We start from the raw sequence: 72,089 nt of genomic DNA, 5'->3' as shown, positions 1-72,089 counted from the left end.
CTTTGAGTTTGTTATTTACAAAGTTGTAGAAGGTAAGGTTGGATTTGGTGCACAGGAGGTTTTTCTCTTGTTTGCTGTGGTAATTGAAGCATTCCGTCTTTATTTGGTGGCATATATTTTTGTAGCGGCTTTTGAAGTTATCACATGTTTTTTGCAGAATATAGTTGTTGGCTATGAATAAATTAACTGCCTAGGCCCTGGTTGGGCCTAGAGGCAAAAAGGAGCTGTGACATTCGTTCAATATACCAGGGTGATCCGACATAAAAAACATGTGTGAAGACTGATGTAAAGTAGGGATTGAGTAGCTGTGCTTTGTCTCTGTTGTTGGTGATTTCGTTACCATCTTTGTTTTTTAGTATGGTGACTGTTTCCTTGATTTTTTTCCTGTTGTTTATGTGGTGGAAGAAGCTTTTTTTGTTGTCGTTAATTTTCATTGCAAGGTGCTGTTCGTGTTGAGCTTTTGCTGTTCTTACGTTTTGCTTGCAGGTTCTAGCTGTTTGCTGATATTTCAACTTGGTTATAAGTCCTTCTTTTCATTTGTTGTATTTGGCTTTTTTTTCTTTTACGTTGTCTGCGAGGTCCTTGTTTAGCCATGCTGGTTTCATTTTAGTTTTTCTCCTTTCTTTTCTTGAACATTTTGCTTAGTAGAGGGAGTTGATGAAATAAATTAGGTGACTTAACATCAGTGACCTAGAACAAGAGCAAAGTTGACATACATAGGAACTAATAGAATAAAACATCCTTGGTTATTTGTTAATTTAAGGATGGTATGAAGAGCTAGTTGCTCTATGAAAACTCTTCAGCCATCTCAATTTCTGAGCTGTCTTCAGGTGTTATGTGTCAGGAGAGTTGGGCTGAGAGAGAAAATAATTATTTCAGCTACTGTCCATGTGCAAATCTATTTCCTTCTCACTCTGTCTGCCTCCCTGCTAAATAATAATAAAGAAACAGCTGTGAGTTCCCAAATGAATTGTTCATGATATATTTAAAGCTATAATGTTACACTTCCGTTTTTATTGGAGTGAATCCAAGTGAAACATTCCCTTTGCCACATAAACTAGAGGTTTTAGAACAAGTTCAGATTATTTTTTCTCCACTGTGCTCCCTTGTACAGTAATATATGGCTGTGTCTTCAGCTTTCAGTCCGTTCATGTCTAGATAAACCATGTTCCTGGAACTCTCTTTGGAGATTGTGAATCGACCTTTAAAAGAGTTCGCATAATATGTGGTGCCTGTATTTATCTCTCCGATCCACTCCAGCCCTTTTCCATCTGCCTGGCGCACCCAATGCATCCAGTAGCTATCAATATTGAACCCAGAGCTTGTACACGTAAGACGAACAGTATCTCCTGGTCTTTTCACTCCTCCTCCTGATTCAGTTATTGAAATATCTGCCAGAACATCTGAAAAGAAAGACAAAAGAAGGTATCTGAAAATCTGGTGGAGAAATCTGAGTCAAAGTACAATATAATGGAACCAAAAGGCAAATACTGTACCTTTAAAAATGAGGAGGATCAAGATGATATTCATCCATATAATCATTTTTATACAATGTTTTGTAGGAGATATATATGTTAGGTGAACTGTTGATTCTCAAAAGTTCTTGTAATCTCTGGCTGTTTGGGTAAGAAGGAGAGAGGCATTTAAAGGTTGCGCTGACTTTCAATTTGCATGCCCTCCTTTGTATAAAAAGAGGTCACTGTCTACAAAGAAGTTCAAATCAAGATTGCTTAAACATCCTCAACCGAATATTTAGGCATAAAATGTAGACTGCATCTTGTGTAAAATCTAACCAAAACCTCCCCAAATTTGGATGGTGTAACTGTACATTGTGTTCCTTTTCCATTTTACTTTTTAAAAAAAATCATTATATTAATTTGCCACCCAAATTCCCTGCAAGACAGTGACATTTGTGACTCATGTGTAGATGATCACCAACCTGGGACTGGTAGGTCTCCAGTGGCCCAAGATTTTTGGTAGATGAGGAGAAGAGGTTCTGCTATGGTGTCTGCCAGTTCTTTTAGGACTCTGGGGTGGAGTCCCAGTGATTTGTACTCATTAAGCTCCCTCAAGTAGTCCCTAATGGTAGCTTTGTCTGTGTTGAGTTCAGTTCCGGGGCTGTTATTTGCAGTTAGGTTATAGGTTGGTTGGTTGGTAGTTTCTTTATGTGTGAAGACTGATGTAAAATAGGGATTCAGTAGCTGTGCTTTGTCTCCGTTGTCGGTGATTTCGTTACCATCTTTGTTTTTTAGCATGGTGACTGTTTCCTTGATTTTTTTCTTATTGTTTATGTGGTGGAAGAAGCTTTTTTTGTTGTCGTTAATTTTCATTGCAAGATGCTGTTCGTGTTGAGCTTTTGCTGCTCTTACGTTTTGCTTGCAGGTTCTGGCTGTTTGCTAATATTCCATCTTGGTTATGAGTCCTTCTTTCCATTTGTTGTATTTGGCTTTTTTTCCCTTTTACATTGTCTGTGTGGTCCTTGTTTAGCCATGCTGGTTTCATTTTAGTTTTTCTGTTTTTCTTTTTCGTGGGGATTGAATTGTTTTGGGCCTCAATGATAGTGTTTTCTAGGGCTTCCCAGGTATCCTGTGTGGATTTACTCTTTAGAAGTTCCTTCCAGGGTTTATTCTTCAGGATCACTCTGAGCTTGTTAAAGTCCACTTTTCTGAAGTCTGGGTCTGTAGTTGAGTTGGGTGTTGTAGTTAGTGATTGCACAAGGTTGAATTTTAGGATGGTATGGTCACTCTCACCTAGCGTCCCTTCTCCTTCTAGTCCCTCAATTATTTCTTCCCTGTTTGTTAAAATTAGGTCTAGTATTGCAGTCCCTCTGGTTGCTGTTTCCACTTTTTGAGTTAGAAAGTTATCGGCGAGGCTGGTGAGAAATCTGTCAGACTTTCCACTTGGTGCTGAGTTTGTTTTCCAGTTAATGTCGGGGTAGTTAAAGTCTCCCATTATTATTGTGCTGTGCTTGTTACATATTGCTGGTAGTTGGGTTGTAAAGAGGTTGTCCATTGTATCTATTTGGTTTGGGGGCCTGTAGTAAACTCCAATTGTAATGTTGTCCTTTTTTTCTTTTATGTTAACCCATATGGTTTCAAGGGGGTTAACTTCTTTGGATTGATATAGCTCAGTGGCGGTGTAGTGGTCTTTTATGTATAATGCAACTCCACCTCCTTTCTTGTTTGACCTGTTTTTCTTGAAGAGAAAAAGACCTTAACCTCTGAAACCCAATTCCCATTTGTAAAGACTAAATCTAGAATATTCTCCCCTCTAGTCGGTGTCTTAACCAGCTGTGCCAGTCAGAGCTGCTCCTGTAAAGGCCTCTACTATATTCTTACTTTTGCATTTAAGGGCACTGGGGATATTCCAGTCAACATCAGGCATGTTGAAATCACCTATAACCATAATATCTCCCTTTACTGCCATTTGGGTAATTTTATCCACCATCTTGTTGTCATATTCCTCGATTGCCCTGGAGGCCTATAGATCACCACAATTCTAATGACAGAACCTTCTTTATTTTGCATGCAAACCCAGTTTAACATGGACTTTCTTTAGGTTCAGTGATTTCTTATAGAAGTTTGCAACTCCACCTCCTCTATGGGTTTCACAATCAGATCGGTAAATTTGATAATCTCTTACTGTGGTAATGGAATCGGGGAGGGATGCGTTTAACCAAGTTTTGCATATAAATATGATCTCAAATTTGGCAGTTTTTAGTAAGAGAAAGAATTTGAGTATTTTGTTAATAATGCTTCTTGAATTTATTAGTTTGCATTTGAGGTTAGTAGTGGTTGATGTCAAGGAAGTAAGGGGTGTGCATACCTAGTCTTGGTTGATTGGGGGTTGGTTACTTAATATAACCATTATACAAAGAGCTAGCTACTTTATGAATATTTATTTCAGATAATGTTCAAATCCAGTTCCCTTTCAATATATTCATCTACTTCGTAAAAAAAGAATAAATAAGCAGCTGTGAGAGATCCCAAATGAATTGCCCATGATATATTTAAGGCCATCCTGTTGTGTTTCTGTTTTCATCAGAGTGAATCGAAATGAAACTTTTGTTTTGCCACATAAACTATAGGTTTTTATACAAGCTGAGATTAATTTTTCTCCACTGTGTTCCCTTGCACAGTAATATTTGGCTGTGTCTTCAGCTTTCCATCTGTTCATGTCTAGATAAACCAAGTTCCTGGAACTATCTTTGGAGATGGTGGATCGACCTTTAAAAGAGATGGCATAATGCGTGGAGCTTTGATGTATATTTGCAATCCACTCTAGACTTTTTCCATCTGCCCAGCGGAACCAATGCATCCAGTAGCTATCAATATTGAACCTTGAGCTTGTACACGTGAGACGAACGGAATCTCCAGGTCTTTTCACTCCTCCTCCTGATTCAGTTATTGAAATATCTGCCAGAACATCTGAAAAGAAAGACAAAAGAAGGTATCTGAAGAGTTTGTGGAAAAATCTGAGTCCAAGTAACAATATTATGGATCCCAAAGACGAATACCTTTAAAAATGGAGATGGTCAAGATGACATTCATCCATATAAACATTTTTATACAATGTTTTGTAGGAGAAATATGTGTTAGGTGAACCATTGATTCTCAAGAGTTCTGGTAATCTCTGGATGTTTGAGTAAGAAGGAGGGAGACATTTAAAGGTTGTGCTGACTTTCGATTTGCATGCCCTGCTCTGTATATAAAGAGATCACTGTCCAGAAACAACTTCAAATCAAGATTACTTAAACTTCCGCAACCAAATATTTAGTCATAAAATGTAGACTGCCTCTTTTGTAGAAACTAACCAAAACTTCCCCAAATTTGGATGGTGTAACTGTACATTGTGTTTCTTGTCTGCTTTACTTTTTTAAAAAATTCATTAAATTGGTTTGCCACCTAAATCCCTGCAAGACATTGAAATTTGTGTCCCATGTGATCAACAGGCTGGGCCTGAGGGATGGGTCAAATGCATCATAACACATAAGTACCTGCGCACTCACAATATATCTTTGTCCAGACCACCTTGAATGCCTCTAATTTTCTACTCATTTCCCCTGCTCACATTTTTAGAGAGCTTAAGCTTTGAATAAATCTTTATACTCATTTGAACTGCCTGACTCCATAGTGTCATCCCCAAACCCAACACTTTACCCTTAGATTATCCATGGTTGACCTATCCAGATTCCTAAGAGGTCAGTAAGGGGCAAGTACAAGTGCACTAGAGTGGCTTCCGTCCCCTGTCCTATTGCTCCCCTATATCTCCTATACCTTTCTTCTATTACTATATCTTTTCTTCCATTCTTTCATTGATATGTTTTATTCCTATATCTTCTCTTCTATTCTTTCTTAGATATATTTTAGTATGAGTATATCCTCTATAACCTTTGTTATGTATTTTACTATGTGTATACCCATTAAAACCCTCATTGTGTATTGGACAAAATCAATCAATCAAATCAATCAATCAATCAAATAAAATAAATAAATACTAGAGGGAGTTGATGAAATAAATTGTTTGTGACTTAAACTCAGTGACCTAGAATAAGAGCAAAGTACTATAAAATGACCTTGTCTGTTTGTTAATATAAGCATTATACAAAGAGCTAGCGGGCTTTATGAATAATTATTTCACATAGTGTTCATATGCAAATCCAGTTCCCTTTCAATATATTCATCTACTTCGTAAAATAAGAAAAAAAATAAGCAGCTGTGAGAGATCCCAAATGAATTGCTCGTGATATATTTAAAGCCATCCTGTTGTGGTTCTGTTTTCATCACTGTGAATCCAAATGAAACTTTTGTTTTGCCACATAAACTGTAGGTTTTTATACAAGCTCAGATTCAATTTTCTCCACTGTGCTCCCTTGCACAGTAATATTTGGCTGTGTCTTCAGCTTTCAGTCCATTTATGTCTAGATAAACCAAGTTTCTGGAACTATCTTTGGAGATGGTGACTCGACCTTTAAAAGAGTTGCCATAATACGTGGAGCTTTGATGTATCCTTGCAATCCACTCCAGCCCTTTTCCATCTGCCTGGCGGGTCCACTCCATCCAGTATGTATCGATATTGAACCCAGAGTTTGTGCACGTGAGACGAATAGAATCTCCAGGTCTTTTCACTCCTCCTCCTGATTCAGTTATTGAAACATCTGCCAGAACATCTGAAGAGAAAGACACAAGAAGGTACCTGAAGAGCTTGTGGAAAAATCTGAGTCCAAGTAACAATATTATGGATCCCAAAGACGAATACCTTTAAAAATGGAGATGGCCAAGATGACATTCATCCATATAATCATTTTTATACAATGTTTTGTAGGAGATATATATGTTAGGTGAACTGTTGATTCTCAAGAGTTCCGGTAATCTCTGGGTGCTTGAGTAAGAAGGAGGGAGACATTTAAAGGTTGTGCTGTCTTTCAATTTGCATGCCCTGCTCTGTATAAAAAGAGATCAGTGTCCAGAAACAACTTCAAAATCAAGATTGCTTAAACTTCCTCAACCAAACATTTAGCCATAATATGTAGACTGCATCTTATTTATAAACTAATCAAAAGCTATACAAATTTGGATGGTGTAACTGTACATTGTGTTATTCTTTTCTGTTTTACTTATTTTTTTAAAAAAATCATTAAATTAATTTGCCACCCAACTCCCTGCAAGTCACTGAAATTTTACTGCAAGACGTAGAAATGTCCTCGTGTAGGTGATCACCAGGCTGGGACTGAGGGAGGGATCAAATGCATCATAACTCATGAATACCTGGACACCCACAATACATAGAAACATAGAAACATAGAAACTTAGAAGTCTGACAGCAGAAAAAGACCTCATGGTCCATCTAGTCTGCCCTTATACTATTTTCTGTATTTTATCTTAGGATGGATATATGTTTATCCCAGGCATGTTTAAATTCAGTTACTGTGGATTTATCTACCATGTCTGCTGGAAGTTTGTTCCAAGGATCTACTACTCTTTCAGTAAAATAATATTTTCTCATGTTGCTTTTGATCTTTCCCCCAACTAACTTCAGATTGTGTCCCCTTCTCCTTGTGTTCACTTTCCTATTTAAAACACTTCCCTCCTGGACCTTATTTAACCCTTTAATATATTTAAATGTTTCGATCATGTCCCCCCTTTTCCTTCTGTCCTCCAGACTATACAGATTGAGTTCATTAAGTCTTTCCTGATACGTTTTATGCTTAATACATCTTTGTCCATCCCACCTTGAATGCCTCCAACTTTCTAATTTCCCCTGCTCAGATGATTTAGAGAGCTTAAGCTTTGAATAAATCTTTATAGATTTATTTGTACTCATTGAATCACCTGATTTTCTTGGCAGTTGATTCCTGCCCTTGTCCTGCCTGATTTCAAAAGTGACCAAAATGATGATTCATCATTTTGTTTCCTACTTATGATGAAGTCAGTCCAGACTGACTTTATGAGTCAGGCAACTCAAAAATTAATAATAATTTTTGTTGTGGTTAGCTCTGGCCCAGCTCTTGCCCCAAGGACTGTGGGTGTGGGGGAGACATCCACATGCTGCAGGCCTGTTTTGCCCCTGATGGAATCTGATGATGAAGGCTCCTCTGACCAAGAAGACATGAGTGACAGGGAGGAGGAGAGTGTGGCAGACAGCTGAGAAGGAGATCAATTATCTAGCTCCTCCTTGGATTCAGAACAAGAGTTAATGATACAGCCACGCATGTGGAGAGCGATGCATAGGCAACAACAACTGAGAGATTATTATCAAAGAAAATGAGGCCACTTGTGGTTGGGTGGGGTTGTGGTCATTAGTGAGGCTGCTATAAAGAGCAGCTTGTGGGTTTGGCCCTTGTGGAGGATTATCTGATCATTGTGTTTCGTGACTGCTTTACTGACTTTGACTTTTTGTGTGCTGATTTTTCCCTGCTTTGAAACTAAACCAGAGCAAAGTGTGTTTCACTTTGTGAAAGAAGGACTTTGAATTGCCTCACAGCTGCAAGCTAGTTATCACAGGACTGATAAGGGACTTGTATAAATTACCAGTTTGTTTGGAGACGAGTGCTCTTTGCTATACCAAAAGAGGGCTTGGTTTAAGTGAATTTTCATTATAAAGAACATTGTTTTGAATTTTCAAACGTGTGTGTGTCTGAAATTTGTACCTGTGATTTTTTGGGAGGATTCTACCAGAGAGCCCGACAGAACAAACTTTAATTTTAAAAAAGAATTAATTTAAAGACTGGTGTAATCTGCTTGTACTCTAGGAACTTTCTCTTTCTCTCTCTCTCTCTTTTTCCTAATTTCCAAGTAAGGAAAATACTGTAAATAATAACTATGTCAAAAAAAAATTATTTTCACACTGCACACTTTTCTCAGAGCAATGTAATTGCTTTCTTAAGTCTATCTGGAATCAATAGGTCTTCAAAAATTCTGGAAAGCTGTAAGAGAAATCTGCCAACCTTGTCTCTGGGCTGTGCTGTTTTAGAGGAAAAGAATCCACCATACAAAACACCCATACATCCTACTAGGTTGGACACAACATTCTCCAACCCAGTCTCCTAAGGAGGTACATCTGGTGGAACCAGAAGAAGTCTCTTCTCACTCTTTCAAAAGGCCTAGAGAACCCAGAATGGGTGGAGCCCATCAATGTCACAAATTGTATAAGGTCCCCTGCTTGAAAATCGGGTTGGACTAGAAGACCTCCAAAAACCCTCCCAACTCTTTTCTGATATATTGAACTGGCTTCTTTAACTACTTATTGCCTAGAGTCACAAAAAGTGAGTTGGCGTCCATATAAATTCTTTTTAAGACAAACTATATATATTTGATTCCCAGATTTTACCTGGAAAAAATAATTTTGAAGATAGATAGTCCTTTAGCTATCTAGAGATGATGCGTGATCAGGTTGAACTGCATTGAGGAAAAAAAATGACAAGCTGAAGCAGCGGTGCCGTCTGATGACATCAGATTTGGTCTAAACAGATAGAAGCAGAAACTTTTTTCACTACCAGTTTTCAAGGTAGAATAAATCACAGTAATAAAAAAGCATGGTGTGACAAAATGGACATCTTTAGCCTCCTTGTGTCTCATTCTAGGAATAGTTCTTCAAAACAATTTCATTCGTAGTGCTAAAATAGGTTTATTTCCTGTTTGAAACCATACACGATTCTCCTTCTGTCAATCCTGAAGCCAACCTTAGCTATGGCCATTTTCTTTTTCATAGCTTTCTTCTAAAGTTTTTTTAGTTTCTTTTGAAGGCTACTTGGATGATTATAGTTCTGTAGAAGAAATATTTCTGTGTTGTCTTACCTCCCAATGAACTTGCCAGTAGGAGAAAATATAGCTAGATAGTCATGATTCTGATGAGCTAAAAGAAAATGGTAAGAGAAAGAACAATGAGAAGGAAAAAGAAGAGGGGGAAGGAGGAGGAGGAGGAGGGGAGGAGGAGGAGGAGGAGGGGGGAGGAGGAGGAGGAGGAGGAGAAGAAGGAGGAGGAGGGGAGGAGGAGGAGAGGAGGAGGAGGAGGGGAGGAGGAGGAGGAGGGGAGGAGGAGGAGGAGGGGAGGGGAGGAGGAGGAGGGGAGGAGGAGGGGAGGAGGAGGAGGAGGAGGGGAGGAGGAGGAGGGGAGGAGGAGGAGGGGAGGAGGAGGAGGGGAGGAGGTGGAGGAGGAGGGGAGGAGGAGGGGGAGGAGGAGGGGAGGAGGGGAGGGGAGGAGGAGGAGGAGGTGGTGGTGGAGGAGGAGGTGGTGGAGGAGGAGGAGGAGGAGGGGAGGGGAGGAGGAGGAGGAGGAGGAGGTGGAGGAGGAGGAGGAGGAGGGGAGGAGGAGGAGGAGGAGGAGGGGAGGAGGAGGAGGGGAGGAGGAGGAGGGGAGGAGGTGGAGGAGGAGGGGAGGAGGAGGGGGGAGGAGGAGGGGAGGGGAGGAGGAGGAGGAGGTGGTGGAGGAGGAGGAGGGGAGGAGGGGGAGGAGGTGGAGGAGGAGGAGGTGGTGGAGGAGCAGAAGGAGGGGAGGAGGAGGAGGAGGGGAGGAGGAGGAGGAGGGGAGGAGGAGGAGGGGAGGAGGAGGGGAGGAGGAGGAGGAGGAGGGGAGGAGGAGGAGGAGGAGGGGAGGAGGAGGGGAGGAGGAGGAGGGGAGGAGGTGGAGGAGGAGGGGAGGAGGAGGGGGGAGGAGGAGGGGAGGAGGGGAGGGGAGGAGGAGGAGGAGGTGGTGGTGGAGGAGGAGGTGGTGGAGGAGGAGGAGGAGGAGGTGGAGGAGGAGGAGGAGGAGGGGAGGAGGAGGAGGAGGAGGAGGGGAGGAGGAGGAGGAGGGGAGGAGGTGGAGGAGGAGGGGAGGAGGTGGAGGAGGAGGGGAGAAGGAGGGGGGAGGAGGAGGGGAGGAGGGGAGGGGAGGAGGAGGAGGAGGTGGAGGAGGAGGAGGAGGGGAGGAGGGGGAGGAGGGGAGGAGGAGGTGGTGGTGGAGGAGCAGGAGGAGGGGAGGAGGAGGAGGGGAGGAGGAGGAGATGGCAGTGGAGGAGCAGGAGGAGGGGAGGAGGAGGAGGAGGAGGTGGAGCAGGAGGAGGAGGAGGGGAGGAGGAGGAGGAGGAGGAGGGGAGGAGGAGGAGGGGAGGAGGTGGAGGAGGAGGGGAGGAGGAGGGGGGAGGAGGAGGGGAGGAGGGGAGGGGAGGAGGAGGAGGAGGAGGAGGAGGGGAGGAGGGGGAGGAGGGGAGGAGGAGGTGGTGGTGGAGGAGCAGGAGGAGGGGAGGAGGAGGAGGGGGAGGAGGAGGAGAAGGAGGGGAGGAGGAGGAGATGGCAGTGGAGGAGCAGGAGGAGGGGAGGAGGAGGAGGAGGTGGAGGAGGAGGAGGAGGAGGGGAGGAGGAGGAGGAGATGGCAGTGGAGGAGCAGGAGGAGGGGAGGAGGAGGAGGAGGGGAGGAGGAGGTGGAGGAGGAGGAGGAGGAGGAGGAGGAGGTGGAGGAGGAGGAGGAGGAGGAGGGGAGGAGGAGGAGGAAGGGAGGAGGAGGAGGAGGAGGAGGAGATGCTGGTGGTGGTCCTATTTGGCTTTGGATCAATTGACTTATGAAGTAGCTCAGGAATGAGAAAATGTATTGTGTCCATTTCTAAAACCACCATGAGCATTCTGAGTGCAAGGAATGATAGATAGTATGAAACATAAACAAGCTCCATTAAATTTAAATAACAAGTTTAAAAACACTGTATGAATGGGTGAATAAACCAATTCTGTGATCGTGTTGTGACAACAGAAGATTCAGCCAGTCTAATCCTTGCAGAACCCTTTGATATCTCTTTGGACTTGGTGGCATCCAGCTAACATCCAGCAATATTGAGCATTTAGGCTGCCCATTTATAGTGTTTACACCCATTGCTGTTTAGAACAATTTATTCTAGTAAAACTAGAGTAGATCAGAGTGACAGACTGCCATTTGGGAGCACAACAGTTTGCGTGCTGTTCAATTTCATTGTGGGCGCTGCAGTAATAGAGACCACTGTCTTCAATTTTCAACTGCCTTATCTCTAAGGAAGCCATATCCCTGGAATTATGTCTAGAGATGGAAAATCGGTCTCTCAGAGGCTGATGAACAGTTGATGTACTGCCATCCAGGTTGCTTTCTCCTATCCATTTAATTCCTTCATCACTGATCTTGTATGTCCACTGAAACCAGTACTGAGGAAAAGGGGAAATACCTTTGCAGCTTATAGTTAAAGTGTCTCCAGGACGTTTAATTTCTGAAGTGGGCTGGGTAAGAATGTCCTGGAGCTCCACAACTGCAAATCAAGAAATGGAGACAAGTTTACAATTATTGGATTAGCATCAGTCCAAGTCCTTTAATAAAATCCCTTTTTACGGCCATTTTATTCAATTGCTCATAGTTGCTCTCATGCGTTGTAGAGCAGAACAATTTTAAAAAAATTGATTTTTTTTTTCAAATTATAATTTAATGCAAATAATAAATCTTTATTCCACATGTTTCCCCACTGTTCAAGCATTACATTATATCCAAAGTTCCTTGCCCATTGAATCATACGGTGCTTTACTTGTTCATTTTCCAGATTTAAATTCAATAACACTTTATAAACTTTAGCAATAATATGTTCATCACTACCACACATTAGAGTTTCCACTGGAAAGTATTATTTTCCTATTTTCCCTAATATTTACTTTTGTATTCTTTTTATATGTCACATTATAAATTAATGAAGTTAAATGTTCTCCTCGCATGTGTGCTAGTTGTTCCCGACTCTAGGGGGTTGTGCTCATCTCTATTTCAAAGCCAAAAAGCCAATGCTGTCTAAAGACATCTCCATGGTCATGTGGTCAGCATGATTATATATGAAGGTGCACAGAATGTTATTACTTTCCTACCTTCACCCCTATTTTTCTATTTGCATTTTTTTTGGTAAATATTTTTATTGATTTTTAACAATGTTTATATCACACAACATAAAACAGTGCATAGTGAATTGTGCCCACCACCCCGACACACACACATTCACCACCACCAAATTGGGGGTGTTTCTTGTATAGTCCACTTAACCCAAGAGCAATATATCTGTTTACATATTATAGAGTGATTCCAATTTATTTCTTGTAGCTTGGTCTCGGATTCTGCTCTTCATATATCGTCTTACCCTGTCCCACCGTCCCATCAGCTGTCCCAACTCAGTTTCATTATCCGTATTTATCCTTTTTTGCATAATTTCAAATTGAATATGGTCCACCATGTACCTATACCAATTTTGCATTGTCCATTTTGTCGCATCCTTCCAACCCAGAACTATTACTGCCTGAGCGCTTTCTATTGCTGCTTTTTTTATTTCTCTAAATTCTCCCATCGCATTGCTTTTTACTAGTACTGCCATTTCCTTAGTGATTGTCCATTGTATATTTAGCATTCTATTGATATCCTCTTTCACTTTTTGCCAAATTCTATTTGCCTTTTTATATGCTTTTGAACTACTAAGTTGAAGTAGCTGGGACAAGTAACAGGAGCTCACTCCATTACATGGTGCTAGGGATTTGAACCACCAAACTACTGACCTTCCTGATCAACAAGCTCAGCATCATAGCCACTGAGCCACCACTTCCCTTACAAATTAATAAAACTACACATTCTTGACAGTAACAATGAAAGAGCTTGCAAGTGGGTAAGAGCTGGAAACATTGTTAACACCAGGTTAGGGCTGGGAAAAAACATTTGGAGCTAGTTAGAACAATGAAAAAACTGCAAAGACTTAGAGCTTAGAAAACATTATTTACAAAGAGTAACAATGAAAGAACTTACAAGATAAAAGCTGGGAAGATGATTAGCATCTTAGTTAGAGCTGGGGGAAATGCTTCCAAAAATAAAAGCTACATTCAGAGTATAAAACACATCTGAATTTTCAGCCTCTTTCAGGGAGGAAAAAGGTGTGTCTTATACTGCTGAAAATACTGTAAGTTTTTCCCCGGTCCAATGGGGACATCTTGCCATCTGGAAAAAAAAAATAATTTCCTCCTTTTCCAGAAAGTATATTTCACTTACCAAAGAAGCTGTTCATCAGTATGAAAACTGTTTTTAAAATTTTCATGATGCTGTACCTACTAGAAAAAAATAAAAATAAAATAAAAACAATGGTCAGAATGTTCTTGGGACAGAGAACATCCCCAAAAGTGTTCAAGAATTGATGCATAGGTCTCATATACTGTAAGATGGATGAAAGGAAGAAGGATTTGCATAGAGTTGTCTATAATAGGGCATAGTTTATCTGCTTCATGCTCAGCTGCTTAAACCTTAAATTCCATTGAGCATTAGAGAACAGTCATTGCTTATATGTGCAGAGTGACAAATAAGTCAATGCTGATTTATTTCTATTTTAATTATCTTTTTTTGGGGTCTCCAATTCCACCTATCCCATTCCCACATTAGTTTGATTTTCATTTTTCTGAAAAGATGATCTTAACAGACAATGTTACCACAAAAGCCCGCATAAATCAACAGAGGGGAGACAATGTCCAGGTGCTTGATGGCTGAAGCAATGAGATTGGGACTCTGAGAAGAGCACCATCTGCAGTCTCTAGCGGCAGAATGTATTACTGGGGTAAACAACATAATGACAGATTGGCTAAGCCAACATGAACTCGATCAGGCCAAGTGGAATTTTTCCAACAGCTGGTGGACTGCTTCGGGTTGCCAGTCATGGACCTCTTTGTTACCCTGGATAATGCCCAGTTGCCCAGTTTCCGATACCAGACTCAGGGGCAGAGGGAACAGATGCTATCCATTGTACCTGGCCCCGTGGCCTGCTATATGCAGCCCCCTGCCATTGATCCCCAAGGTGATCAGGAAGGTGATGCAGGAGAGGGCCAAGGTGGTTTTCTTATTTATTTATTTATTTGTTTGTTTGTTTGTTTGTTTGTTTACTTACTTACTTACTTACTTACTTACTTACTTACTTACTTACTTACTTACTTACTTACTTACTTACTTATTAGATTTGTATGCGGCCCCTCTCCGCAGACTCGGGGCGGCTCTCAACAAAACAAAACAATTCATGACAAATCTAATAAGTATAATTTAAAATATTTAAAAAACCACATTTACTAAGCAAACATACATACAAATATACCATGCATAAATTGTATATGTCCGGGGGAGATGTCTCAGTTCCCCCATGCATGATGACAAAGGTGGGTTTTGAGGAGCTTACGGAAGGCAAGGAGAGTAGGGGCAGTTCTAATCTCTGGGGCAGCTGGTTCCAGAGAGTCGGGGCCACCACAGAGAAGGCTCTTCCCCTGGGGCCCGCCAACCGACATTGTTTAGTTGACAGGACCCGGAGAAGGCCCACTCTTTGGGACCTAATCGGTCGCTGGGATTTGTGCGGCAGAAGGCGGTCGCAGAGATATTCTGGTCTGATGCCATGAAGGGCTTTAAAGGTCATAACCAACACAAAGTTCTCTTTGTTTCTGTTGTGAGTGAACCTAGATCAACTTTGATAATGTTGGGTGATGAGGACAAAGAAGAACTGGGGCTGTCTTGAGACACTGGCCCCATGGCCTTCTGTGGAGAAAGATGAAAGTAGAGAGGTGTTGATGCAGACTATTTCTGAGTTGGAGGAGGAGGAGGAGGAAGAGGGAGATCTTATGGAAAATGAACCTCTGTTAGATCCTAGATTCAGAAGATTCCATAGCAGGTAGCAGAAATTGTATGGGAAAAGGAAATGATTCTGTACTATGTGTAGTTTAGAGGGCAGTTTCATCACTAGAGCTATAAAAGAATGGGAGTCTGGGTAAATTCTTTGTGGAGCACAATGTGTTCTGTCCCTTAATTACACAGATTGAAATGCTCATCAAGGTCTTCTGTAACAACCTTTATTCATAACATTTTTATCCAAAGTATTATTTATCCAGAGTATCATCTCATTTCCAGCTAACTTCATTTGTTCTCAGCAATTCTACATTCCAATTTCACTTCTATTTTAATGGCTCTGGGAGCTGCTCCAAAAGCTAAATCATTATTGTCCCAGATAGATAAGATTCCTTATACATCACGAACTTGACAGTTTCCCCCACACATTCAAATACCTTTCATTTTGTTCTCCGTTAACAGTTCTGAATAGCTAAAAACCGTGTTTTCTGAGACTGCATCAGACCATCCTGTATGAAACAGCTTCTATGAGAATAGTTATGCTCCACAAAGACAGTGAGCTCTAGCACTTAGGTCATTGGATATTAGTACTCTAAGGCAGTGTTTCCCAACCGGTGTGCCGCGGCACACTGGTGTGCCATGAGACATGGTCAGGTGTGCCGCGAAGAAATAAGCTCAGCTTCTGGTCTCGCAACTTTTTGCGAAGAGCAAAAAGTTGTGAGACCGGAAGCTGAGCTTCCTTCTTTGTGCCTTCCAAGTTTTCCAGCAGCTGCAGTGCCCTGCCCGGCTGGGGCTTCCCTGGCGATGGCAGCAGGTGAGCTTTGGGGCTTGGTGGGAGGGCAGCGGCAGCGGGAGGGTGGTGCGCAGTGGGAGGGTGATGGTGGCGGCAGCGGCAGCGGGCAGTAGCCATGGGGCGGCGCCAGGGTGGTCAGCTGTGAGGCGGAGCTCCGGAATGGAGGCACCGACCGGCGGCAGCTGGACATGTTGCTGTAGCTGTGGGGCGGCGGCAGGGTGGTCCCTCTTTCTCTCCCTCTCTTGCTCTTTCTCTCCCCCCTCTCTCCCTCTCTTTCTCTCAGCAGCGGCATTGGACAGTAGCCGTGGGGTGACATCCGAGTGATCAGCTGTGAGGCGGAGCTCCGGAACAGAGGCACCGACGGCGGCGGCTGGACATGCTGGAATTGCGTGGCTGGCACTTGCCTGCTGGTTGGGCCAGGATGGAGGCTCCAGCCCCACGTTCATGCCCAGTGCAACGCCAGAAATGTACGGCATCTAGCAACACGTCTAGCCGCCGCTGTCTGTGCCTCCGTTCAGGAGCTCCGCCTCACAGCTAATCAGCCTGCCGTCGCCCCACGGATACTGCCCAATGCCACTGCTGAGAGAAAGAGAGAGGGAGAGAGGGGGGAGATAAAGAGATAGCAAGAGAGGGAGAGAGAGAAAGAGAGAGGGAGAGAGGGGGGAGAGAAAGAGAGAGAAAGAGAGAGCAAGAGAGGGAGAGAGAGAAAGAGAGGGAGAGGGGGGAGAGAAAGAGAGAAAGAGATAGCAAGAGAGGGAGAGAGAGAAAGAGGGAGAGAGGGGGGAGAGAAAGAGAGAGAAAGAGATAGCAAGAGAGTGAGAGAGAGAAAGAGAGAGGGAGAGAGAGGGGGAGAAAGAGAGAAAGACAGCAAGAGAGAGAGAGAAAGCAAGAGAGAGAGAGAAAGAGGGGGGAAGGAGGGTGAGGGAAAGACATAGAGGGAGGGAAGGAGGGAGATAGAAGGAGGGCAAAAAAGAGAGAAGGAAGGGAGAAACAAAGAGAGACGGAGAGAGAGGGGGAAAGAAAGAGGAAGGGAGAGAGAAATCGAACTAAAGGGAGGAAGAGAGATATTTTTGTCCAAACTTTTTTTTAGGCCCCCCCCCCAATGTTCCCCAGGATTTTGTAAATGTGAATAAAGTGCCGCGACTCAAAAAAGTTTGGGAAACACTGCTCTAAGGTCTCTGAAGAGTGAGGATCTACAATAGATAGGTAGGTAGGTATATAGGTAGATAGATAGATAGATAGATAGATAGATAGATAGATAGATAGATAGATAGATAGATAGATAGATAGATAGATAGATAGATAGATAGATAGATAGATAGATGGATGGATGCATAGGAAGTCATAGAGAGACAGAGACAGAGAGAAATGTTTATATATCCTACTTGCATATCCTTACCTTACTCAAACAGAGTATGTATGTGGTGTGTGTTTGTTTGTTTTTCTCTCTCTGTCTGTCTCTGTGTGTGTGTGTGTGTGTGTGTGTGTGTGTGTGTGTTGTGCATGTATGTATTATAATACATATAATACATGTCTTACAAGACAAAAACAAACATCTTCATGAACATCTCTTGACACCCAAGGGAAATTTTGGTCCCACTCACCACCAACAGCAGAGCTCATCTATTCTGACCTAAGTGGCAATACATTTATCCTGGAAGTATAAATTTAAAATAGTGTGGCAATTTCCTCTCCATTGCAAGGCCCATAGTGTAGATTCTCTCATGAGATTTCAACCCTCTCATACTAATTTTGGCTCCCTGAAGTGCAACTGCATAAAATTATATTTGTCACTCCTGTTTGTAAAAATATACATGACTTCTTTCATGTATAGCTTGTATTGTATGACTATGCAGCATAATAGGAAGGGAGGGAGGGAGGGAGGGAGGGAAGGGAAGGAGGGAGGAAGGAAGGAAGGAAGGAAGGAAGGAAGGAAGGAAGGAAGGAAGGAAGGAAGGAAGGAAGGAAGGAAGGAAGGAAGGAAGGACGTGCATCCTCACATAATTCTAATTAGATCTCGGGGGGGATATTCAGATTTGCTTCGAAGTTCACTTGTCACTTAAGGAAATATGACTAAAACCATAGCAGACCTGTAAAGAGCTCATTGGTATGTAGCACCATTCATGTAAGTAGCACATAGATTTAAGTGAAATCTATACATCTCCTCCTTTTTCATAGGGTAGGGCACACCATTGGCAATAGCTCTCTGTTTCCCTCCATCTCACAGAGTGCTTTGAATTTTGAATTCTTTTTGTGTGTATGTGTGTGTTTTATTTTATTTTAAATCTCAGAAAAAAACCTTGTTATTGATGAAAAGATGGAATTCTGTGTGACAGAGATTGGAAAATTTGTCTTTAACTTGGTGAGTATACTTCATTTTTAATGCCCAAACAGTATGTCACCAAAAGCCTTATTAAGAAAAGGAACTGTCCAGATTTCTACTCCATATTTAACTTGTCTGTTACATTTGTCTGTCTAGGGAGTTTTATACGAGTCATTGAATTATATTTCTTCATTTTTCCAAAATTGTGCATATGTTATTCTTGCCACTGTAGTGATGTGTATAATCAAACAGTCTAATTCCTTTTTATATTTTTTATCAATTACATTTTATCAATTATGCCTAGTAAAATAATTCAGGTTTCCTATCTATATCTTCTTTTATTATCTCTTTCGATCATGATCTAATTTTGTTCCAGTAGAAACATAGAAACATAGAAGTCTGACGGCAGAAAAAGACCTCATGGTCCATCTAGTCTGCCCTTATACTATTTTCTGTATTTTATCTTAAGATGGATATATACTTTTTTGCCTTTAAACAGGTCCACCATAGATGGAAATAAGTTCCCTTTTCTTTCTTACATTTCCAGCATATTAGTTTGGGAACATCCTGGTAATTCGTATACGTGGTAGTTGCCATTTGCAGAACATCTACAGGTTCTGCATAATGCTTTAATGCCATCTTCTTTGTGTCTGTGAAAATATTTTTCATTATCCATCAAGAGGGTGTGAGAAATATAGAAGCCAAAGACAAGAAATATTGGTTCTCCCATAATATAATAATAATAATAATAATAATAATAATAATAATAGTAATAATAATAATATCAGTAGTAAAAACAACAACAACATACAGTTTGGAAGGTACGTAGGATGTTGACAGCAACCTGTATCAACCATCAGCATCAGTCAATGATATTTGTGATACATTTTTAAATGTTCAGTTGACTGAGTTTCATGTTTAATGAATAAAAGAGATAATAATAATAACAGCAACAATAACAATGACAACAAAATATTTCAGAATGTCAGATAAAGAATCCTCACAATCTCTTTGCACTCTCTGATTCTGTGTATCTTTTTTTAAAAAAATTCTTGGAATGCACATTGATTTTGGTCCTTTATTAGATTATCAAATTGCTATCCTGTCATAATCTATGTGTATTTAAATATTTTCAAATAACTTGTGTGAGATGGTAAAAATAATAATAATTAAATATTTGGTGAGTAGCCTCCATATTTTAATCACCTAGCCATAACCTTTTCTGAAATTCCCAATCTAGCCCTTTTCTTACTGATGTATCACTGTGTGCCTGTGTCCTTTCTTCTAGCTCCCAAGATCATCATTAATTCAAATGAGATTGTATGATGTTGTTCTTTTGATGTTGTTGTTGTTGTTGTTGTTGTTGTTGTTTTCTTAGTTACGTGTCCCTAAATATTTTTTTTCTCTTTATAGTGATCCCCGGGGTTCCTATTCTTCTTTATTGTTTTACACTTCTATATTTTTAGATTACTATTAATTTTTTGCAATGGAAGTAGCATAGCACTTAGACTTAGTTACTGCTTTATAGTGCTTTATAGCCTTCTCTATTTTTACTGACCTCAGAAGGATGGAGGTTTGAGTCAACCTTGAGCCAGTCAGGATCGAACTCTTGGCAATGGGCAGAGTTAATCTGCAATTTGGCATTCTAACTATGGCTCTAAAAGAAACTGACTTCTGTTAGAAAGGAAATCATTCTGTGTTCTGGTTCAATAAACAAATACTGAATATTATCTTGATTGAAAAATTGTAAAGTCACTCAAAGTTGGGTGACAATCCAGTAGAGTTTGCTATTGGAAGTGACAGAAATGAATATTGTATAAAGATGAATATCCTGAAATAATTCTAATCCAATCATCTAATCTGTGACTCTGTATTTCATGTTATAAATCGTGTTTTTGAAATATGAGCTACATCTACTCTCTGACATTTTCTTCATAATCTAAGCCATTTAGATTATACCCATCTAAACGATATAATAAAATAACCAGTCTGTAACCTTTCCCCTCTAATTTGTCCTTGATAGCCCTAGGCAAACAATATCTTTGCAAATGCATCCAATAAATCAAACTGAATTTACTGAATTTATCCTGCAAGGGTTTCCAGGATCCGCTGCATTGCAGAAGTATCTCTTTGTCCCAATTCTTTTTATCTACCTTCTCACAATCATTGGAAATATCCTCATCGTTGCCATTGTTCTCCATGATCCTCACCTTCATAATCCCATGTATTTCTTCTTGGGGAACTTTTCCTCTTTGGAGGTTTTATATGTCACCACCTTGTCACCGAAGATGTTGGCTGACTTTCTAGCAAAGAAGAAGTCCATCTGTTTCTACTGTTGCATCATTCAAGCCTTTCTCCACTTCTTCCTTGGAGCCACAGAATTCTGCTTGCTTGCTTCAATGTCCTTTGATCGCTACATCGCCATCTGCAAACCTTTGCATTACAGCGTTATCATGAATTACAGACTTTGTCTCCAGCTAGCTTTGGGCTCATGGTTGGGAGGGTTATTAACTGTCATTCTCCAGACGGTTTTACTGTGCCAGCTTCCATTTTGTGGCCCGAATACAATCAACCACTTCTATTGTGATGTGACTCCCTTGCTGGGTTTAGCTTGTGCTAATACAGATCTGCTTGAACAGATGGTGTTGGTGGGATCAGTCCTTCTTCTGTTCAGTACCTTCTTATTGACTGCAATCTCATATAGCTTCATCATCTTCACCATAATGCACATCTCTTCATCTTCTGGGAGACAGAAGGCTTTCTCTACTTGTGTTGCTCACCTTACAGTTGTATCCATTCAGTATGGAACCGTAATGTTCATGTATGTTAAGCCCAATTCCAGTTCCTCTTTGGAAATAAATAAGGTGGTTTCTGTACTTAATACCATTGTAACCCCTCTACTCAACCCTTTTATCTACACTCTGAGGAACAAGGATGTCAAAGAAGCTCTGAAAAAAATGGCATGTATTAATGAAAAAATGTTTTGTTGAGTGTTATAAAATTTACCATAAAATTAAAGCTTATTTAAAAGGAAGTGATTTGATTCCCAGATGGGATGAAGAAGGTTTATTTTCAGCTCAAGATGCTGATATTCATCAGATGTATATTTAGTGGCTCCATTTTGCTACAGTTGTAGTCCAACTGAGATTTGTGTTAGAGAGAAAATTACCCATCTCATCCCACTTATGACTGTATGAGTGTAACTTGTTGCTTGCATCCTTATGATTTATCTTCTAGGTCTTCTGAGTCTTTTAGTCAAACTGGTCAATCAGGATACCCTATACCCAGGGTGTAAAACTTGATTTCATTGAGGGCTGCATAGGGTTGTAGTTGACCTAGAGGAATCAGGTGGGCATGACTGGGATGGGCATGGTTTGGGTGGGCATGGTCTGGGTGGGCATGGTCAGATGAACATCCCTTGTGTGATGGGGCATCTGTAGTGGTCTAGTTGGGGCTGGGGGACTCTATTGTCTCCAGTGGAGGAACCTGAGAACAGGGTGAATGCTAAGTCCTTGTTTGCCAGAGGAACTTTACCATCTCTCACAGGCCACACGGATGATCCCCAGATGGCCATCCAGGCTGCCCAGAGTCCTGAACAATGAAGAGCAAGCACCCAGCACAGCACAACCCAACCTTCCCCAAGGGGGCACTCAGCTGTGCTTACTTCCTCCTTGAGGCTGCTACTGCTGTGCTTGATCTTCTTGGCCAAATTGCTCATGGTGTGTGCAGGAGGGCAAAGTGTGTGGGTCAGAGGGAGGCCCACATCCTCTCCATGTGTGGAAGCTCAGCTTTGTAAACCAAAGCATCCTCAGCAATAGGATGGGTGACCACCAGAAGAGGTCAGGAGAAGGAGACAAGGGAATAATGAAAGGACAGCAGAGCTAAGGCGAAGGGCTAAGGCAAGACTTTCTTCCGATTCTCCTTTCCTCTTATTATAATCTCCTTCCTTCCTTCCTTCCTTCCTGTCCGGAATTTCTTTTTTTTACTTCTTAGTTGGTTTTCCTCTTGGCTAGCTTCTATCCATTGCTTCTTGTCCTGCATTCATGTGCTTTGGAGAGTAGGATGAGCTCTTGTTCTTTAGGGTAGCTCCTCAAATATTGGAAGACTCCCATCATGTCAGCCCTAATCTGTCTTTTCACTACTGTAGACTAGAGTAGACAAACCCATTTCCAGCAATTTTCCAGACACCCTAAACATCTTCATTGTTCTTCTCTGCATTCTCAACATTTTTTTAATATAATGGTTGACCAAAACATGATTTAAAATTCCTAGTGTGATTTTACCAAGGCATTATACACACCTTAACTGTGAGATCAGTGTATCTGCCATTCTTCAGAAGGAGGGGGTTTGATTCTTGACACCTTCCACTTCTAATTATTTTATTTTTATTAATTTTATTAATTTTATTTATATGCTGAATTTATATTCCAATTATCCTTTCTATGTATCTCATATCCTGCCTTGCATTCTTTTATAACATTTAACTTGCTTTATAATTGTTGCCTGGTGCCTTAATAGCCAGATGATTTTTCAGTTCTTGGGGAATGTGAGGGGAGGGTGGGCCATGTGGACTGCATTGCCAGAAGATGACCCTGATAAAGTTTGTTTGTTTGTTTGTTTGTTTATTCATTTATTTATTTATTCATTCATTCATTCATTCATTCATTCATTTATTCATTTATTCATTCATTTATTTATTTAGATTTGTATGCCACCCCTCTCCGTAGACTCGGTGCAGAATTACAGTTGTGTTATCTGTTTCTCAGAATGGCTGGTACAGTAACGTCTTCATACTTGTTTTGCCCCAGCTATCAACCAAAGAAAACAAAGCACACACTCAGTTTGTTCAAACCTATATTTAATTGATTAACTACTAATAATAAACTGGCTTATTAGTGTTCACACACAAATAAATCTTAAATCAGCTTTGCATTAACAGCTGGCACAAGTCCATAAAGTTAGAAAGCAAAAGTAAGTAATTTGTCCTGGATATCACAGGAAACTTATGGAGGTTGGCAAGATGCCTGGAATCAGTCCACAATACCGAAGTCAAAACAGATAAGCCGAGTAGAGGCTTTCCAAACAAGAGGCATATGAACGAACAAACTGTTAAACAAGTTGTTTCCTGCAGAGTTTTTCCTTCTCTGAAATTCCTTAAATAGGCTTGGGGTATGGCCAATTGGCCCCAAGCCTACTCCTGAGGAGACCTCCTCCTGAATAGTCATTCCTGCCTTTCCCAGCTCTGCATGTTCTTGTATTAAGAAAAGGCTCCTCCTCTTCTTCCTCGTCTCTGCTGTGAGGTGCTGGAGGTCCCAAAGGCTCTAGCTGAATCTCTGCCTCTGGCACTGAGGCCTTGCCAGCCTCCTCACTGTCTGGCTCAGGTGCCAGTTGTACAGTCTACTCGCACATCACATCACTGGTCTCATAACAGACAGGGTCCACTACCAGCTGCACGGGCTGCTGGTGGGTCATAACACCACCTGGGGATTGGCTGAATCAATATCAGACTGTTGGGAGGGGTTGCTAATTTCCTTTATCCTAACTGCATGCTCTGAGATTCCTCAAAGCTTGCGGGAGAGACCAACTCTTACACTAACATTTTTTTTTTGTTCTGAGCAAGACATACGGAATACGCTTTGATTACGCCAGCCTTTGTGTTGTAGTGGCAGGCAAGGGTTCTTTTTGGAGAGGGGGTTTTTTTTGCATCAGTTTTCTCAAGTACCACCCCATCTCTCTCCATCTCAGCCAATACCATTGGGGATTCCAGCCAGCTGGTTGACCCCAGGCAAGAGGAATCACCTCTCTGCTGCTGGCGTCAAGGTGGCGGTGTCCTTTCACAACTCCCTGATGATTACCAAGGTGGGATTCACTGCCAGACCCAAACCATATATTCCCAGATAAAAAGCTGTATCCCATGGAATTTGGTCCATGGGTAACTAGTGCAGAAATGGGGGGCTGGGGAGAGAATCCTGTAGAAAAATGTAACTCTCTCTCTCTCTCTTTCACCTCTGAGTAGTAAACAGACTTCTAGAAAATGATGTTGGTAGTGGTGGTGGTGGTGGTGCATTAAAACTTGAAACCAAAAACATTTACTACCAGTGATGTGGCCGTGGCTTGATGGGCATGTAGGGAAGGATACTGAAAATCTCTATTCCCTCTCCACTCCAGCTGCAAAATCCCCATTTCCTCTAGATAAGCTGGGACTCAGGAGGTAGATAATAGATGGTATTTACTGGTTCTCCAAACTACTCAAAATGTCCACTACTGGTTCTCCAGAACTTGTCAGAACCTGCTGAACCCCACCTCTGCTTGAAATACAATTTTAAATCATTTGGATTCTGTTTTGCCTTGCTTGCATTACTAAAGTTCCCAAAGGTTATGTTGGTGTCTCTCTGATGATTTGTTCTCCTTGGTGTAATAATTAAAAAGTACTGAAATATTTTCCCCCTATACAGCAAAAATGTTCTTCAGAACCTTTGATGGAAAATCCATATCTTCATTACTGAGTGAGTACAAGTTGAGAAGTTTAGGGATGAAGCATAAGAACATCTATTCTGGATTTAATCATGCCTCAACCTGGCATCAGGAAGTAAATCACAGTCTCCAAGAAAGTTTTCAACAGAAAATACTAGCTGTAACTTAGGGTGAGCTATGGAGTTCTAACAGCTCTCTGATCTTGGCTGTTAGCTTACCAAGATTGTATTACCATCATGGAGGATGTACAAAGACTAGATTATTTGCCTAAATTAATTTGGGGAAAAGAAAAATAACCGCCAACCTCTTGCTTCTTGAATTAATCTGAGTATCTACACAAGTGAGTTTTGGATTTTCTTTAATATTTTTTCACAGATGAATAGTTGGCCATATTCTTGCAGAAAAAGAACAAATTAATTAAAGTGGTAAATGGGTATAATAAATAATCTACCGAGTTTTATTATCCACTTAGTTAAAATAAAACCAAGTTTTATTATCTACTTAGTTAAAAAACTAAATTAAAAATATAATCTACCAAGTTTTTCATAAATTCCTAAGTAAGTAGCTGAATGCTGGTTAATTAAAGGATAATAATAGCACATTAAAACACGATTATCTTTCCGGTGCATGCACATTTCACTAAAAGCTTTGGAAAATGTAAATATTATTTTCTATTCCTACTGAATTTGGTTCTAGGTCCTAAAAAAGTGGACCTGCACCTTTGGGGAAAATGTGATGATGATGATCATGATGGCGATAATGGATTGAACTTGCTTCTAGACCAAAGGTTTGCATTGGGTCAGGTTGGCTGATAAAACATCAAACTGTAAAACAATAATCCCAATGAAATATCCCTCTGATATTGCTGAATGATTATTCTTCTCTTAGATGAATAGGTTTGGGATGGAGAACCAAACAGTTGTGGCTGAATTCATTTTACTGGGATTTCCCAGTATCCTAAAAGTAAGATTTCTGGTGTTTGTGGGTGTCTTGATCATCTATATCTTGACCATCACTGGGAATATTGTCATTGTTGCAATTGTGGCTTATGACCCTAGTCTCCATAAGCCAATGTACTTCTTCCTCAGCAACCTCTCATTCCTAGGAATCATGTATGTGACAGCTACAATCCCTAAACTTTTGGCCAATTTACTCACCATGAAGAAATCAATTACCCTGACTGGTTGCAAAGCTCAAGCTTTTTCCCATTTTTTCCTAGGGGCCACAGAATTCTTTCTTCTCACTGCTATGGCGTATGACCGTTACATGGCCATATGCCACCCACTTCATTATCACACAATCATGAGTAGCAAATTTTGTGTTCAACTGGCTTGTGGATCCTGGTTTGGTGGCCTGATGACTGTCCTGGTACAGACCATTCTTGTGTTCCAACTTCCATTCTGTGGCCCCAATACTATCAATCACTTCTATTGTGACGTTGGACCATTGCTAAAGTTGGCTTGCACTGACACTCATCCCATTGAATGGATAATCTTTGTTATTGCCACTGTTGTGGTGTTCAGCAATTCCCTGTTGACGGTGGTTTCATACATCTTCATAATTTCCGCTGTGATGAAAATCCCATCCATTTCTGGAAGACAAAAGGCTTTTTCTACTTGTATCTCTCACTTAATTGTTGTTGTTCTGTTATATGGGGCAATTATTTTTATATATGTCAGACCAACGGGTCATGCATCATTAAACATGAACAAGGTAGTTTCCCTTCTCAATACTTTGGTCACACCATTGCTCAACCCTTTTATTTATACCCTAAGGAACAAAGAAGTTAAAGATTCTCTGAAAAGGGGGTTAACCTGGAAGAAAGGATTTGAGAACAGCCATAAGTAAATTTTAAAAAATGGGGAAAAAATGACTGATTAAATAACTGTGGAGCACTAGAAATCTAATTCATCTTAGCACTTCATGCATTGCTTTATATTTGGGTCTAGAATAGAATAGAATAGAATTTTATTGACCAAGTGTGATTGGACACACAAGGAATTTGTCTTGGTGCATATGCTCTCAGGGTGGGGGCAATTTGAATCGCTGGGGGAAATTGATTCCAGAGGACCGGGGCTGCCACAGACTAGGCTCTCCCCCTAGGTCACGCCAGACGACATTGTTTAGTTGACGGGACCCAGAGAAGGCCAACTCTGTGGGACCTAATCGGCCACTGGGATTTCTGCGGCAGAATAGGTATTTGAAATTGTGTACTGATCTTTAGATATAATTCAGATAGGAAGTTGGATTCCTAAGATTATATGTTTCTATGTTATGTCATGACAAGTTTTTGTGTGTGTTTATATGATGTGCATACGTGTGTGTATGTATATATCTGTGTATGTATAAATAGATTAAAGTAGATCAGCTGAACACATACAACTTTGCTACATGGAAATTGGCAAGATTGTACAGAATTTAAAATCTGAAACTCAAGACAGGTGAATAAGCATCAGAATCAGAATAGAGCTTTGAGAGTCTTCCAGATTAAATAGATGCAACATTGAAATGGCTTAGAAATTAAGGTGAAGAAGGTTTGCTAAATCCTACTATGGAGAGCCTTCTCCTAAGATTTACCCATGCGTGTGCAGGACTTTCATAGACTCCCTGATTCTTGCAGTTGTTGATGTGGTATTTGGAAATATGGATGGATGGATGGATGGATGGATGGATGGATGGATGGATGGATGGATGGATGGATGGATGGATGGATAGATAGATAGATAGATAGATAGATAGATAGATAGATAGATAGATAGATAGATAGATAGATAGATGGGGAGGGAGAGAGAGGGAGAGAAAGAGGAGAATCCCACTTGCTCCATCATTTTAGGATTGTACTATTTGGAATTGGCTAGTTTATTTTACAGATGAATCATTATAGATGAAGAAATCCATAACTGTCCTGGAGATTCTTAGTCATCCATATCATGGTTGTTTCTGCCAGTAAAACTGTGCATGTCACCCACACTTATGGCAAAAGGGAAGCTTGGACTGCTCTGGGGATGTTGCATTGAAGAGGCTTGTGTTTTGAAAAGGTGTTGGGCAATTCCTATTGTGGTTTAATGGCTTTGTACTGGTTTGGATATTCAATGATTGTCGAATCCTACAATTCTGCCTTTAACAGGTTAACAGAATTGGAAGGGACCTTGTAAGTCATCTAGTCCAACCTCCTACCCAAGCAGGAGACCCTACACCATTTCTAACAAATGGCAGTCCTATCTCTTCTTGAAGTGATGAAGATCCCACAATTTCCAAAGGAAACTTATATTCTATTGGTTGATTGTTCTCACTGTCAGAAAGTTCCTCCTTATTTCTAGGTTGAATCTCTCCTTGGTCAATTTCCATCCATTATTGCTTGTCTGCCATTCATGTGTTTTGGAAAATAGCTTGACCCCCCTCTCTTTTCTATGCAGCCCCTGCATAGAATATTGGAACACTGCTAATCCTTCTCTTCACTAGACTAGCCATGCCCACTTCCTGTATCTGTTCTTCATATGTTTTAGTCTCCAGTCCCCTAAACATCCTGGTTGCTTTTTCTCTTGAAGTTGTTTTGCTTGTCATCCAAGAAGCTCCATCACTTCTGAGTTGATGGTAGGGATGAGTGTAAGGATTAATTCAGACAAATGGTTATCCAACAACTTCCAGTATTGAATAGTTTGACTTTCTCATTTTGTGGCAACCCCTGAAATATTGCAACACTGCTATCATGACTCTCCTAATCCTTTTCATTAAACTAAACTGTTTTAGCCTCCAGTCCCCTAATCATCTTTGTTGCTCTTTTCCTTGAAGATATTTTGCTTCTCATCCAAGAAGCTTCATCACTTCTGACTTGATGATAGAGAGGAATGTAAGGATTAATTCTGACATTAACTAATCCTTCCATTTCCCCACTCACCCACCCCATGCTATCTAGTCAGAACTGATTAAGCTTCTTGGAGGAAAAGAAAAACATCTTCAAGGAAAATCAAAGGCAGTCCAGTTACCTTTTGAAAAAAGCACCGTTCAGCTCTTCTTTATTGAGTAAGATACTTTTTCTGATACACTAAATGCACTATAGTGTATGTCGGATATGTAAATACTTTATAAATATGTTGATGTTCTGGTTATAAATCAGTATGAATGAATGTTGTTGGGTGGCGGGAGCACATTTCACTGGGCACTGTTTTGTGTTGTATGAATTCTTTATATTACAAAAATCAATAAATTTTTTTTAAAAAAAGATATTTTTTTTTTAAATTTGTTCTTTTGTTTCAGGAAAAAAAGGAAGATGACCAGTGTAACTTCTGAAATATCAACTTAAACACTGAAATGTAATGTGCACCTGAATTTTGACATTGCTTTAGTGACTTTTCAGAATTCTTGGCAGAATAAACTGCAAATGATAAAATTCAATTATCCCCCCCCCACTAAACATGTAGGTATTGTAACAGTAATCATCAGTTCAGAAGTTTTAAATCCTACACCCTTTTTACAACAATGGAGCCTAGGAATATGTCCAGAGTAACTGAATTCATCCTATTAGGAATTCCCTTTCTGTATGATTTTCACCTAGTCTTTTTTGTGGTGGGTCTGCTTATTTTCCTTGTATCCATCATTGGGAATGGATTCATCCTCATCATTGTTGCAACTGAGCCAAAACTTCAGACCCCAATGTACATCTTCCTGAGCAACCTTGCTTTCTTGGAGATCTGCTATTCTTCCACTGTGGTACCCAAATTACTACAGACATTTATACAAAACCAAACTACCACCTGTTTCCATTGTTGCTTTACCCAACTACTTTTCCACTTCAGTTTTGGTAGTAGAGAACTTTTCATCCTCACTGCTATGGCCTTTTACCATTATATGGCCATCTGCAAGCCCCTTCAGTATCCCATCATGATGTCCAAACATGTGTGCTTTCAAATGATTTTGGCCACCTGGTATGCCAGTGTATTTATTGTCTCTTTCCCTTATTTTATGGTTCAGAGGTTGCCGTACTGTGGGTCCAATATTGTGGACAGTTTCTTCTGCGATTTTGGTCCTCTGGTGAGCCTTGCCTGTGCAGTACACTTTATTCTTTCTGTTTTGTATTTTGTAAAATTCTAAAAAAAATCAATAAAAAATTATATTAAAAAAAAGACATCTTCATTGAGCTGTCTGCTAAAACCTCAATATCCCTTTCTTTGGTTGTCGCAGAAAGTTTGGTCCCCATCAGTTGGTGGGTATAACTGGAGTTCTTTGCCCTGATATGCATACCTTTGGGTTTGTTTAGGTTAAAAATCACACACAACCACCTCCAATTCCACTGTCACATCCTGCTCAATGTCAACTCCTAGTCCCTCATCCACTTTGACTTCCAGTTCCATGGAGACACAGCCACCAGCAACTGTCAATGTCAGCTGCACATCTATGTGTGATGGCTCCCCATTCCCTTGCTCATATCCACCACATATACGTAGCTAAAATCTACCCAGTGGGATGCCCAGGAAAAGCCGTGAACACTTGTAATGCTAGCCTCGTAGAGTAGCAGATCGTTATCCAAATCCAAGGCCTCAAACTGCAGATGAATATCTCTGAAACCTTACCACTCTCAGAAATAACAGAGCACCCAACTTGAAGCATACCAAGGACACTTTGCAACTCCGAAAGACAGCCCTGTCCTAAGGGCAATGGTGCTCCAGACTAGCAAAGAAGACAATGACTTAGCCATGTCATTAGAGAACAAATGCCAGACAAGAGTAGTTTCCAATGTGAATGCTCAGCCCCAGAGCTGTTCTTCAGAAACCAGAGTCTATAGCAAGGAGGGTGCCTTCCAAGTTCCAGTTCCTGTTCTGGCTCCTGCTCCTGACCCAGATCCTAATCCTGTTCCAGTGCCTGTTTCTGTTCCAGCTCCTGCTCCTGTCCCAGCTCCTACTCCCTTTCAAGTTTGTTTGTTTGATTGATTGATTGATTGATTTGTGTTCCACCCCTTTCCAAGGACTTGGGGCAGCTCACAACATATCAAAAAGTACAAGACAATATATATCTCAAAAAATCCAATTAATGTGATTAAAGAACTTAAAAACTCCTATATATTTTTTTAAAAAAAATTCATCACCATTCACTTTATAAATACAGTGGTACCTCGGTTTCCGAATGCTTCTCAGTTTGAACAAATCAGTATTCGACCAGGAAATTCAAGAAACTTTTACCCTGAAATCCGAATAAATATTTGGAACTCGAACACTATAGAGAGCTGAAGACAGAAGCCGGCAAGCTACACACAGAGAGAGAGAGCCAGGGACAGTAGTGGGTGAGCGAGAGAGCTGAAGATAGAAGCTGGCAAGCTACAGAGAGAGAGAGCCAGGGGTGAGCAAGAGAACTGAAGACCGAAAAGGGCAAGCTACACAAAGAGAGAGAGAGCCAAGGACAGTAGCAGGCAAGAGAGAGAGCTGAAGATAGAAGCCGGCAAGCTACAGAGAGTGGGGGGGTGAGCAAGAGAACTGAAGACCAAAGAGGGCAAGCTAGAGAGAGAGAGAGAGAGAGAGAGAGAGATGGGGACAGAAGCAGGCAAGCTAGAGGGAGAGACAACTGAGGAGGGGAATTTATTTTAAATTGTTTCGGTTCTCAACCAAATCGGTTCTCAACCACACTTCCAGAACGAATTGGGGTCGAGAACCGAGGTACCACTGTACACTAAAACAGGGGGCTAGGATCTATTGGCCCCAGGCCTGGTCACACTCAAACTCCTGCTCAAACTCCTGTTCCAGCTCTTGCTCCTGTTCTAGCTCCTACCACTATTCCAGTTCCTGCTCCAGCTCCTCTTCCAGCTCCTCCTCCTGTTCTAGTTGTACCTGTTTCTACTCCTATTGAGTGACAAGGACACAGTTTGAAACTCTAGGCACAAAGGATTTGTTTTTTCAAGCACTGCTCTGGTGTTACAGCGGCTCTCAAATGTTACAGCTCTAACACTTTTGCCAAAAAGCTCTACACAATGGACCTAGCTCTTTCAGATGATCCATTTCCATTATTTCAAAGTTGTTCTTTGAAAACATCCATACATAAATTACTAATTGGGCTATAGGAAACTATTACATCAGTTACAATATCCCTGAGGAGCCATTAAGGAAATAAAATTATCTGACTATATTCTGTCTTATTGGAAGACAATTGTGTGCAGAATCTTTCTGTACTAAAATTATCTTCACAACATGTTTGATGATGGCCAGGAGGGTAAGAAAGGAGATTTTATACACTTTTTTCTTGTTGAACAAGTTGTGGTTGACAATTTTGTATACCTCCTGTTGAAAAGTCAATCTAAGCATAATTCTGCATCATGAATGCAGATTTTATTTATTGACATTAAGTAAATATAATTAGAAATAGACAATTGAGTAGGTATTAACCCAGCTGTTCTCCTCGGGTCATATTTGACCCAAAATGAAATTTGAGACCCTTTAAAAAAATTTCCCTGCATATCTGAGACTTGAAATTACATGACTTTGTCTCATTTGAGGGTTTCTTTCTAAGGGTGGTGTGTTTTTCTCTGTGTGTGTGTGTTTAGTTTTTGCTGGGCAAAAAAAGTTACACTTGTGATCCTCGGGTCATATATGACCCGGACTAAAAAAAAGATTGGTTTTAGCTACTGGAATTGTACCTTTTTGAATACTGTTTTCACTAATATACTAATTTGAACATTTCTGAACAGAATGAAATGAAACCTGAAGTGAAAAAATTAATGCTTATTTGTTTATTTTGCTCAGAAAAGCCCGTCCCCCTGATTCTTTGTAATTTTTTTCAATTTATAGATAGAATAGCCTGAAAAATCAAAACTTTTTGACTATAATATGCATTGAAATTCTAATTTGAACATTTCTGAACATAATGAAATAAAAAAGGAAATGAAAAAAATGATGCTTATTTGTTTATTTTGCTCAGAAAAGGACATCACCCCCCCCAGCTGTGTGCAATTATTTCACTTTATATATAGATTAGCCTGCCAAATCAGAATTATTTGGACTCTCTTGGACATTGGCATACTACTTTAAACATTTCTGAACATAATGAAATGAAAAATGAAATGAAAAAAAAAATGGATTTGGCAGGCTAATTTATATATATAAAGTGAAATAATTGCACATAGCCGGGGGCGGCACTTCTGAGCAAAATAAAGAAATAAGCAATTTTTTTTTCACTTCAGTTTTCATTTCATCATGTTCATAAATGTTCAAATTAGTATGCTAGCAAAAAAAGTATTCAAAAAACCCGTTCCAGTAGCTAAAAACAACCTTTTTTTAGTCCGGGTCAATATGACCCGGAGGAGTACAAGTGTAACTCTTTTTTTGCCCAGCAAAAACTAACCACCCCCCCCCCCCCCCCTTAGAAAGAACCCCTCAAATGAGACAAAGTCATGTAATTTCAAGTTTCAGATATGCAGGGAACATTTTTTACAGGGTCTCAAATTTTATTTCCGGTCAAATATGACCCGAGGAGAACAGCAGGATTATACACTTGTACTCCTCCGGAAGTACATATAATCCTGCTTTTATAGAAAGCAAATTAAAAATTAGAATACCTTATGTTGTGATATAACAATCAAAGGAGATTTTAAAATTCAGGAATTGTTCAATTAAATATTTTATTATTATATAATATAGACAATTCTTAGATAAATTATAATAGGAGTAAGGACTCATCACCTCGAGGCTCGACTACTGTAATGCTCTCTACATGGGGCTACCTTTGAAAAGTGTTCAGAAATTTCAGATCGTGCAGAATGCAGCTGCGAGAGCAATCATGGGCTTCCCTAAATATGTCCATGTTATACCAATACTCCGCAGTCTGCATTGGTTGCTGATCAGTTTCCGGTCACAATTCAAAGTCTTGGTTATGACCTATAAAGCCCTTCATGGCATCGAACCAGAATATCTCCAGGACTGCCTTCTGCCGCACGAATCGCAGAGACCAGTTAGGTCCCACAGAATGGGCCTTCTCCGGGTCCCATCAACTAAACAATGTTGTTTGGTCGGGTCCAAGGGAAGAGCCTTCTCTGTTGCGGCTCCGGCCCTCTGGAACCAGCTACCCCCAGAGATCAGAATTGCCCCCACCCTCACCTTTCGTAAGCTCCTTAAAACCCACTTCTGTCGTCAGGCATGGGGGAATTGAGATATTCCTTCCCCCTAGGCCTATACAATTTATGCCATCCAAATGGTGTTTGCATCCTAAAGGCAACCAGACAAGCCTATTTGGCTTTAAAATGTTTTACTTCTCATTTCAAGTACTTCAGAACTGAAGAACCAGTTATTATTAAGAACTAGTTAATGACAACAACAACAACAACAACAACAACAACAGAGTTGGAAGGGATCTAGGAGGTCTTCTAGTCCAACCACCTGCTTAGTCACTTCAGGCAAATGGTTATCCAACATCTTCTTTAAAACTTCCAGGATTGGAGCATTCAGAACTTCTGAAGGCAAGCTGTTACTGATCAATTAACCTAACTGTCAATAAATTTCTCCTTAGTTCTATGTTGCTCCTCTCCTTGTTTAGTTTCACCCATTGCTTCTTGGTCTACTTTCAGGTATTTTGGAGAATAGCTTAACTCCCTCTTCTTTGTGGCAACCCCTGAGATATTGGCACACTATCATGTCTCCCCTAGTCCTTCTTTTCATTAAACTAGACATACAGTTCCTGCAACCGTTCTTCATATGTTTTAGACTCAATTCCCTTAATCATTTTTGTTGCTCTTTTCCTTGAAGATGTTTTGCTTCTCATCCAAGAAGTTTCATCACTTCTGAGTTGATGGTAGGGAGGAATGTAAGGATTAATTGTGACCTTAACTAATCCTTCCATTCCCCCACTCATCCACCCCATGCCTTTTGCAAAAAGTACCTTTTAGCTCTCATTTATTTAGTAATATATTTTTTTCTTCTTAAATGCATTCTTCTTTTATTTCAGGGGAAAAAAGGAAGATGGCCAGTGTAACTTCTGAAATAGCAAAACAAACACTGAAATATAATGTGGTGCACCTGAATTTTGACACTACCTTATTGACGTTGCATGGCATAATAGACTGCAAATGGTAACATTCATTTCCTTTTTTTTCATGTAGGTGTTATAACAGTAATCATGCATTTTCCAGACAGACAAATTTAGATAAATAGAACAGTTCAGAACTTTTAAATGAATGGTGCTTCCTTCCTACACACTTCCTTCATGCTTTGGGTTTTTATTTTCCTTCATTTTTTCCCGTTTACCAACTTTATTTGTCAATGCAATGTACATTTTAGCAATTTGTTTTTTAAAAAAATGCTAGATGTCATCTGAACTACTGCTGAGAAATCATTGACCATTTTCAAATGATGGAGCCTAGGAATATGTCCAGAGTAACTGAATTCATACTATTAGGAATTCCCTTTTTGTATGATCTTCACCAAATCTTCTTTGTGGTGGGTCTGTTCATGTATATTGTAACCATCCTTGGGAATGGATTCATCCTCATCATCATCGCAATTGAGCCAAGGCTTCAGACCCCGATGTACATCTTCCTGAGCAACCTTGCTTTCCTGGAGATCTGCTATACCTCTACTGTGGTACCCAAATTACTACAGACATTTATACAAAACAAGACTACTATCTGCTTCCATTGTTGCCTTATCCAAGGATTTTTCCACTTCTGTTTTGGTAGTACAGAGCTTTTCATCCTCACAGCTATGGCCTTTGACCGCTATCTGGCCATTTGCAAGCCCCTTCAGTATCCCATCATGATGTCCAAGCATGTTTGCCTTCAAATGACTTTGGCCACCTGGTATGCCTCCTTTGTGATTATATTTTTCCATTATTTTATGGTTTGGAGGTTGCCATTCTGTGGGTCCAATGTCGTGGACAGTTTCTTCTGCGATATCGGTCCTCTGTTGAGACTTGCCTGTACGGACACCCATCTAATTGAGTCTCTCAGACTGTTGGCTGCCATTGCCATTGTGATTATGACCTTGCTTCTTATAGTTCTTTCCTATGTTTTTATTATTGCCACCATCCTGCACATTCCTTCAGCTGTAGGACGGAAGAAGGCATTCTCTACCTGCACGTCACACCTGTTGATGGTGTCCATATTATATGGTGCTCTTCTCTTCATGTATGTGAGGCCCAATGTCCACTCCTCATATCACTTGACAAAGACTGTGGCGGTCTTGAACACCACTCTTACCCCAATGCTAAATCCTTTCATATACACAATTCGGAATGCCGATGTCAAAAAAGCTGTCCAGAATGTAATCCATAAAAGGAAAGGCACCTTAAATTGAAGTGAACAATACTTCCAGGACTCTGATAAGTTGTAGGAATGAGATGAAATTTAGAAAATGGTGGCCTCAATGACATTTGGAGTGAAACAATTGGAATTCAACTGGCAATAATTTCAGACTTTAAAAATGCTTTTTGGCTTCATAGTAAACACAGTTAGTCAACAACTCACGATGGCAATTTGAGCCCAAATAGTTGCTGAGATATTTCATTGTTAGTTTTGCTCCATTTGTTGCCATGCTTGATAAATGAATCTGAACTTGGAATGGAATTGAATAATAGAAATAGAAATTACACTGACCAAGTATGATTGGACACAGAAGGAATTTGTCTTGGTGCATATGTGTACATAAAAGAAAATATATCTTCATTAAGAATCATAAGGTACAACACTTAATGATTGTCCGGGTACAAATAAACAATTGAATCATATTAGGAACCAGTCAATATAAATTGTAAGGATAAAATTTTGTGAATCGTTCTTCAATTAGTAACATGGTTGCTAAGTGAATCTGGCTTTTCCTTTGACTTTGTTTTTCAGAACGTCGGAAGAGTGAATCACCTGGGATCACTGCAATCATCATAAATATGAATCAGTTGTTAAGTGTTTGAATTTTGAGTATGTGTCCATCAGGAGGCTGCAATGGTCATATTTTTGAGTGCCTTAATAATGTCAAATGGTCACTAAACAAATGCGGGCTGCCTATGTAGCTCAAGGTTTGTAAATACTGAACATGTTAATAGTATTTGTTGCAATTTTTTAATGTACAATCATAATCCTTAGGAAGAAATACATAAATTGGAATTTATATCCCAACTTTCTTCTTGAGGGTCACTCAAAGTAAAATAAATTAAAGGTGGTGATGGGGAATCATTTATTCCATGAAATCTACAAAAATCTTCCAAAATCTAGATTTCTGAACATTCATTAATGTTTATCCTAGCACAAGGCCATATATACGTCACATGTTTTTTTGCTGAATTTGAAAATTAAGGGAGACTAGGATAAATCTATTTTAGCCTTATTTTGGCCTCATCAGCTAGCCATACCCACTGGGACTTGAACCTGCAACCTTTGTCTTATAAGGCAGAGAATTATCCTCTAGGCCAGTGCATTCACTGGCTGGGGAATTCTGGGAGTTGAAGTCCAAATATCTTCAAGTTGCCAAGGTTGGGAAATACTGCTCTAGGCTACAGTATCCAATCCCTTCAGCTCTGCACCAGGGAAGGGTTACATATTTTGTGTCGAATCACCCTGGTGTGTTGAATACATACATACATACATACATACATACATACATACATACATACATACATACATACATACATACAGTATATCACAACACAATATCCAAAGAATTATTTATTTATTTAATTGGATTTATATGCTGCCCCTCTCAGAGGACTCAGGGCAGCAAAGCTTAGATCAAAATGTATTATGATTTTGACACCTTTGTCTTTTATCTAGTCAGTAACCCAAAAAATGGAAGGGATAATCACTTCTGAGTCTGTGCAGAGAATCGAAACTGAATACTTAAGCTTATGGCTGGGTGCGGCTCCAGTCTCCACTCTTCCACTCTGAACTCTGCAGAAATGAAATTAGCTGTTCTCTGCTCCCTGTAACTGATTGAAGAGGATTTCTACATGTGGCATTGTAAATATATATATACTGTATGTAACTATGTTTATAATAAAGGTTTATGAATCCCACTGAATCAGTCATCTTTGTGTGCTTCTGGAATTTTTTTTTTCCAGCAAACTTTAATGTTGTTAAGTGGTTCAAAGGTAACTCTTCAGATCGCTTGACAAAGACTGTGGCAATCTTGAACACCACTCTTACCCCAATGCTAAATCCTTTCATATACACAATTCGGAATGCTGAAGTCAAAAAAGCTGTCCAGAATGTAATTCATAAAAGGAAAGGCACCTTACATTGAGGTGAACAATAGTTCCAGGACTCTTATAGATAGTGGGAATGAGATGAAATTTAGAAAATGGTGGCCTTGGTGACCTTTGGAGTGAAGCAATTGGAATTCAAGTGCAAATAATTTCAGGCTTTAAAAATGCCATTTGACTTCATAGTTTACAACACAGATAGTAAACAACTCGCGACAACAATTTGAGCCCAAATAGTTGCTGAGACATTTCATTAAGTAGGTTTTGCTCCATTTTATGACTTTTCTTGCCATACTTGCTGTTCTGTCTGGGTCACTCCGGAAACCAATACCAACCCAAAAAGAGAAGCCAAACACACCGGTAAAAGGCAAAGGCAGTTTATAAAATTCAAGAAAAACACAGGTAACAGAAAATGTCCTTACAAACAGGAAAATGCTGTATCTTCAGATATATCCATGAAGGCAAAAGTCCATGCAGCAATACAGGATTCTTGCTGCCAAGCCGAGGCTGTAGATAGCAGACCTACACCTCCCATGGGTCTTCCAAACTGCTGGGCCACAAGCCAGGAACAGAGACGCCAAGAACAAAGCAGGACACCGTAACTCCAATTGATAACACTCCACATGGCTTCAAGGGCTTGCCTGCCTTTTAAACCCTCTGATGAGGACCACACCCAAACCCAGCTGTTTCTCATTCAATGGTGATAATATTTCTTTAACTGCTCCTTTCTTTGCTCTGAATGTCTCTGTCGCATGTCAATGACAGCTTGTGTGTCATCCCCTAATGATTCCAAGCTACTGGCTGGGGAGAGTCCCCCCCCCCCCGGGGCTCTCATGCTGGTCATCCTCATCCCATTCCTGGCTGTCCCCTCCCCCATCCGACTGCTCAGCCCCCTCCTCTTCGCTGTCATCCTCCTCCGGGCATGGAGCCAGCAGAGACACAGCTGGTCCCTGAGCAGCCTCAGGCTGAACCACAACACTTGCTAAGCGAATCTGAACCTGGAATGGAAAGAAATAGAAATAGAAATATGGAAATATGGAAATATGGAAATATGGAAATATGGAGACATGGAGACATGGAGACATGGAGACATAGAGACATAGAGACATAGAGACATAGAGACATAGAGACATAGAGACATAGAAACATAGAAACATAGAAACATAGAAACATAGAAACATAGAAACATAGAAACATAGAAACATAGAAACATAGAAACATAGAAACATAGAAACATAGAAACATAGAAACATAGAAACATAGAAACATAGAAACATAGAAACATAGAAACATAGAAACATAGAAACATAGAAACATAGAAACATAGAAACATAGAAACATAGAAACATAGAAACATAGAAACATAGAAACATAAAACATAGAAACATAGAAACATAGAAACATAGAAATAGAATTTTATTGACCAAATGTGATTGGACACACAAGGAATTTGACTTGCTGCATATTCTCTCAGTGTACATAAAAAAAAAAGATACATCCATCAAGAAGCATAAGGTGCAACACTTAATAATTGTTCGGGTACAAATAAGCAATCAAATAATATTAGGAACCAGTCAAAAAAAATTGTAAGGATACAATTTAGTGACTCGTTGTTCAATTAATAACATGGTTGCTAAGTGAATCTGGCTTTCCCATAGACTTCGTTTTTCAGAACGTCGGAAGAGTGAATCACCTGGGATCACTGCAACCATCATAAATATGAGTCATTTGTTAAATGTCTGAATTTTGAGCATGTGACCATCAGGAGGCTGCAATGGTCATATTTTCGAGTACCTTAATCATGTCAAACAGTCACTAAACAGTTGCTTGTAAGGACTACCTATGTAGCTCAAGGTTTGTAAATATTGGATATGTTAATAGTATTTGTTGTGACTTTTTTAATGTACAGTATAACCATAATCCTTAGAAGAAAGACATAAATTTGAATTTATATCCCAACTTTCGTCTTGAGTGTTATTTCAAATGAAATAAATTAAAGGTAGGTGTGTGGGGGGAAATCATTTATTCCAAGCATACAGCTAGTATATATCTGTACTACCTATACAAATGCTCAGGGTTTTTAAATTATGAACATGTCAACAATATTTGTTATGATTATTTTGTGCACAACTATAACTAAATAATGTCACTTGGCGGGACCCAGGGGAAGAGCCTTCTCTGTGGTGGCCCCGGCCCTCTAGAACCAACTCCCCCCAAAGATTAGAATTGCCCCCACCCTCCTTGCCTTTCCTAAGCTTCTTAAAACTCATCTCTGCCGCCAGGCATGGGGGGACTGAGATACTCTTTCCCCCTAGACCTTTACAATTTTATGCATGGTATGTCTGTATGTATGTTTGGTTTTATAATAAGGGCTTTTAACTGTTTTAATATTGGATTGTTATATGCTGTTTTTATTACTGTTGTTAGCCGCCCCGAGTCTATGGAGAGGGGCGGCATACAAATAAATGAATGAATGAATGAATGAATGAATGAATGAATGAATGAATAAATAAATAATCCTTAGGAAGCGGTTAACTTATTTATATAAAGGAAATGAAATATAATGAAATTATACTTTCCTGAAGGAAAGTTTTACATCACTTGCAATACCTCCGAGGACCTGTTAAGAAATCACATAAGGGGGAAAAAGGACTCTTCCTTCTATTCAATCTTACCAAACAGAGTTATATGTAAGGGTTCTCTTTGTTAATAGGATCACAAGAATATGCTGGTGTCTAATAGTGACTAAGAAGGTAGGAACAGAGATTATTTATTTGATGTAGGCTGTAATCTTGGTTAAAGAGTGTGCCTTTATCAACATCTGTAAAATTGATATTTGTGAAGAAGAAATCAACTTTTTTTTCTGCACTCAAAGTAGAAAGGTGGAAACTGGGATGACAGATAGCTACAATAAATAGCCAGCAAGAGAGAGTGTGTGTGACAGAGACAGGTGATAGATAATATAAGATAGGTGATAAATAGATGACAGATGGGGTATGAGATATGATAGATGAGATACGAGATATGATAGATGATAGATGATAGATGAGAGATGAGAGATGAGAGATGAGAGATGAGAGATGAGAGATGAGATGCGAGATGGATGCATGCATGCATGGATGCATGGATGCATGGACAGCAGATAGGCAGATAAATACATAGATGACAGGCAGATAGATACATAGATGATAGATGGATGATCATTGATGGGTGGCTGGGTGAGCAGAGGGATGGAGGATGGATGGATGGATGGATGGAAGGATGGAAGGATGAATAGACAGATAGCTAGAGAGAGAAAGATAAATGGATAGACAGATTGACAAACAGACAAATAGATGGAAAGACAGATAGACAGAAGGAGACAGACAGATATAGGCAAACACAAATGATAGATATATAGTTTAGATAGATAGATAGATAGATAGATAGATAGATAGATAGATAGATAGATAGATAGATAGATAGATAGATGATAGACAGACAGACAGACAGACAGACAGAGACTGAGCCATGATCTATAGATATTGTAGAATGTAGGTGATGCTGTTGACATGATAGCCATACCAAATTTTGGAATATAGCCTTGAAAATCATGCCTGAATGTTCTGTCATGGATGTGCTGATAGAACATCACAATTAGATCAGAGCCAAAACTGATTGTGGTTTAGCTCAATTTAATCAAGCACCATGAAATAAAATTCCTGTGAATGCAATGATAGTGGTTTTCTTTTCTTGTTGTATTAATCGGTTTGAATTGTGGAAGTGAGAAAGTTTCTAGGGACCCATTCGAGATATACGGTAGTCTGGGCCATTGATGATCCAGAAATTTTCCATCCTTCACTTCTAAGAAAAAGAAGTTCCAAAGGTTAATTCTTCCTATAAGATAAGAGGTATAGCCAGAGCTGTTATTCAACTGGTTCTTCTGGCAGTGTGAGCCCACTCACATTTTTTGGTGCTGGGCAAACTGATAGGTAAATTATGTGAATTCCATCTCTGGATATGACCCTAAGAAGCAAAAGTTAGCCACCTTCTCCACGTAACTATTCCTGCAGTGGAGGAAATGTTGTTTCGTGGTCAAGGGATAACCTTACAAAATCCGTTCTTGTGAAGGTAATTTGTAAACCGAGATGAACATTTAAAAAAGCAGCAATAGGGAAATATTTTTTACTTTTGTTTTGAAATTCAGTAAGTATTTGAGCCCTTGGAAATTAATAGAAAGGAATCAGGTAAGGTCGCCTGATTATTTATTGGATTTGTATTCTACTTCTTGTTCAGAAGCTCTAAGAAGCATGCATTTTTCCCATATCACCCTCCCTCCATCCATCCCCCCCCAAACAACGAAAATTTCCCTGCTATGAAATGTCTAAAAAGTAATAACATCTTTATATAAACCATCTTCCATTCCCAGCTTAAGCATGAATGCCTCATTCTAGTACCATAGATTGTTTGTAGCTGCTAAACCAGAGGTGGGTTCCTATTGGTTTGAACCGGTTCTATAGTACAGGTAGTAACTTGGTGGCCTTGGGTTGCTAGAACCAGCAGTGACCCAGACCTGCCACTCCCGCAAGTCAGTTCTCTAGGTGATGGTGTAGTTGTTGCGGTTTTATTTTGGCTTCTGTGCATGCACAGAAGCTTTTTTAAAGTACTGCAAATGTGCGTGCATGTCGCATCCCTGAGCGAACTGGCAGTAAGATATACCAGAACCCACACCTGGGCTAAACATTATTTTGAAAATGCAAAATGCTGAATTGGGACAGATTGTTCTCCTGTTGAGCTTAAGTATCTATGGGTGCCGGAATCTCACATGCTCAGAGTTCTAGGGATCCTAAGATATGGAATTGTCTTACCAATATTTAACCATGCTTATTCTACGGATGTAACACTACAGATTGATGAAGATGGGTTTCGCTCCTTAAGAACATGCTTGTAAAGCTATAGAAAGTTGTTACTGTTTGAAATCAATATGGTTTATGATTTGTAACCTGTAACAGCTGCTTTGAATCAAGGGAATGGAGTAACACACTCAGTGCTGCAGCAATGCTGAAAACCACCTTGTCATTTTAAAAAAAAAATCCATTGTAGTCTTTCTCCTTTGCTGTTTATATCTCTTTCTTCTCTCCTCTCCTTCTCCCTTCTCTTCTCCTCTGTTCTGTCCTCTCCATCCCCCTTCTCCTCTCCCCTCCCCTCCTCTCCTTCCTTTCTGTTCTCTTTCCTTCCCTTCCACTCTCCTCTGCTCTGCTCTTCTCTCCTCTCCTCCCCCTTCTTCTCTCTTCTCCTCTCTCCTCTCTTTCCCTCACCCCCTTCTTCACTCCTCTCCTTCTCCTCTACCCTCCCCTCCTCTTCTCTCCTTTCCTTCCCTTCTCTTCTCCTCTCTTCTCTCCCACTTCTCCTCTCCACACATTATCTTCTCTTTTCCTGTCCTCTCTCCCTCCCTCCCTCTCCTCCTCCTTCTGACCAGCCCCAAGGTGACTTGCTTTCCATCCTTTCAAGCTGGTAAAATATATATTTTAATGTTATGTTATGTTATGCCATACAGTGTGCCTTATTGTGATGCTTCTGATGTGAATAGACATACAAATCCCATTATTTTGCTTACATGATTATTGTTGTGGTTAGCTCTGGCCCAGCTCCTGCCCCAAGGAATGTGCAGGTGGATGTGGGGGAAACATCCACATGCCACAGGCCTGTTTTGCTCGGATGGAATCTGCCGATGAAGCCTCCTCTGACCAAGGAAGCATGAGTGACAGGGAAGAGGGGGTTTGGCAGACAGCCCAGGAGAAGATCAATCATCTGTCTCATCCCTGGATTCTGAACAAGAATTAATGACACATTCACGCATGCATAGAGTGATTCATAGGAGACAACAACTGAAGGATTATTACAAGAGAAAATGAGGCCACCTGTGGTTGGGTGGGGCTGCTGTAATTAGTGCTACAGATAAAAGTGCAGCCTGATGTTTTAGCCTCATGGCAGTTTATCTGATTCATTGTTTCATCAAGATCGTGGTTTTTGTGCTGTTCAAGATTGTGTGTGGACTCTGGACTTTAGAGTTGGACTCAATTTCCCAGTTATTGGGTGAGCAATTGGATTGCATTTAACCTGTGCCTTGTGTATACCAGAAAATCCCTTTGACTTTTAAAAAGGGAGCTGTTTCTATTTTTCTGTTTATAAAAACTTTTGGGGTTTCCTTTTATTGTGTGGTGTATGTCTTCCTGTACTAATTACCCTGTAATTACGGGCAGTTGAAACACGCCGGCAGAACATTATTATAAGAAGTAAATTGTCAATTGTGTGGGTCCACTTTTTGAAAGGTAATAATTTGAGTTTGCAAAACCTATCCCCATATGAAATTTCAGATATTAATCCTGTGTATCAGAATGTCATGTAATACAGTGTTCCCTCGATTTTTGCAGAGGATGCGTTCCGAGACCGCCCGCAAAAGTCGAATTTCCGCGAAGTAGAGATGCAAAAGTAAATACACCATTTTTGGCTATGGACAGTATCACAAGCCATCCCTTAACCCTTTAAATCCCTAAATTACCATTTCCCATTCCCTTAACAACCATTTACTCACCATTATTACTGGTACTCACCATTGAATAAGACACTTAGTGATCCTGATATTTATAAACATAATTATTTATTAACAATAGTTAATTTTTTTGTTATTTATTTGCAAAACCTATTAGTTTGGTGATGACATATGACGTCATTGGGCGGGAAAAACCATGGTATAGAAAAAAAAACCGCAATGTATTTTTTAATTACATTTTTTAAAAAAAACGTGGTATAGGCTATCCGTGAAAATCGAACCCGCGAAAATCGAGGGAACACTGTACTCCCTATCCTTTATTCAAGAAGATTTTTTTTTGTTCTTACACATGGTCTCCTTTTTATTGTAGGAATGAGGAAGATGGTCAATATAACATTGGTTGAAGAGTTCGTTCTTGTGGGATTTCCACAATTACATGAGCTGGCCATGGTGTTTTATACCATAGTTCTACTGATGTACCTACTGTCATTTCTAGGGAACGCTTTAATCATCTTTATTGTTATCATGGAACCCATGCTCCATACACCAATGTATTTCTTCCTCCTCAACTTCTCCCTGGCTGAGATCTGTTCCACATCAGCAGAAATCCCCAAAATGCTGACCAATATTATCTCTGGGAAAAATACCATCTGTTTTTCATGCTGTGTGGCACAATTTTTCACAGTCTTTGCCATGGGAGGGGTTGAGTTCCTGATGCTCTCGATCATGTCTTTTGATCGCTACATGGCCATTTGTAAACCTTTAATCTATAAAATGGTCATGACCAATCAATTCATCTTTCAGTTGGCTTTAGTGGCTTGGATTGCGGGGTTTCTGATTGTCTTTTCACAGTCTGTAGTGATATGGACATTTCCTTATTGCCGGGACAATGTCATTGACCACTTCTTTTGTGATGTCGGCCCCGTTCTGAAATTAGCCTGTGCTGATACAACTCTGATAGAGCTAATTGGCCTCATCTATGGTGCCACTTTCATGTGGGGATCTCTTGGTCTTTCCCTGGTATCATACACGCACATTGTAGCTGCTATAATCCGGATTTCTTCTGCCACTGGGCGCACCAAAGCCTTCCTCACCTGCGCCTCTCACCTCACGGTTCTAATTATCTTCTACACAGCCGACATGATCATGTACCTGCGTCCTTCTACACATGGTGATATTCAACTCAATAAAGTCATATCGCTTGTGCGCACAAGCTTTGTACCCATGTTAAATCCTTTCATCTACACAATCCGGAACAGTGAATTCAAGACAGCTCTTGACAAAACAATGAGATGGATGGTGGTTTTTTAGGACTGAGGAATGTTTATTATTATTATTATTATTATTATTATTATTATTATTATTATTATTATTATTATTATTATTATTATTATTTTAAAAAATAAAGAACTAAAAAGTTGACTTGTTGTGGTTTTATGCAACTATTAGCATTAATTCAAAGTGTTGGTTATGACCTATAAAGCCCTTCATGGCATCGGACCAGAATATCTCCGAGACCACCTTATGCCGCACGAATCCCAGTGACTGATTAGGTCCCACAGAGTCAGCCTTCTCCGGGTCCCGTCAACTAAACAATGTTGGTTGGCGGGCCCCAGGGGAAGAGCCTTCTCTGTGATGGCCCCGACTCTCTGGAACCAGCTCCCCCCAGAGATTAGAACTGCCCCCACCCTCCTTGCCTTTCGTAAACTCCTCAAAACCCACCTTTGTCATCAGGCATGGGGGAATTGAGATATCTCCCCCGGGCCTATATAATTTATGTATGGTATGTTTGTAGGTATGTCTGCTTAAAAATGGGGTTTTCTTAACTACTTTAAATTTTTAAATTGTAAATTGTTAGATTTGTTATGAATTGTTTTATTATGTTGTGAGCCGCCCCGAGTCTACGGAAAGGGGCGGCATACAAATAAATGAATGAATGAATGAATGAATGAATGAATGAATGAATAAATAAATAAATAAATAAATAAATAAATAAATAGCAATAAAACTATTAGAGTGTACATGATGTATGTTTGGTTTACTGCAAAGCACAATGTTGGCCAAACTTATTTATTTTATTTTATTTATTTGTTTGTTTGTCAAATATGTACAAGATAGCAGGTATAGGTATAAACATAAACATAAGCAAAGTAAATACAGATAAATGAGGACAACAGGACAGTAAGACAAGGATGGTATGCACGATAGTGTATACCTGCTATCTTGTATGCATCCCCCTTACAGACCTCTTATGAATGGGGTGAGGTTGACAGTAGACAGTTAAAGTTTTGGGGTTTGGGGAAGAAACACAGTTGGGTAGTGAATTCTAGGCATTGATCACTCTGTTGCTGAAGTTGTATTTTCTGCAGTTGGGTTTGCAGTGGTTTACATAAAATTTGTATCTATTGTGTATTTGTGTATTGTTGTGGTTGAAGCTGAAGTAGTCATTGACAGGTAGGACATTGTGGTAGATGATTTTAGGAACTACATTTAAATCAATTTGAAGGCAATGTAGTTCTAGGTTCTAGTGAAGGAGTTGTAGATTACAGGAATTTTTTTTTTCCTGAAACCAAATTGTTTGTTAAAGAGTAGATTGTTAGTTTCGAGATGGAGGGTAGTGGACTTGTTTATGATTGATTCCATGACTTTGCAGGTGACAAAACATAATGAAATTGGTTTGTAATTTTCGATGTTGCTTGGATCTCCCTTTTTGAAGATAGGGATGACTAGCTAGTGACCATAATTTGGTTAAAGAGCTAGCCCTGAAAAAAATATCAAAGATTATACTTAGAGGTTTAGCTAAGGCCATGGAAAGCTTGATGGGCTACTAAAATTTTTACTACCATATATATGGCTAGCTGATGAGGCAAGAACAAGGCCGAAATAGTGCTATCCTAGTCTCCCTTAATTTTAAAAATTCAGCAAAAACATGTATGTATGTATGTATGTATGTATGTATGTATGTATGTATATGTATGTATGCATACATATATGCACATTTGTGATTTGACACAAAAATATGTAACCCTTCCCTGGTGCAGAGCTGAAGGGATTGGATACTGTAGCCTAGAGGTTAATTCTCTGCCTTATAAGGCAAAGGTTGCAGGTTAAAGTCCTGGCGAGGGTATGGCTAGCTGATAAGGCCAAAATAAGGCCGAAATAGATCTATCATAGTCTCCCTTAATTTTCAAATTCAGCAAAAAAGAAACCAAAAACGTGTGATATATATATATATATCTTTTTTATGTCGGATCACCCTGGTATATTGAGGGAACGTCATAGCTCCTTTTTGCCTCTAGGCCCAACCCAGGCCCATTTCAAGGCAGTTAATTTATTCATAGCCGACAACTATATTTTGTATGTATCAGCAAAAAAAATGTGATACATACATACATACATACATACATACATACATACATACATACATACATGCATACATGCATACATACATATATGAATGTAGAACTGGTAACTGTATATTCCACAACTAACCAAGAATCTTTAGTTCTCCACAATCCTATCCCTAAGATTACCTTGTTACCTTGTTGAATAATGAAACGCAAGAGAAGAACAAAAGCCCAGACAGCACCAAGGACTCTGCAGTTTGGTATTGGTACCATTTGATATTCATTCCATTGCAACTTGCAGGAGCCCATGGAACACAATGGGAGACCACATGATCAAATGGAAGAGGAGTCAAGCTTTGGCCTTCCTGCCAGTCACAACAAAACACTCAAAGTTTTCACCTGTTTTTTAGCAGTGTCGTGGAAGCTCCAAAACCATTTTTGACCTAGTAGGGTACAAGGAAGTCAACCATTGGGTTTCCAGTTCAGCATGGCTGATGAAGTGTGACAAAAATATCAGCTTCTTTTTGTACCCAGATGTGAAAAGAAGGAAATCTAGAAAGCATTTGGCCCACCCTAGCTCTCTTCAAATGAGGAAGTGGAAGTAACCATGGAAAGAGGAAAGGAAAACCCATATGTTAGACCTCCTGCAAAATATTGATCAGAGACACTTCCAAATTCAGTCACTGTGCCTTGAACAGTAATAGGTGGCAGTATCTTCTACTTTTGGAGCATCTATCCTTAATTGTGCTGTTGAACCTTGGGTGGAAGGGGTAACACGGCCCTTAAATTTATCGGCTGTGTATGTGGTATATCCAGCCCTGAAAGCTGTGATAAAGACAAGCTTTTCTCCATTAGACTGACGAAGCCAACCCAGATGGTGGTCATTGATATTATATCCTGACGCCGTGCAAGTCAGAGTAATGGGTCTTCCTGGAATTGCCAATGCTTCACGAGGCTGGGTCAAAGTACTAGCGGCAGAAGCGCCTGTTAAAAAAGAACAACATAAGGACATTTAAAGATTACAAATGCAGAAAGATAATACCCCATCACTTTTTTTTCCTGAATTCATAATATTCTGTCCATGTGTTTCATCTCACTCTATGAAACATAAAAAAATAAACATGGACTATAATATCCAAACTTTAGCATCTTCCATATGGGGGGATTTCATGTCACTAGTGACTGCCTTCTCCCTCATACCTCACCGTGGCCAGTAAGGGCCAACAGAATTGGCCTTCTCCAGGTCTTGTCTGCCAAACAATGTGGGACCTCAGGGAAGAGCCTTCTCTGTGGTGGCTCCAACCCTTTGGAACCAACTACTTCCAGAGATCCACACTGTCTCCACCCTACCAGTCTTCCGGAAAGCCATTAAATCCTGGCTTTTCCGGCAGGCCTGGAATTAGGCTGATTGCAAGTATGTGTGTTTTTTATGCTATTACTGTTATTACTGACTTTTATTATTAGATTGTTAACTGTTTATATTGTTGTTTTATTTATTACTATTGTTAGCCACTCAGAATATGTTTGGAGTGGCATATAAATACAATGAATGGATGGATGGATGAATGAATGAATGAATGAATGAATGAATGAATGAATGAATGAATGAATGAATGAACGAACAAACAAACAAACAAACATAGCTATTGCTGAGAATTCTGGAAGCTGAAGTCTATGTGAATAGGACTTGCTAAAGCTGGATTAACGTTACTATTAATAGTTCAATAGACTATTTATGTACTATTTATTAAACTATTAATAGTAGTGTATTAATAGCCATAGACTATTAATAGTCATGGAAAAGAAAGAAGCATTTATTATAATAACAGGAAGACTTAGATTTGGGGAGATTTGAAGAACTGACACTGGACATCAGATAAGACCCTTGTTGTATTTTCAATTTTAGTTCCAAATTTTATTTCATTACAAAGGAATTATAATATTTATTGGAAAATACATTAAACTGAAAAAAGGAAACATGGTTACTCACCAGTGAAAAAGAACACAATGACAAGGCAGGTATAATGGAGGTATTTCATAATGTCAGGTGGGTCTTTCCTTTGAATTTGCGGACTCAAAGTCATCTATTGGAACAACTGGAAAGTTTGACAGCTGATTCGTATATAATCCATGGCATGCAAATTAGTTTGCATTTCAGAAATGTTCTTCCTCCTCTAATTTGAATTTGAAATCTGTCTCTGTACTTATGTAGGATTTTTCTCTTTCTCACAATAGTGTAGAAACAAGGATTTCATGATGTTTATTGTTGGTTATGCTTTCCTCCTATTACTTATTTTATTCCATGCTCTCCTCGCAGTTATCATCTGATTCAGGCTAATTTTATATTTATATGTGGATAGATTATTATTATTATTATTATTATTATTATTATTATTATTATTTATTTTATTTGTATGCTGCCCTTCTCCGCAGACTCGGGGCAAACATACTATACATAACTTGTAATGGCCTAGGGGAAGGAATATCCTAACTCCCCCATGCCTGGCGACAAAGGTGGGTCTTGAGTAATTTGTGAAAGACAAGGAGGGTGTGGGCCGTTCTAATCTCTGGGGGGAGTTGATTCCAGAGGGCCGGGACCGCCACAGAGAAGGATCTTCCCCTGGGGCCCGCCAAACGACATTGTTTGGTCGATGGGACCCGGAGAAGGCCAACTCTGTGGGACCTTATCGGCCGCTGGGATTCGTGCGGTAGAAGGCGGTTCCGAATGTATTCTGGCCCAATGCCATGTAGGGCTTTAAAGGTCATTACCAACACTTTGAATTGTGACCGGAAACCGATCGGCAGCCAGTGCAGGCCACGGAGTGTTGCAGAAACGTGGGCGAATCTAGGAAGCCCCACGATGGCTCTCGCAGCCGCATTCCGCATGATCTGAAGTTTCCGAACACTTTTCAAAGATAGCCCCATGTAGAGAGCATTGCAGTAATCGAACCTCGAGGTGATGATGTAAACTAAATGAAAGCTACTTTTTTTTAAAAAAGGGGAAGAATGAAATACAGGTAGTCACTGATATGCAAATGACTGTTCAGTGAAGTTAGTATGCTGCTGACAAAAATCTGGTCTTTGAACTTAAGACCAGGCCTTCAAATTATGACCGACCCTAACCCTAACCCAAACCCTTGACATGAGTGATGTCAAGTTGGCCGCCTTTAAGCCAATTGCATGACTTTAAGCCACCCCATTATATGATTGTCAAGCCACTCCCACCCAGGCACGTGACTGGCAAGCCACACCCACAAAATAAGCCATGCCCACAGTATCACATGGTGTCACAGTATGAGTCTCACATGGTAAGATAAAAATTCAGTCCACAGGCATGAGTCTATGATGATTGCAGCACCTGAAGGTCATGGAATCAGTATTTGATTTTCCCAGCCAGCTTCCAATGAGCAAAATCAACAGGGAAGTTCAAATTTACTTAGTGACCATGTGATTCACTTAACACATTTGTCATTTTCTGCTACCTGATTCACAAACTGAAAGTGATGAAGAAGAATATTTGCAGTCTCAGAATGGGTTTGGTAGAGAGGAAAGATTTTCCTGTGTTATTATGGGTAAATCCTCTTGCACAATAATAGAGAGCTGTATCTTCAGCTGTTAGACCATCGATCCTCAGTTTGCTTGTAGAACCGGTAGTGTAAAGAGCCACTGGTCCTTTAAATGTATTAATAACAATGACCAGATCTCTAGCTCTAAGGCCTTCTCTGTGGCGGCCCCGGCCCTCTGGAATCAACTCCCCTCGGAGATTAGGATTGTCCCCACCCTCCTTGCCTTTCGTAAATTCTTGAAAACCCATCTATGTTGCAAGGCATGGGGAAATTAATATACCCTTATTCCCTGTTTCATTTTATGCATGGTTTGCTTGGGTTATATGATTGTTTTTTTAATAAGGGTTTTTAAAACTGTTTTAATATTGGATTTGTATATGATGTTTTGCTTGGTGTGATCCACTCCGAGTCCTCGGAGAGGGGTGGCATACAAATCTAATAAATTATTATTATTATTATTATTATTATTATTATTATTATTATTATTATTATTATTACTACTACTACTATTATTACTATGTAAATAAGTCGTGTCTCAGTTGGTTGAGTAATCAATGATGGGCTGCTACAGGTATTGTCAGGTATGTAGAACCAGTAGAAAATTTTTGATCAGGTACGCAGAACCAGTGGGAAAAAAATGATTTTTTTCCTTTTTTTCCCTTTCTAGGTATGTTTTTCCCATCATAGTAAATGAGATTGAATGTGTATAATTTTAGAATAGCTGTGCGTGTGCATGTGTATGTACATACACATACAATTTATATAGTAGATACTGTTTATTTTTGTGTGCCTGTGTGTAATATGTACATACACATATGGCATATATACACAGAATTAAATAGTATATTTTGGATGTTCAGTAATAGTGAATGGATAGGGAAATTGTATCTTTGAGGGGAGGAAAGGCCAGGCACACTAACCCTAACACAAACCTTTGACGTGAGTGGCGTCAAGTTGGCCACCTTTAAGCCAATCACATGACCTTTAAGCCACCCCATCACATGATCGTCAAGCCACTCCCACCTGGTCACATGGCTGGCAAGCGACATCCACAAAACAAGCCATGCCCACAGTGTGGTAGTAAAAAATTTTCCAGCCCTTCACTGGTTGAGTTGTCCAATGTATATGATGTTTGTTAATATTATATTCAGAAGCCAAACATTCTAGGGGGACAGAAGTTCCTGGAACTGCCGTTGCTGCCATGGGTTGAGTTAAAGTAGTGGATTCCAAAGAGCCTGTTAAAAGATTAAAAAAACAAGAAAACAGGCCATTTTGTTTTCAATTTGAAGTTTTTAATATTTTTAATTTTCCAGCCAAAATGTCTTTTTTCCTATGCATCCTTGATTTTTGGCCCATCATTAAAAAATATTCATATATTAATTCCATATGCTGTCCCCATTGAAAAAAGACTGCTGTACATTGGGAAAGATTTTGGAATATGGAGAAAAAAAGACATCTTAACAACAACACAGGAAGAAACCCAAATATGCCAAAACCTACACACACACATGCACACACACACAAACACACATATATGTCACATGTTTTTTGCTGAATTTGAAAATTAGATCTAGGATAGATCTATTTTGGCCTTGTTCTTGCCTCATCTGCTAGCCACACCCTCATTGGGATTTGAACTTGCAACCTCTAGGCTACAGTATCTAATCCCTTCAGCTTTGTATCAGGGTTGGGTTGGGTTGGGCCGAGAGGCAAAAAGGAAGCAGTGATGCTCCTTCAATATACCCAGGAAAAATTTCCCAGCAAATTTGAGAGCAGCACGAAGGCCCGGCCAGTTTCCTGCCATTCCCCTTTTAATCCTGGCCATCTGGGCTGCCAGAGGAGTCTTGGGGTGGTGCTTAAGGCAGCTTTGGCAGTCCAGAGCAAATGAAGCATTTTCCTTTCTCTGGGCGCTTGGACAGGGAATAAACCTCTGCTAGCACCCAGAGAAAAGAAATACTCCCTTCACTCTGGACAGCCGAGGAGTCACCACAGCGAAGGAAAAGCGCAAAGCTAGTGAGAAAGAGGAGACGGGAGCACTTCAGCGTGGGAAGGAAGAGGCAGCAGGTAGCAGCAGCCGCAGGCAGTGTATGGGAGGCAGTGTAAGGGAAGTAGCAACTGTCCTCCTCCCCCTCCTCTTCTTCCTCCTATCCCTCCCACCCAGATTCTGAGGTTTTATTTCTTTCCTAATGGGTTTGAACGTATTATTTGCTTTTACATTGCTTTCTATGGGAAAATTGCTTCTACTTAAGAATGTTTCTACTTAAGAACCTGGTCACTGAATGAATTAAGTTCTTAAGTAGAGGTACCACTGTATATGTTGTTTGTGTATCCTTTTAATGCTTTCAAATTGGTACAATGAACCTAATAAAATACATTTGTGTTCTAAGTCATTTGGTTTGAAAGCCTTGCAAGCAAAAACAAATGAAAAGAAACTTGAGTTTCATGTACCACAGTTTCCTTCCTCTTCCTCTTCTTCTCTTTCTATTAGCAATAGAAAACTACTTTCTTTCACGGATTAAAAGTCACTTTCTCCAGTCTAGTTCTACCTTGAATATTCTTTCTTGAACAGTGCAAGACTGACACCAAGAGCATTGAAACGAAACAGCAGCCCAACCTCCCAAGTAATGAAACCTACCAGCAGCTTACTGAAACCGAGAACAGTAGAAAGAAACAAAAACGATAAATACCACCCAACAAGTAATGCTGATACTTGCTGTGGTTTTTTATAAACTACAAAGGATAATCTGTTCCCTACCCCCACCCCACAATTTATCCTCTTAAGCTTTTGCTGCCATCAAGCGGTTAACATGCAATGTGACATGAGTTCATTTTAGTCACCAAGTATAAGGTCAGACATCATGTAGCACTCCAGATGTTCATGAATTAAATCTTCACATCTTAATTGACTAAAGTGGTTAAGAACTATAGTTCAACAACAACTTCCTAACAATGAAGACAATTAACCGATGGAACAGCTTGCCACCAGAAGTTTTGGATGCTTCATCACTGGAGGCTTTTAAGGAAAGACTAGACTATCACCTATTTATTGATTTGATTTGATTTGATTTGATTTGGTTTGGTTTGGTTGGGTTTGGTTGGGTTGGGTTGGGTTGGGTTGGGTTGGGTTTGGTTGGGTTAGGTTAGGTTGGGTTGGGTTGGGTTGGGTTGATGTGCTTTGGTTTGGTTTGGTTTGTATGCCACCCCTTTCAGAAGACTCGGCGTGGCTGAAATGGTACAGGATCTCCTCGACTGAGTAGAGGGTTGGACTAGAAGACCTCCAAGGTCCCTTTCAGCTCTATTCTGATTATTCTGATTATTATCTATGGATAATTAATATTTAGCAACTCATTTTAATGACCTTGTGCTTGTAATTATACTATTAACAAGCTAAGATTGGTCAGGATTTTTTGTTTGTGTATCTAGAAATGGGTTAAACATTATCTTTATGTTAAAATTAATCAAAAATGAGAAATTGAGAGAAGCTATTTTTTTTAAAAAAATCATTTGCTGGTCATTGAAATGCAGGCAGCTCTTGACTAAGAACTGGTCAAGAATACCAGAAGAAGAGTTGGAAATTAAAAGGGTGATGGGTCGTGCAGAGATGGATATGTTGTCAAAGAAACTAGAAGGGAAAGAAGATTCAGAATATTATAATTGGCAAGAGGAAAGAAAGGATAAAAGAAAAGAAACTATATAGAAAGATAATTTAAGAAATTAATAAGTAATATGGAAAGAAAAATAAGCAAATATGTAAAAATGCGAAGCAATACGCTAACAAAAAATAAGGTTAAAAATGGATAAATCTCCGATTAAAATTCTGAAAGTAGCAACAGCCATTGCGATCTCTGGAACGTTTTAAAATTTATTAAAAACTACTAAAATTAACTAAGCTTTCGTTCGTCCTCTACTAATGTCAGAGAGTTTAAATCCCCATTGAAGACAGTCGATTTTATATGATAATGTTCACTTTGCTCGTTGCCCGCATCACAGGCCTATACCCTTCCTTCCCTCCTGTAATTATAGATAGACCATTTTTTTTTGTTCTGCAATGCATGTGTTTCTCCATCCACCTCCCTCTCTATTTCTCTCCTTCCTTCCTTCCTTCCTTCCTTCGTTCCTTCCTTCCTCCCTCCCTCCCTCCTTTCCTCCCTTCCTCCCTCCCTTCCCTCACTTCTTTCTTTCTTTCCTTCTTTCTTTCTTTCTTCTTTCTCTTGTTTTGTTTTTCTATGAATCCCAACTGCTTTTGTTTCACTTATTGGAATTCAAAAATTATTTATCTTAAGAAAGGAATAAAAATATGTACAAAAAAGAAAATAGGGTGGCTGGATGTTTTGTCTTTTCAAAATGCATAAAAAGTTGTACTTCAGAAGCCCAAGCTGTAGTATGTTAGATTTATTATTTATTTATTAGACTATTCCTCAGACTCAGGGCGGCTCAAAACAAAAATGTCTCTACTTGCAATAAATAATACCAAGTTTTAATTCCTACACTGAGCCCAAACAGCATAAAATTTGCACTGGTGATTGTTACTTTTAAAAAAAAACCATTACTGCGCTGGATGTATTGACTATGAAAATTATCAGTAGAAAGTCCATGTTCAGAGATGGCATTTTATTCTGTTTATTTGATAACATTGCCATGCTATACTTCCTCCAACCACAAGAGGTCCTCACTGCACTTTACAGAACTACCATTTCTTGCTATTTTATTTTATTTTATTTTATTTTATTTTATTTTATTTTATTGTTATTATTACTATTACTATTACTACTATTACTATTGTTAGTTATTTATTTATTTATTTATTTATATATTTATATATTTATTTATTTGTTTATTTATTTATTTAATTTTTAGGCTGCCCTTCTCCTTAGACTCAGGGCGGCTTACAACATGTTAGCAATAGCACTTTTTAACAGAGCCAGCATATTGCCCCCACAATCCGGGTCCTCATTTTACCCACCTCGGAAGGATGGAAGGCTGAGTCATTATGTCAATACAACACAGCAAGCGAGATCACTATGCTGGATTTCGTATTCTATCACCAGTCGGGCACTTCCCAAGCACCTAGGACTGCGTGATGTAGCGGCGAATTATATTTGCCGATCCCAGTAAAGCGGCCTTTTGCAATTGACAGATGGAGATTTTGTCAATTCCGATGGTATTCAAATGTCCGCTGAGATCCTTTGGCACTGCGCCCAGCATGCCAAGTACCACTGGGACCACTTTCACTGGCTTATGCCAGAATCGTTGCAGCTCGATTTTTAGATCTTTGCATTTCACTAATTTCTCTAGCTGCTTCTCCTCAATTCTGCTGTCCCCTGGGAGTGTGATGTCGATGATCCATGCTTTCTTTTTCTCCACAATCAGGATGTCTGGTGTGTTATGCTTCAGAATTCGGTCAGTCTGAAGTCAGAAGTCCCACAGTAGTTTTGCTTGCTCATTTTCGACCACTTTTTCAGGCTTATGATCCCACCAGTTATTTGCCACTGGTAAATGGTAGTTCCGGCACAAGTTCCAGTGGATCATCTGTACCACAGCATCATGTCTATGCTTGTCTGTGCGATCTTTTTGCAGCAACTGAGTATGTGATCGATTGTTTCATCTGTTTCTTTACAGAGTCTGCACTTTGGATCATCAGTTGATTTTTCAATTCTGGCTTTGACAGCATTTGTTCTAATGGCCTGTTCTTGTGCTGCCAGTATTAGTCCTTCTGTCTCCTTTTTGAGTGTTCCACTTGTAAGCCAGGACCAGGTATTTTCCTTATCCACTTTGCCTTCAATCTTCTCCAAGAACTGGCCATGCAATGCTTTGTTCCACCATTATTATTATTATTATTATTATTATTATTATTATTATTATTATTTCAATACAACACAGCAAATGAGATCACTATGCTGGATTTTGTATTTCATCACCAGTCGGGTGCTTCTCAAGTACCTAGGGCTGCGTGATGTAGCGACGAATTATGTTTGCCGATCCCAGTAAAGCGGCTGCTTGCAACCATTTTCACTTTAATTTTTTTTTGGCTCCAAATCCAAAATATTTTTAATATTTCATGCATTGATTTACTTTATGAAAAATCACGTCTTGAACAGTCTTACCTTGCATGTTATGAATATATCTCATATATTACATTTCACCTTTTAAGTTACATTGCTGAAATAAATGAACGTTTGCCTGATATTCTAATTTTTTTAGTTTCACCTGTATAATTAGCACAGCCCCCCTCCACTCCCCGGCTGTGTGCTCTCACCACTTCTCTTCTCTAGATACCCCAATGACTGCATCTCAAATAATCCTTCTGTTAAACTACTGCAGTTTGCAGATTACATAACAGTGATTGGTCTCAAAGACAATGGTGAATCCACATACAGATTGGAGGTTGAACAACTAACTTTGTGGTGCGACTGGAACAATCTGGAACTAAGCACGCTCAAAACCATGGAAATGATGGGAGACTTTAGGAGAAACCCTCCGATTCTACCACTTCTCACAATACTAGACAACACAGTATCAACAGTTGAGATCTTCAAATTTCTAGGTTCTATCATATCTTAAGACCTAAAATGGTCACCTAACATCAAAAATATCATCAAAAAAGCACAACAAAGAATGTTCATTATGTGTCAACTAAGGAAGCTCAAAGAGCTGCTGATACAGTTCTACAGAGGAGTTATTGAGTCTGTCATCTGCACCTCTATAACTATCTGGTTTGGTTCTGCAACCAAGAAACACAGATGCAGACTTCAGAGGATAATCAGAACTGCAGGGAAAAAAATTACTGCCAACCTGCCTTCCAGGGAGGACCTGTATATTGCATGAGTCAAAAATAAGGCCACAAAAATATTTACTGACCTCTCACATCCTGGGCATAAATTGTTTCAACTTCTACTATCAAAACAATGCTATAGAGCACTGCACACAAAGACAACCAGACATAAGAATAGTTTTTATTTTATTTTAGATCAGCAAACAATTTGCTGATCTAAAACTTGACAGCCAGTAGGATGTAGTGGGCAAATCGATTTCTTTATCTCTTTAAGTGATGGCATCTGCTGAGGATTATTTAAAAAGGTGGGATTTGCTTTCCAAACGCATGTTTCTCCATTTCTCATCCAGGGAAATATAATTTTCTGCCTTTTTAAATATTTCTCAAAATGTTTCATTCTTCCAGGAGAGGGGTGGGTGCTAAATTTCCACACTCCCCTTGCTGAAAACCTCTCAAGCACCATTGGTCTTCCTCTGCTGTGTTTGAAATGTTTCCAGCATGGAGATTATTTCCGGCATGAAGATTATTTCTGGCATGGAACTCATTACCGGACTCCATAGTATCATCCCCTAACCCCCAACACTTTACCCTTAGACTATCCATGATTGACCTCTCCAGATTCCTAAGAGGTCAGTAAGGGGCATGCATAAGTGCAGTAGAGTGCCTACCATCCCCTGTCCTATAGTCTCTCCTATATCTCCTATATCTTCTCTTCTTTCCCTACATCTTTTCTGCCATTCTCTCATAGATATATTTTATTCCTATATTTTCTCTTCTATTCTTTTTTAAATACACTTTAGTCGAGTATATCCTCTATAACCTTCATTGGGTATTATTGTGCATTGGACAAAATAAATAAATAAAAATAAAAATAAATTAAATGATTTGCAGTTTTCAACTCACATTCCCTGGGTTCTTGCTGATGTTTTTACACATGCACGCACACACACATACACAGACACTTAAACAGCTCTTGTTTAAGATCTATATTTTCTATATCTACTATATACCTATTTTTTCTCTTTCTTGTATTGGAAGAAATGTCCATCTCGGTTCAGTTCCAAGTAGGGAGAAAAACGCTGGAAAAATGGAAGTTGCTTGGAAAGGTTGATCGATGAACAGGATCACATGGCTTGAGATCCTGGGCAAAAAGTGTGGGGGGGGCACAGATACTGAGAGTGCCTGGGTTTTATACCCTTTGTTGGGCTTTGAATTTGAGCTTGCGTTCTGATTGAATGTCAGACTCCCATAGGGTTAAGCAGGGTTATGGGAATGGAAATGGAATTGGAATAGAGTGGAGTGGAGTGGAGTAGGGTAGGGTAGGGAAGGAAGGAAGGAAGGAAGGGAAGGGAATAGAAAATGGAATGGAATTGGGAATAGAATAAGATAGGGTAGGGTAGGGTAGGGTAGGGTAATGTGGGGTGGGGTGGGGTAGGATAGGATAGGAGGGAGGGAGGAAGGGTCTTAAACCCAGGTGGTATTTATACTGCTTACTCTAAAATCTTTCTCAAAAAACTCCATCAGCCAATATTATAAAAAGGTACAGATTTCAAATGGCATTATTTCAAAACAAAATACATTTAAAATTTAGGTGGTTCCCACCATTGGTGCCTCCCTTTCAACTTCTTTGGATTGCAAACCAGCATTTACAATGTAGGGGAAGTCCATTTGCCCTCCAAATTACGAAGGTGGTTGTAATAGCTTCCTCAACGCTGCTTTCACTTCGTGATTTCTGATAGTGTAGATAAAAGGGTTCAGCACAGGAGCGATTACGGTGTTCAACATGGCGATGATCTTGTTAAGGTTGAATGAAGAATGTGCAGCAGAAGGCCTTAAATAGATGAAAAGGACAGCCCCATATAAGATGCTGAGGACAGTCAGATGAGAGGCACAAGTAGAGAAAGCTTTCCTCCCTCCGCTGTCCGAAGGGATGCGGAGAATAGTGGAAATGATGAAGACGTAAGAAATCACATTGAGGAGCAGAGAAGTCAAGATCACAGCTAGCGAAATCAGAAAGCCCAGGGCTTCAATAAGATCAGTACGACCCCCTGAGATTTTCAACATGGGTCCAATGTCACAATAAAAATGGTTGACAACGTTGGAATGGCAGAAAGGGAGTCTCACCACTAACACAGTCTGGAGAATGATGGTAAAGAAGCCCCCAAACCATGCAGCCAGGGCGAGCTGAAAGCAAAAACCTGTGGTCATGATGGTTGGGTATCTTAACGGTTGGCAGATGGCTAAATACCGGTCAAACGACATGACCGTAAGGATATAAAATTCAGTGATGCCTAAGAGAAAGTGGAAAAAAGATTGTGCCATGCAGCAGTAGAAGCAGATGGTGGTCTTGGGTGAAAGTAGATTGGCCAACATTTTGGGGACTAAAACAGTGGTATACCACATCTCGAGGAAAGAGAGGTTACTAAGGAAGAAGTACATTGGCTTCTGGAGTTGACGATCAACTCTTACGATTATAAAGATAAAACCATTGCCGGAGATTGACAAAATGTAGAGAAGGAGGATGACAATAAACAAAGTGATATTCATCTCAGAAATGTGCGGAAACCCAAGAAGGACAAATTCAGTTGCTCGGGTACAATTGCTCAGATCCATTCCCTGGGATCTCTGCAGCTGAATTTGAGAACAATGGCCAAGATGTTAGTTTTTGCAAAGATTTCAGAAATTCAACTCCAAAACATTGCAGCCCCCACCCCCCAAAAAGGTTGTTTCTTCCGATAGTCTCTATTTTGCATTTTCTTATTAGACAGAGGCCAACAGTCCAATAAAAGTACTTATTATATACTTATAATATATACTTATATTTATACTTATACATAGCTATATATAAGTCCTTTTATAACATACAAACAAAAACAAACAAACAAACAGACAAACTTATCTATATCTCAAGGTTTAACTTGGAGCCCTTGGTCCTTTTTGAGTTTGATTGTTTTCTTTCAAACATTTCAATAACTACTAGATAATGTCATCAGTGCTAATGAGTGTGGATTGTTCTCCCAGAAACCAAAATTCTTATAGTAGAATATTAGAGTAGGAAGGTACCTTGCAGGTCCTCTATTCCTACCCTCCCATCTCAGCAGTCACCATTTCTAACAGATGCCAGTCCAATTTTCTTGAAGGCTTCCATTGATGAAGCTCCCATACCTTCTGAAGGCAACTTCTGTTCCATGGTTTGGCTGTTCTCCATGTCGGAAAAATTATCCTTATTTCTAGGTTAAATCTCCCCTTGTTCAGGTTCCATCCATTATTCCTTTTCTGGTTTTCAGATGCTTTGGAAAATAGCTTGACTCCCTCCTTTCTATGTCAGCCCTCAAATATTGGAACAGTATTATCATGTCTCCCCTGGTCCTTCTCTTCATTAGACTATCCATGCCCAATTCCTGCAACTTCATATGTTTTAGCCTCCAGTCCCCTGATCATCCTGGTTGCTCTTCTCTGCACTCTTTCTAGAGTCTCAACATCTTTTTAATAGTGTGGTGACCCAAACTGGAAGCCATATTCTAGATGTAGTATTACCAAGGCTATATAGAGTGTTATTAGTACCTCACATTATCAAGCTACTGTATCAAAAAACCCACTACCTAGTTTGCAAGAATTGGGTAAGCATGAAATGTCTTGCAAGCATTTGCACTGGCAAGACTAATTTAGATGTTCAAAAAGGTGTCCACTAAATGTTAAAAATGTAATTAGAAATGCCCAAAGGCAAAACAAAAAAAGAAAAAGAGAAAAAAATCTGGACGAGAATACACACATGGTTAGGAAAAATGATAAAGCAATACATAGATTTAAAGCCAGATTAAATGTATATAAGTTTACAAAATGTAACAAAGCTCAAAAGAAAAATATGCAAAAACATACCCATGCAGAACTACTTAATGAACTTATTATGATTTTGGATTTTTTAAAATGAAAAATAAATAAACTTTATTAAAAAAAAATAAAACCAGAAATATTTTTGTTAGGTAAAGTATCAAAATAAAGTATAACAAAGGGAATACATGCAGCAAGAATTATTGGAAGAAATGAGACTATAATCAAAAAGATATTAGACTGCGCAGAGATGGATAGATTTACACTGAAAATAAAGGACAAAGGAGACACAGAATACTTCTTAACATGGAATGTGTTTTATCTGTGATTAGATAACAGAAGTAGAAATTAGAAGATAAAAGGTTATTATTATGTATAAAGAAATAATGAAATATCATTGCTATATATAAGTAAATAATATACTACTACTATTACTACTATTATTATTAGCATTATTAGCATTTTATGATTAATATTGGATTGTATAACTAAAATGACTCTGACAATGTAATGTTCATTAAGTATTTATGTTGATTAAAATAATAAAAAAATTGTCTTGCAAGCAGACAACCAAACTCAAAAAGCTCCAAGGACTCTGCTGATAATATCTGCCTAACTTCTGGCTCCGTGGCTGAATGCTGACTATGCTTATAAGATAAACATGTAGACCATATTTCAAACTATCCATAAAATACTGTATTCCATATCCTTATATTGTTAAACATTTTGCTTCAGGAAGTAAATATCCACTGCCTCCTTTTTATCCCAAAGACAAAGAAATCCAGAAGAAGAGAAAGAGTGCATAGAAAATTATTAGAAGCAATCGTTTATGAAAGTGGCAAAAACCCACATTTCCAAAAATGCATTTATTAGAAGCTTTTTTTAAAAAAAAAATAATGCTTGCTTTTGTTCATTTTAATTGCGATAAAACCTGGCCAATAAAAGCAGAATATTCAGATACTTTCTGAAACAGAAATTGTTTAATATGCTGCAAAGATGAGAAAAGCTGCAAATTGTAATTGTGAGATTACAATCACAGGTTAGAGGAGAGAAAAAACTGAGAATACCAACATTATATATGGTGTATCTAACAATATGAGAGGTGACAATAACTAGATAAGATGATTTAGACAGAGAGAGAGAGAAACAGATAGATAGATAGATAGATAGATAGATAGATAGATAGATAGATAGATAGATAGATAGATAGATAGATAGATAGATAGATAGATAGATAGATGATAGATAGATCGATCGATAGATATATAGATAGATATAGATAGAGAGATAGATAGATAGATAGATAGATAGATAGATAGATAGATAGATAGATAGATATAGACAGAAATAGATAGAGAGAGAGAGAGAGAGAGAGAGAGAGAGAGATACAGACAGACAGACAGAGAAGACAGACAGACTGAGACAGAGACAGACAGACAGACAAGAGATGGTTAGAGGGAGAGAGTCAGACAGATAGAGACAGACAGATGAGAGATAATGAGACAGAGTATGAGAGAGACAGACAGACCGAGAGGGAAAGACAGACAGACAGTAGACAGATAGCAGGCAGGCAGGCAGGCAGGCAGATGAGAGCTACAGATAGCTAGATAATTAGGCAGGTGGACAGATAGACAGACAGGAGATAGATAGGCAGGCAGACAGACAGATGATAGTTAGATAGCAATAGAGAGAGAGAGAGAGAGAGAGAGAGAGAGAGAGAGAAACAAACAGACAGGTAGATAGACAGACAAACAAGAGATTGGATATCGATAGCTAGATAACTAAATAACTAGACAGGTAGATAGGCAGACAGATAGAAAGACAGACAGATGAGCGAGTGACAGAGACAGACATACTGACAGACATATAGAAAGACAGAGACAAACAGACAGAGCAATAAATGAGGAGTGGGGGACTTCATGATTCATTTCATGTTCAGTTTAACCTCAGTTATCTGAGAACATAATGTAAAAACAGATACTCACATTAGAGTCAATAAATCCATCAAAAATGAAAGCAGTATGTAAACTCAAGTTACAAATCTATCACTTCTTTTTTTTAAAAAAATGCTAAGAATTCAAGACTATTTTTCTTATTGAATTTAATTTCATAGATTCTCCCGCCTCCCAAGCTCTCTTGATCCTGAAGATTTAGCTGAGTTTCTGCATTGCCCTTTCTTGATCTATCACATTTATTTCCCTTTAAGTTTAAATCAATCTATCTCTCAGGCAAAATTGCTGAGAGACTTCTGACCATCACACCTGGAAAGGAAACTGAGAACATCCTATAGATGTGAAGAGTGGACTTTAGAATATTAGAGAAACAATTCTCATTATTTAAAATCTTTTTTCTTTTTGTAAATTGTGCTGTACAGGGCTAATGACATGTTCCTGGGATTTAATCCCAAAGGATAAATCTTATAATTTCCCAAAAGGGAATCCAATAGATTAAATTAGAAGCAGATGGCTTTGCCAGAATTTGACACTTGGGGTTAAAGAAACATGTGGTGCTCCTGGTTACTTTTTAGGTTCTTCTGTCCATCAGCATTATCTCCCAAGCTACAATTGTCCACTTTATAAAACCCTCCAGTGGGGGTGATCATAAAAAAAATGTACTGAAATCAAATAAGATTCATTAAGCCTTGCTTTTTTTATGGATGATGATGGTGATGGTTGTGGTGGTGATGGTTGTGGTGGTGGTTAGGAGGAGGAGGTGGAGGGTGGTGGAGGAGGAGGAGGAAAAGAAGAAGGAGGAGAAGAAAGAGTAGTAGTAGGAGAATGAGAAGGAGAAAAAAAGAAGAAGAAGAAGAAGAAGAAGAAGAAGAAGAAGAAGAAGAAGAAGAAGAAGAAGAAAGGGAGGAGGAGGAGGAGGAGGAGAGGAGGAGGAAGAGGAGATGATTCCAACCTTTGAGTAAAATGAATAACCCATAGTGCTGAGCGTAGAAGGAAATCAGGAATATTTCTTCCCCGTTCTTGTAAGCTGTTTGGATATCAAAAACTTGAATTAGATTGGATGGAACATTCCTGATTTATATATTTTTAAATTCATATAAATTATCTATAGTAGATCTCATTGTAAAAATGGTCCTTCGTGTAAATTAATACTCATCTACCCTCTGGCACAGTGGGTAGAGTACAGTACTGCAGGTCACTAAAGCTGGCTGCTATGTCTGTAGGTCAGCAGTTCAAATCTCATCACCGGCTCAAGGATGACTCATCCTTCCATTTTTCAAGGTGGGTAAGATGAGGACCCGTATTGTGGGGGCAATATGCTGGCTCTGTTAAAAAGTGCTATTGCTAACATGTAGTAAGCCGCCCTGAATCTAAGGAGAAGGTGGCATAAAGAAAATTGAATAAAAAATAAATAAATAAATTTTCATAAATGGCATGGGTTACTGGTTGGCTTTCAATTCAATTCAATGTTGGTTGTCACCTACAAAACTCTTCATAGTTCATCCCCAAAGGTGTTTTTTTCCAAAAGGCAACTGGACTTCATTAGGGGTTTTTTTTGTGTGGAAAACATTTCATTTCTCATGCAAGAAACTTAATCAGTTCAATTCTTCAGTTGTTGGATGAGAAGCAAAACATATCTGAGGCGGAAAAAAACCCAAGAAGGTCAACTTGCTTTTTGTCAAAAGCACCTTTGGGACAGCCATGACCAGGGTAACAGGATCTCTATTGACCTTCATGCTTCATAGTCTAGATTTCTGTCAGATCATTTCTCTCATATTGTTTCTGCGTGACTAAGTTATCATAGCTGGTAGACAGAGGTGGGATTCCCATAATTTCCATACTGGATCGTGAATACCTTCTACACCTGTGCACAGCCTTACATACATGCATTTTGCTCATGTGCATGATTTGCAAGCATTCACACAGCTCAGGAGTGGGTTCTAACTTACCTCGATGCTGGTTCACTTCCTCTACCCCCCACCCAAAATAAATCTACCCCCCCCCCCAAAAAAAAAGCATGCACAGTGTTCTGGTTTCAGGCTAATCCAGATAATAATTGGAATAATTTGCTTCTAGACGTCTTTATCGTAAAAAACAGCAAAGCTTCTCTTTATTTCCTTTACTTCTCATTACAACACTGCTGTGGTACAGCATAAATCATTCTCATTTTCCCCTTGATAGTTAGGCAGTTTGTCTAAGAAATTATTTGAGTGCATTCTAGAAGTCACTCTAAAATCTATGGGCTAATCAGTGCTAGTGAAACAAGCCATAAAACAGGTTATAAATCACACAATATGTAGCTTACATGCCAGAGTTAAACTGGGATGATCCATTTTGGTTGGACAAGATTGACGTAAGCAATCATATTTTCCGTTCACTCCCGGATGTGAGGTAATTAATTAATTAATTCCTCACACTCCAAAATGTGGCTAAAATCTCCTCCCACCGACTTCTTCTAATTGTCTCTGTTGTCATCTGAATTTAGGATTAACCCATTTCCAATTCTGCCCGTTTGATTCATCTGACTGTCCTTCATCTGAACTCATTTCTATGCCAAGTTCTTCTTCTTTGCTAACATTCTCCTCTGCTTCTAAATCAGGTAAATTGACAGGTTCTAAATCACCCTCTCCCTCTGAATCTGAGCATTCCCCAGGCTGAGAGGGAGTATACACAAAACGCAGAAGGAAAAAACCCCCAAAACATTCCTCTAAAAAAATGAAAAACAATATGGCGGCATCGACAGACTGGCACCAACATAACTGGTTCAGTAACATCATTGTGACATCATCAATAGCTTGCTACCAGTTTGGGCAAACTGGTCTGAACTGGGCGGAACCCACTTCTGATGCAGCTTGAAAATCTAGCTAAATAGGACAGTGTAGCAGGGCAGGCTCACCTGCAGGTCACTACTACTGGCTCACCTGAACCATTTCAAATCGGCTAAGTGTGATGAGGATCACCCAGAAAGTAATGCACCACATTTTTTTCAACAGTTATTTGTTGAACACAATGAAACTTACACACAAGAAAGAATGATGTCTCTTCTACACTCCCTATTTTTCCATATAATCTCCATTCCATTCTATAGCCTTCCTCCAGCAAGACACAATGCCCTGTCAGTACCACTCCTTGTTCTGGTCACAAAGCCTTAGAGCTCTGCCGAACCATTTTCTAATGGCCTCACCTCTCTGTCCAGCGACTAACCATACTTCTGTCAACTGCAGATTCTCCATATACACAAATGTTTGTGAATGTTCCCAACAGTTTGTGAATGTTCCCAACAGCAGTGAGAAATTCAATGACGACATGCTGCTTGTAACGTACATCACTTACAGATGCCATTTCACAACACTGCTGCAGCTATGCTATCTGTCTGAAGAAACACAAAATTTGCACACATACTCCTGACAATTCAAATAATGTATATCTAAAGTTTTGCATTCCTACCTTTATTGTAGGCTGAGAAAAAAATGTGGTGCATTCCCTTCCAGGCTCATTTTTTCTACTAGTTGGTTATATCAATGACGTATTGCAGGATCTTGGAGATGTCCCTTGTTTATGGCTACCTCTTCCTTTTGGGATAGCATTGCCCCCAAAGTTCATATGTTCCTAAGCTATTGTCCTTTAGGAAAGTTACATAGACCTGACTTTTTCATTGGATCCAAAGACAGAATAGAATAGAATAGAGTTTTATTGGCCAAGTGTGATTGGATATGTCTTGGTGCATATGCTCTCAGCTTGAATTCTTATTTTTTATTTTATTTTTATTTTATTTTATTTTTACTGCTGGCCCATTTCTCCTATGGAAAGATCTACACTTTAAGGTCCTAGGAGAATAGGGCTAGAAGGGCCATCAGAAGTTATCAAGTCCAACCCCTCCAGCTAAAGGCAGGAGACTTATACCATCCCAAGAAAATAGTTGTCCAATGATGGGGCGCCCATAACCAGTGAAGGGCTACCAAAGTTTTTACTACCACACTGTGGGTGTGGCTTTTGCAGGATGCCCTACACTTTCTTTAAACATCTTTCAGTGCAAATTGGATGCTCTGGGATTGAGCTCCATTTTCACTACACCACTGTGTTCCCACCCATAACTCCCAATGACAATCTAATCCATTGATGAATTGATCTCAATGTCAGAAAATTTCTCCTTGCTTCTAGATTAGATATCTCTTAATAGAGTAGAGTAGAGTAGAACAGAACAGAACAGAATTCTTTATTGGACAAGTGTGATTAGACACACAAGGAATTTGTCATTGGTGCATATGCTCTCAGTGTACATAAAAAGACAAGATAAAAAGTACATAAAAAGTCAAGAATCATGAGGTATAACACTTATTGATTGTCCTAGGGTACAAATAAGCAATCAGGAAACAATATTAATATAAATCATAAGGATACAAGCAATAAATTACACTCATACAGTCATAAATGGGAGGAGATGGGTGATAGGAACGATGTGAACGTTAATGGCAAAGTATGATTGGATACACAAGGCATTTGTCTTTGGTACATATGCTGTCAGCCTTCCTAAAAAGACAAAATACATTCATCAAGAATCATAAGGTGCAACATCAATGATTGTTATATCCAATATATATATATATATTTACTACCACTCCATTCCCACGGCTTAATTTTGTGGGCATGGCTTAATTTTGTGGGACTGGTTTGATGATCATGTGACTGGCTAGGGGTGCCTTGACAGTCATGTGACCAGGTGAGAATGGCTTCACGGTCATGTGACTGGGTGGGTGTGGCCAATACAATGTCACTCATGTCAAGGGGTGCCATGCCTGGCCCCACCCCTCCCAGCCATTCCTTGTCACCCTCAGCCTCAAGGTATCTATAAATCTGTAAAAAAATATTCATTTGTTTGTTTGTTTGATTGATAGATAGATAGATTGATTGATTGATTGATTGAGTTCTATGCTGCCCTTCTCCTGAGACTCAGGGCGGCTCACAACATGTAGAAATCTAAATAAAATTTACAGATTAAAATCTCCATTATTAAAAGTTAACAATAGATTTATACATCATCCATCACACATTCATTCCTTGGGTAGGGCAAGGTGTTAAAATTTCAATGGCCCCAAGCCTGCCAGCAGAGGTGGGTCTTTAAAAGTTTACAGAAAGCAGGGAGAGTGGGGGCAGTATGGATCTCCGAGGGGAGCTCATTCCAGAGGGCCGGGGCTGCCACAGAGAAGGCTCTTCCCCTAGGTCCTGCCAGACAACATGGGACCTGACTGGTCACTGGGGTGTATGAGGCAGAAAACGGTCTCATATGTTTACCTTTTTTCAGCTTTATTATCTACATACTATAAATAATATGAACCACTGAAAGGAGGTTCATGAAAGTCCTTTCTTTCTGCCGCATGAATCCCAGCGACCGGTGAGGTCCCACAGAGTTGGCCTTTTAGGGTCCCATTGACCAAACAATGTTGGCTGGTGGGACCTAGGGGAAGAGCCTTCTCTGTGGGAGCCCGGCCCTCTAGAATCAACTCCCCCCAGAGATTCGCCCTGCCCCCATCCTCCTTGCCTTCCGTGCCATAGGTTTGCCACCACTGCTATAGAGCATTTGCAGATGCTTCTTAACCAAGCTGTCATCAAACTCAAAAATAAATAATAAATAAATAAAAACAAAAACAAAAAAATGCTGCCTTCCACTTGAACGTTACTCATACTTCCTTCATTGTTAAAGTAGACAATGTGAACTAATGCAACAATCCTCATGGACATCTTTGACACTCCCCAACTTGTAGGAACCCACACATATGAGAGTTCTTCAAAATACATTGGCAAGACTGACAAAGATGTTTAAAGAGAAATCAGCTAAATGTTGGAAATGTCATCACATACTACTGGGCTCATATTATCATATGTGATGGACACGCATAGAAGCTAAGAAACATTGGGCAAAAATAATACATGGTTGGAAAAGATGATACAACAACATAAACTGAAATATTCCTGTTGGGGATTTTACTGGAGAGTAATAGTAAAGAAAATATATATTTGATTATCCATGTAATAACTACATCTAGAATTGTATTTGCACAATACTGGAAAATCAAAGAGATCCCTGCAGAGGAGAATGTGATTAGGAAAATATTAGAATGTACAGAAATGAATAAGTTAATGCTGGCAATTAAAGAGAAAGAACAAACTGAATATTATATTATATGGGAGTCATTTTATTGATGGTTAGAGAATAAATATAGAAGTTAGAAATAAAAATATATAGGTAAAATATAAAAAATGTATTTATAGAGTTAATATGATTGGTAGAATTAAATAAAGAAAAGGATTTTACAGATTAACAGGGTTGGAAGGGACACCTTAGAGGTCATCTAGTCCAACCCCCTGCCCAAGCGGGAGATCTTACAACTGCACTCTACCTAGGATTGAACTCACAACCTCCTGATTGTGAGGCAAGAGCTCTATCTCTAGGGCACAGCAGCTGGGTTACATAGTAATCATAGTATTAGATATTTAAGGTATTGGTATTAAGATAGGAATAGATTAAATGATGAATGTGGTTGTAAACTCAAATTGCTTATTTGTACCTGGACTATCATTAAGTGTTGTACATTATGATTCTTGATGAGCTTATCTTTTCTTTTATGTACACTAAGAGCATATGCACCAAGACAATTTCCTTGTGTATCCAATAACATTTGGCCAATAAAATTCTATTCTATTCTATTCTATATTTCCATTCCATTCCATTCTATTGTTATTGCACAAAACATGTGTACCCAGAAAGATGGATTTTTAATGAAAGATGGATTATTTGTATGAAATAAAATAAAATTAAAAAGAAATAAATAAAAGACATAGAATGTTCACATTTCATGTACAAGAAATCTATTGCTAATGAGAACTCTCCCAAATCTTTTAAATGAAGGTTAGAGTTGGCAATCATTAGAGATTTCAGAGACCTTGAACCATTCTTTGTACCATTTTTGATACAGAATCTTTCACCTCATTGTTCCTAATGCTGTAGATGAAGGGATTGAGCACTGGGGTGATGAACGTATACAGTATGGCAACAGACTTCATCATGCTAAAGGAAGAATTTTTGACCGTTGGCCTTAAGTAGACGAAAAAGACTGACCCATACAAAAGGCTGACGACAATCAAATGTGATGCACATGTTGAAAAGGTCCTCTGCTGTCTGGAGGTTGAAGGCATTCGAACAATGGTGTATAGGATGAAGAGGTAAGAAATGAGGGTGAAAACCAGGGAAGACACAATCACAACCACAGCAACTAGGAAGCCCAGAGCTTCAATGAGACGTGTATCTCCTCCTGCAATCTTCAGCACGGGTCCAACATCGCAATAGAAATGATCGACAATGTTGGAAGAGCAGTAGGGCAAGTTTGCAATCATCACTACCTGGAAAATTATGGAGAAAAATCCACCAAACCAGGCGGATATAGCCAGCTTAAGGCAGACCCTAGGACTCATGATAGTGGAGTGTCTCAAAGGATGGCAAATGGCTATGTATCTATCCAAGGAGATCAAAGTGATGATGAAAAATTCAGTGACTCCGAAAAGGAAGTAGAAGCACAATTGTATCACACAGCAATAAAAACAGATGGAATGGTTCACAGAGAGATAATTGAACAACAGCTTGGGTATAAAGACCGTGGTGTATCCAATGTCTTTGACAGAAAGGTTGCTAAGGAAAAAGTACATGGGTTTCTGGAGATGGCAGTCTGTGATTACTATCGTAATGATGAGCCCATTGCCCATCAGGCTCAGGATGTAGAGCAGAAAGATGCTGGCATACATGACACTTTCCAGTCCCAAAACACTTGGCAATCCTACAAGAATGAATTGAGTTGGTCTTGTGCAATTGGTCACATTCATCTCTCCCGTTTATTACAAAAGAGAAAGTGTGGAATCTCCATATTGGGTGTCCTGCTCAATATCAGTAACTGTGAAAGGGATATTGGAATCTTAGTTGACAAGCATTTAAATATGAGTCAGCAGTACCAAAAATGCTAACACAGTTCTAGGCTGCATTAACAGAAAGATAAAATCAAGTTCACACGAAACCACTTTATAATGTCTTGGTAAGGCCACACTTGGAATGCTGCATTCAGTTTTGGTCATCACGATGAGACTCTAGAAAGAGTGCAGAGAAGAGCAACAAAGATGATTAGGGGACTGGAAGCTAAAACATATGAAGAATGGTTGCAGGAACTAGGTATGTCTAGTTTAATGA

The 72,089-nt window shown here is 39.5% G+C and overlaps 7 protein-coding genes across 7 annotated transcripts; 5 read left to right on the top strand and 2 right to left on the bottom strand.

Annotated features, from left to right (window-relative positions):
• The first annotated feature begins 20,269 nt into the window (after nucleotides 1-20,269).
• LOC139154286 (olfactory receptor 6X1-like) lies at nucleotides 20,270-21,211 on the top strand. Its single transcript, XM_070728714.1, has one exon. It carries the CDS (start codon nucleotides 20,270-20,272, stop codon nucleotides 21,209-21,211), a length of 942 nt encoding a protein of 313 aa, XP_070584815.1.
• A 4,387-nt stretch (nucleotides 21,212-25,598) lies between these two features.
• On the top strand, nucleotides 25,599-26,543 carry LOC139154285 (olfactory receptor 6X1-like). Its single transcript, XM_070728713.1, has one exon. The coding sequence runs from the start codon at nucleotides 25,599-25,601 to the stop codon at nucleotides 26,541-26,543; it is 945 nt and encodes a 314-aa protein (XP_070584814.1).
• Nucleotides 26,544-29,174: 2,631 nt separating this feature from the next.
• On the top strand, nucleotides 29,175-29,786 carry LOC139154284 (olfactory receptor 6X1-like). Its single transcript, XM_070728712.1, has one exon. It carries the CDS (start codon nucleotides 29,175-29,177, stop codon nucleotides 29,784-29,786), a length of 612 nt encoding a protein of 203 aa, XP_070584813.1.
• A 5,231-nt stretch (nucleotides 29,787-35,017) lies between these two features.
• Nucleotides 35,018-35,962, top strand: LOC139154490 (olfactory receptor 6X1-like). The gene has a single exon (XM_070729137.1). The coding sequence runs from the start codon at nucleotides 35,018-35,020 to the stop codon at nucleotides 35,960-35,962; it is 945 nt and encodes a 314-aa protein (XP_070585238.1).
• An 8,807-nt stretch (nucleotides 35,963-44,769) lies between these two features.
• LOC139154283 (olfactory receptor 6X1-like) lies at nucleotides 44,770-45,699 on the top strand. Its single transcript, XM_070728710.1, has one exon. The coding sequence runs from the start codon at nucleotides 44,770-44,772 to the stop codon at nucleotides 45,697-45,699; it is 930 nt and encodes a 309-aa protein (XP_070584811.1).
• Nucleotides 45,700-59,753: 14,054 nt separating this feature from the next.
• On the bottom strand, nucleotides 59,754-60,704 carry LOC139153360 (olfactory receptor 6X1-like). The gene has a single exon (XM_070727165.1). It carries the CDS (start codon nucleotides 60,684-60,686, stop codon nucleotides 59,754-59,756), a length of 933 nt encoding a protein of 310 aa, XP_070583266.1. The 5' UTR covers nucleotides 60,687-60,704.
• Nucleotides 60,705-70,789: 10,085 nt separating this feature from the next.
• On the bottom strand, nucleotides 70,790-71,731 carry LOC139154282 (olfactory receptor 6X1-like). The gene has a single exon (XM_070728709.1). The coding sequence runs from the start codon at nucleotides 71,729-71,731 to the stop codon at nucleotides 70,790-70,792; it is 942 nt and encodes a 313-aa protein (XP_070584810.1).
• Nucleotides 71,732-72,089: the final 358 nt, after the last annotated feature.

This window comes from Erythrolamprus reginae, chromosome Z (assembly GCF_031021105.1).
Source record: "Erythrolamprus reginae isolate rEryReg1 chromosome Z, rEryReg1.hap1, whole genome shotgun sequence".
In the NCBI taxonomy this organism is placed as follows: Eukaryota; Metazoa; Chordata; class Lepidosauria; order Squamata; family Dipsadidae; genus Erythrolamprus; species Erythrolamprus reginae.
Note: the sequence above shows the minus strand (reverse complement) of the source record. Positions and strands in the feature narration are given on the sequence as shown.

What these genes read in the sequence shown, in the direction of transcription:
- LOC139154490 (XM_070729137.1), top strand. Translation starts at nt 35,018, where the DNA reads ATGATGGAGCCTAGGAATATGTCCAGAGTAACTGAATTCATACTATTA.
- LOC139154282 (XM_070728709.1), bottom strand. Translation starts at nt 71,731, where the DNA reads ATGAATGTGACCAATTGCACAAGACCAACTCAATTCATTCTTGTAGGA.
- LOC139154284 (XM_070728712.1), top strand. Translation starts at nt 29,175, where the DNA reads ATGGAGCCTAGGAATATGTCCAGAGTAACTGAATTCATCCTATTAGGA.
- LOC139154285 (XM_070728713.1), top strand. Translation starts at nt 25,599, where the DNA reads ATGGAGAACCAAACAGTTGTGGCTGAATTCATTTTACTGGGATTTCCC.
- LOC139154283 (XM_070728710.1), top strand. Translation starts at nt 44,770, where the DNA reads ATGGTCAATATAACATTGGTTGAAGAGTTCGTTCTTGTGGGATTTCCA.
- LOC139153360 (XM_070727165.1), bottom strand. Translation starts at nt 60,686, where the DNA reads ATGGATCTGAGCAATTGTACCCGAGCAACTGAATTTGTCCTTCTTGGG.
- LOC139154286 (XM_070728714.1), top strand. Translation starts at nt 20,270, where the DNA reads ATGCATCCAATAAATCAAACTGAATTTACTGAATTTATCCTGCAAGGG.